The sequence below is a fragment of the Tuber melanosporum genome (genome assembly GCF_000151645.1).
Source record: "Tuber melanosporum whole genome shotgun sequence assembly, scaffold_14, strain Mel28".
NCBI classification, from domain to species: Eukaryota; Fungi; Ascomycota; class Pezizomycetes; order Pezizales; family Tuberaceae; genus Tuber; species Tuber melanosporum.
In genome coordinates, this window is record NW_003298797.1 from 1106074 (window position 1) to 1162576 (window position 56503).

At 43.2% G+C, this 56503-nt stretch overlaps 7 protein-coding genes; 4 read left to right on the top strand and 3 right to left on the bottom strand.

Annotated features, from left to right (window-relative positions):
- Positions 1 to 20642: 20642 nt before the first annotated feature.
- On the top strand, positions 20643 to 21869 carry GSTUM_00004717001 (uncharacterized protein; the record flags this gene model as incomplete). XM_002836341.2 has 5 exons in its annotated part: positions 20643 to 21170; positions 21230 to 21250; positions 21309 to 21335; positions 21387 to 21527; positions 21606 to 21869. 5 exons carry the CDS (start codon positions 20643 to 20645, stop codon positions 21732 to 21734), a joined length of 846 nt encoding a protein of 281 aa, XP_002836387.1. The 3' UTR covers positions 21735 to 21869.
- Positions 21870 to 22535: 666 nt separating this feature from the next.
- Positions 22536 to 24716, top strand: GSTUM_00004718001 (uncharacterized protein). XM_002836342.2 has 5 exons: positions 22536 to 22846; positions 22916 to 23457; positions 23509 to 24031; positions 24084 to 24143; positions 24167 to 24716. The coding sequence occupies exons 1-5, from the start codon at positions 22829 to 22831 to the stop codon at positions 24371 to 24373; spliced, it is 1350 nt and encodes a 449-aa protein (XP_002836388.1). The 5' UTR covers positions 22536 to 22828; the 3' UTR covers positions 24374 to 24716.
- A 732-nt stretch (positions 24717 to 25448) lies between these two features.
- On the bottom strand, positions 25449 to 26525 carry GSTUM_00004719001 (uncharacterized protein). XM_002836343.2 has 2 exons: positions 26109 to 26525; positions 25449 to 26079 (listed from the first exon to the last, which is right to left on the bottom strand). Exons 1-2 carry the CDS (start codon positions 26475 to 26477, stop codon positions 25498 to 25500), a joined length of 951 nt encoding a protein of 316 aa, XP_002836389.1. The 5' UTR covers positions 26478 to 26525; the 3' UTR covers positions 25449 to 25497.
- Positions 26526 to 32515: 5990 nt separating this feature from the next.
- Positions 32516 to 33621, top strand: GSTUM_00004720001 (60S ribosomal protein L24). XM_002836344.2 has 3 exons: positions 32516 to 32603; positions 32807 to 32995; positions 33076 to 33621. The coding sequence occupies exons 1-3, from the start codon at positions 32598 to 32600 to the stop codon at positions 33358 to 33360; spliced, it is 480 nt and encodes a 159-aa protein (XP_002836390.1). The 5' UTR covers positions 32516 to 32597; the 3' UTR covers positions 33361 to 33621.
- A 186-nt stretch (positions 33622 to 33807) lies between these two features.
- On the bottom strand, positions 33808 to 34553 carry GSTUM_00004721001 (uncharacterized protein; the record flags this gene model as incomplete). XM_002836345.2 has 3 exons in its annotated part: positions 34186 to 34553; positions 33903 to 34107; positions 33808 to 33831 (listed from the first exon to the last, which is right to left on the bottom strand). Exons 1-3 carry the CDS (start codon positions 34458 to 34460, stop codon positions 33808 to 33810), a joined length of 504 nt encoding a protein of 167 aa, XP_002836391.1. The 5' UTR covers positions 34461 to 34553.
- Positions 34554 to 37044: 2491 nt separating this feature from the next.
- Positions 37045 to 39291, top strand: GSTUM_00004722001 (uncharacterized protein; the record flags this gene model as incomplete). XM_002836346.2 has 5 exons in its annotated part: positions 37045 to 37207; positions 37267 to 37365; positions 37462 to 37624; positions 37707 to 37957; positions 38012 to 39291. 5 exons carry the CDS (start codon positions 37045 to 37047, stop codon positions 38938 to 38940), a joined length of 1605 nt encoding a protein of 534 aa, XP_002836392.1. The 3' UTR covers positions 38941 to 39291.
- Positions 39292 to 45964: 6673 nt separating this feature from the next.
- On the bottom strand, positions 45965 to 48411 carry GSTUM_00004723001 (uncharacterized protein). XM_002836347.2 has 4 exons: positions 47687 to 48411; positions 47200 to 47502; positions 46211 to 47146; positions 45965 to 46145 (listed from the first exon to the last, which is right to left on the bottom strand). The coding sequence occupies exons 3-4, from the start codon at positions 46275 to 46277 to the stop codon at positions 46003 to 46005; spliced, it is 210 nt and encodes a 69-aa protein (XP_002836393.1). The 5' UTR covers positions 46278 to 47146; positions 47200 to 47502; positions 47687 to 48411; the 3' UTR covers positions 45965 to 46002.
- Between the last annotated feature and the right edge of the window lie 8092 nt (positions 48412 to 56503).

The following is a 56503-nucleotide window of genomic DNA, read 5'->3' on the forward strand; positions in this document are numbered from 1 at the left end:
GCGCTCTGACTGAGGAAGTCAACCGACTAGCCTTCTCAGAGATCTTGGACCCGTCCATGTAAACAGCCACATCTGAAGATATACAGAGATCTGTGTACAGTGAACAGTAGCGTACAGCCATCACCTCCTTGCCTTTCCTAATTAAAACTGTAGGGCAACATGTGAGTTTCTGATCCAAGGTTTGTCGATATACGACTATGCCTACCTCCTGCCAGTCTTGCTATATGTTACTGAATCAAGGCTGTTCGTCACAGTATTGGTAATTGATAAACTAGCTATAGCATCTCCTTTGTAGGTACATGCCTGGTATGGTAACAGATGGTGTCCCGAACTAAGCCAGCAGTATATTGTTAGCCACCTTTATTGGGGTCTAAAATACTGAACGGAGGGAATTCTTGATGTGGATTTGAATCTGCTTTACATACGATGCATGGTCGGTTACAAATTCAAGTCCGTAGTAGACGGTCAAAAGGTAGGCCGCCTGCACTAAGCAGTAAGTGTCCCGCACTCCCAAACCCCCAACACTCCTAAACCTCCTTCCTAATACTACAATCCTCCTCCTAACATCTCATCCCCTTTCGACCTAATACTTTACAGAAGAAAAGTTAAGAAATACTTTAAACCGATATTCAAGAACCTGTGAGTCCTTGGAAGATGAAACCAGCTCTCCTAATAACTCCATTCCTTCTCACACCCAATCCCCAAACCCAATCCACTGGGTCTCGAGGGCACTGAACTCCATTTCCCAGGCCTTAGCTATGTGGTCACAGTCGGCAAATATTTCTTCTTCATGATATAGGGCAGTGTTGCCAGACTCTGCTGCCACCATGATGACTCCATCATTGAGGTAAGAGTTCACCAGATAACGAACACCAGGTGAGTATCACATTCATGGTATGAATATATCTGCCACATAGGCGCCAAAGAGGAAGGAAGAAAGAGGCAAACCCTGAGGTACCACTTTGCTGACATGATAAATCCAGGAGATGTATTCATTGAATCAAAAGTAAACTGTGACAAGATGTCCATCTCTGAACCCATTGACACAAGTTTGTAAGAGATCCTCTGGCTACCAAAAAATATGACAGGAGGTCGACATTGATATTATCAAACCCCTCTTCAACATCTATTGATAAGAGTAACCTTGTAACCTTGGCTGTGTCGTAGGAATTAAAAAACTACTGCCATAGTGTCATAAATACCTCATTTCTGGTGAGAACTGAACTGTGTTTTCTCTAAATTAAGGCATGTAGCCAACCTCAACAAGACCATGCATTCCGTAACTTTTGGCAATGTCAGGAGGAGATGTATCATCCTCCAGGACCTGACAATGGCATACCTGAGTTCATCAATTTTGCATATAAGGTATACCTCAGCCTGATGCCACTCTAGAAGATTATGACATAGTCTGTAGTTAATAAGATGTCTTAGTATCATCATATCCCTCCATTTCCAAAATCATAGGAAGGGGTAGCCAATGTTATCCTCTCCTGGACCTGTATTCATAGGAGACCTAGTAAGGACAATTTCCATCTCCTGAGCACTGTCTATGTCAACTGTGGGATTTACCCAAGGGGTGGATTTGCCAGAGGATAACTGTTGTGCAATCAGGTCACTAATGTTGGAGAGTATAGTAGTATAGGACCCATCAGGGCAGGACATGAAAGAAAGTGTTTACTTATTTTCCAACTTCTATGCCAGCTAAAAAATAACCAGATCCTGACTCTTGGCTATCTTGGACCTGATATGTTATAACCTGGCCCTCAGCAGGCAAGCCTAGTAAATACACCTGAGTAACTTGTAGTCCACAGTCTACTATGCCTTACTCTTGAAGCACCTTCTCAACTGAGCAATATCCAACCTCATTTTTTCCAACTCTGGTATCTACCACTCATACTGACTTCTGCCAACAAAGGTCCATAGGAGTACGTTCACTACACTTCTCACCCCTTCCTACAATTTCACATCTTCTACCTCTTACAGTGCATCTAACTGTTTCTCAACCTTTCCTCAAACTGCCTTTTTCCATGATAGTCTCCAACGCATCATATTCTCAGGGAGGTCAACCACCACTTTGAGGGCTTGAATACTATGTTCGCAGCCAGCAGTATCCAGGTACCGATGTCTAGCATATGGCGTCCAATACAGGCAAAGGTCGATTCTGGAAACGTATCAAAAAGTTGATACCATTGGAGAGACCATGTTCATATTGCAGGCCGAGGCCATGAACTACTGTTTTAGCTACCATCTACCCACGTTGTTGTAGTCCGTGTTTGGGTCCCAGTCTTCATGTCTGGTGTTAAAGCCACCAAACGCGATATCTGGTTCTGTGAGTTCATCCAACAATCCAACAAACTGGTCCTTGGTATAACCAGGTCAAAAGTAAACTCCAGTGAGTATCCTCTTCACCACTTTTTCTCATTAACTAACATGGATACTTTCTTCTCCATGTTCAACTATCTCAAAAATCTCACAAATATGGGACCGAATAAATACTTCAATACCTGATCCTTTAATAAAGGAAAGGAAATTTCACCTATAAACATCTATTGGCACATGTTGTCCCTCAGGATCAACCAGAGGTTCTATAATAAAAAACAAATCAATAAAAGAAAACAAATTAAAAGCCAGCACCCGATTCGGACTACTCATTTCCACATTTAATGCCAATATTGTAATAAGTATGGAAAAGGGGCTTCAACTGATCCACTCAGGGTGCAGGAGCCAGAGGTATTGAGGGAGCCATTAACTTGGCCCCAGGTAGTCCAAAAAGTATCCTTTAGGCTGGACTTCATAGTAGCGGTAGTTTTTGAAATTCCACATGCTAGAGGGAGAGAGGGAGAGAGACTCTGCAGTTCCTTATTCTTAGCCTTGTCTGACTTACGGTGGGGGGACTCATCTTCCTCTTCACTGTTGATCTCAACTAGCCTGAGCATTAGAGACTTTCCACAGTTGTATCGCTTCTTCCGACACTTTTTCGCCTGTCTTTCTTGTTGCTTCGTTTCCTTAGAAGACTCAGCCGGCAGGACTGCCACCTGCCTGAGTGATAAGGAAGGTGGAGTGGGGATGATAACTTGACACCTGGGTACTATTCAAATCCCGCAAAGTAATCCATTCTGTCACAGAGCTAACACTCCCTCCGGATATGCCCACAGGCTTGTCCTACTTCTCACAGACAAGCCAGTTTACTGTACATGTATTGCTGGGAGAAATGCATTCCAAAACAAAAGAGGTAGTGAGAGGAGCAACTACAGGTGGCTTTGAAATGGCTAGTCTCTAGATACTTACCACACACCTTAATGGGGTGGTATTTATCGAAGACCCTGACTTTGCGAGCTCCTCCCAATAGCCAGATTCTTCCTTTAGTCAGCCATTTCTCAATTGCCTTGTTTTTTTCAACCACAAAGTGGATACCACATGAGACTGTATTGACTTACCTCATGGCATAGATGGAGCCCATAATGTCGAGCTGGGAAATGGTAACTACACCAGTGTTGGATTGCTCCAAGTCAGTGTGGAGGCCATCAAAAGCTACGCTTCTAGTCTATCCCTCAACCCCGGAGATGGATTCTTGTCCCATATCAGCAAGTGGGACACCAGAAACCAAAATTCTCACCTTTTCTAGACTATTCTGGAACTCAAACTCTAGTAGCAACAGTTCTCTCAGCAGGTCAAGTCTGGCTTTGTCAAGTTGATTTTCTAGATCTGTAACAGAGTGTGCTGCTAAGGTTAAAAAGATGTAACCGATCTGAGGTTGGACATGTCCAGCACAGACATAGAGCATACTCTTTCTAATCTTCCTGTGATTGGACAGAGTCAAATTGATCCGGTTCCAGATTGTCTCAATAGTGATGCTTTCCAGTAGTGCAATCTCCTTACATGTAGCGAACTGTATCGTGATGTGCTTCCACTTAGCATCCAAGATTGACAATGATGGTAGTAGTGTGGGTACTGAGTTGAGTAGGTCTAGAGGCTCTATTACGACCTGATAGAGCTCTTCTCGTGTAGGGACCGGGGCCACCTTAATACCAGCAGTGGCAGCAGGGCCAGACAGGACTGATGTAGTAACAGGAGCAGCAGTTGTAGGGACCAGTTCCTGCCTGTTAGCAGCCCTCCTCTGAGTCTTGACCAGCATTGCTGATTCCTTCTCACCACCAGATTTCCTGGGAGTCTTTCTCCTTCTTCTTGCAGTACCACTCAAGCATCTACTACATCTCCTTCCTTCCTTTATTTTCTCTTGTTCTTTATCCTCCTCTTCCCAGTAGACAGACTTGCCTTCCCCACTACGAGCTATACACATGATTACCCCCCCATGACTAGAGAGGTTGCCACTGCTACACTGGTAGGAGAAGGCGGCTGATATGGATTGGGTAGGGGGTGCTGGCTTCTGCAGGGCAGTAGGAGGTTTTGGCATGTATTCCAGTCAATTCACTACCTCTGTAAAGAAGCCTTTAACAGTAGGAGCTGCCATAGTGGTCTCCTTTCCCTTAGAGAGGTTGGGGGTGGTACTTCCAAAGACATGATAGGGATACCGTAGGGCACAGCAGGAAGGGCACGACAGCGAGCAGAAAACTTACCCTGGAGGGTTTCTATCTCTTCTCCTTACTTGCAGACAATATTAGTCAACGCTTTAACTGTATATTCCAATTGGTAAACTTGTACCCACAAATTCACACCACCTTCTGGATCTTTATTACCAAATGCCAGGCCCTCATTTATCCAATCCCGGATAACATAGACTATGTTATTCTTGATCAACCTACATTCTGAGGAAAGAAGGAGCTTAGTATTGCCAGAGCTGATATCTTGCAGGCCTTCCAACATGGATCCAATTATACAATCTGAGCCCAGGAAGGGGGTCCTACCTGCATTCAACATCATGCAAATGCCTGCCATGATCAAGTCTGCTCATGCTAAAGTAGCGTCAACAACCTCAGGCTGAGTATCTGGAAGTTCAACCTCCAGTGGGGTCTAGGTGTAGTGCGGGATCGCAATAGAACCTTTCCAATATCCACCAGGAATGTATGTCCAGTGTTCGTCAAGGGCCAGGGGTAATGAGGCCATTATCAGGTAGAGGATATGGATACTATCGCCCCGACCAGTTGCCTCAGAGTTTAACCTGTCATCTATGCCCATGGGGGTATCTCTGACTAACATCTCAGAGGTGGGTAGAATATCCTGTGTCACTAGCAGGGATGGAGAAGGGGGTGTAGTCTCGATAGTCGACCGAAGCACCACAGATGGGAAATGGCCAGGTGCCTATAATGAACGTCAAGGGGCAGGCCCGAGATAGGCAGAATGATCTGCTTCTTTTATCTCTTATTGACATTAATGGACCTTAAAAAAGTAAGAACCAAGAAGGGGGGCAGCGAAATATTTGATGGGAGATGAATACTGTGTACAGCGGTATATCTCAGTAGTTGGAAGGTTGTAATCCTCGTCCTCAGAATCATCTAACCTAAAATTGAAGGTCTCATAATGAACCCTTTGGCCAGATGACATCCCAGCTAGGAAAGAGGAGGTAGAAGAGCCGGCCCCATAGATAGGGCCCTGGTGGAGGAAAGCGTGTATCCTGTCTTTGGCAGCCACAGCTTTGGAGGGGACAACAGAGCAGGAACTGGCCTCAACTGTGGCAGCATTCAAGTTGTCTTTAGCTGGAGGGAGGACTCAGGAACAACCACTTGCGAGTCCTTTGATGGGGAGGGTTCTAGAGTCGGAGAGTATGCAGAGCCATGGTCAGAGTTGAACTAAACAAATTGTCCTGTAGTAGAGTCTTTGTTCAAGCCACATATGGCTAAACAGCCTCTCCGTATTAGGAAACCTTTCACATGAAACTCTACCTCTTTTATTGTGGTAATGGTCACACCAGCGACCGTTAGCTGAACTTTATGATCAATCTGTAGGTTCACCATATTTTGACATGCATGATAGTGATGAAACTGTGGAAAGCTAAAGTTCCCTCGGAGTGCAGCAGAGGACCATATAGTTGTAGGGATGAGGCTACTATTAGCCACAGAAACAGGTACGAGAGACAATAGTACACAGGCAGTCTCAAGCTAAGAGGAGGAATTGGAGTTGAACCGCTTAGAGGACAACTTCCTTGAAGGAGGGGGAGAATCTGTAGAGGAGTAGGTTGTTGAAGACTCCATCCTTGCCCAAATTACACTGAGTGATTACTGGGACCAGGCTACAAATATCTCACACAGAAGAGCCTTCTAAACAAGAATAACTACTTCTAGCTGACTGCCCAAAATGAAAAACACAAACAAGTAACATTAGATGAAGTATTTATCGTGAATGTAATAAGATAAAGTATTGGTATGCTCACTTCCGGGATGGGGTGAGAGCAAGGACGAGGAAAGTACTTAGAACAAAGCATAAAGAGCCTATCCTTCTTAGCAGTACCAGCCTCCTTATATAGTACTCTTCCCGCCCCAAGTCATGTGACCTAATGTAGTCACATGTGCAAAACCCATAACCTTGTAATAAGGTCATGTGGGAATCATAGATCATATGTAGGAGGCATACCTGTAAGGCATACTTGCAAGGCATACTTGCAAGGCGTACTTCCCATGACTCATAATCGTGTTATGTGCGAAATATAACAAATCATAACATACATTTCATATGACTCAAATAAGTCAAATGTACAAAACAATAATATACCTATGACTCATAATCATGAGTCATGTAAAAGGTTTTTCCTTGCTAAGCCACATTTGTGACAGAGAGGTTTTGTTTGGGTGAGAAATTTTCTTAAGCAGATGATTGGCTTCTAAGTGAGACTCCTTTGTATTCAAGTTGTAAGGCCTGTAGGCTGGGCACCTGAGTTGATCGCTCTTGTAGTATGTACAGTTAAGCCCATACCAGAGGGTCGTAGGAGCACATGTTTTCTCTTAGTCCGAGGTGGAGGGGTTTTCTTAAAGTTATAGCTCATATTACATGTGATGTTTTTGTACATTAAGCAAGGAATTAAATGATTATATATAAAAAAACATAAAAAAATACATAAAAGAACCTCTGGTACAAACTCCTCACGCAACCACTTAAGTTCTTTCCTATACTACAAGTTCAACTACTACTTTATACATACTTTGTGCAATACTATGTGAGAAAGAGGTCTCCCTTACAAGAGGTAACACGAGTACAATATTATCCTTACTATCAGAAGTGATGGTGATGATAGGAACTCTCTAAGCTATCGAGGTATCAGAAAAACTAAAAAGATAATGTCTTTACCTGTTGAAGAACTAAGTACAGAGGAGTAGGATAGTTACAATATCTGTGAAGTAGAACAGAGAAAATCTGTAGGAGGAACATTGAATTACAATGCTTTAAAGTTGGGTATCCTAATTATGGACTGTAAGTAACAAGATGTTTTTATCATGATAATCCACAGCTGTTCCTACAGTACTCCAGAGGCCACAGGAGTGTAGGGAATACAGGGATCTGATACCTAGAAACTACACTAAGTAGGGTAACCCCTCTTGGAATCAGAATACCTGGTCTCTAATACCCTTCTCCTGCCCTCTTATGGGTCCTGCACGTCATCGTACATATCAATCTAAGTTGCATCCTATGACAATAATACTATAGAGTTGAAGGTGTACAAATAATACCAAATACATTGCTGCTATTAATCCGACTAGATTCTGTTCACAGGATATATGAGAGGAGACCTTCAGCTAGGTCTGGGAAGTGGAATAGAGTAAATCAATCAACTACCCAGAGAGTTACCAGGCTTCAAAGATGTGATATCATTGGCTTAAATCTTAAGTAATAGGATGTTTTCACATGAAGAGATGGTATCAAATAGTAAAGGATCTCCACAAGAAACCAACACATTTGCACCCACTCTATAATAACTAGAAGAGCCTAGAACTCTGAAGGATGCTAATACAAAAGCCAATAGACTTCACAGAGTATTACAACTGGGTCTCAGAATACGTTGTGGTTGTAGAAATAATTCTCAATACTAGAACAGCGATCGAAACCCTGCTACCCAGAGTAACCAAGAGTTGCTAACCGTGAGATTATCTATCAATCCAGTAGAATAGCTTACAGCAAATTAGTAGAAAGTCCTGCAGAGGATATCTGTTGGCTGGGTATGGAGTTATGAAGGTTTGAAGTCAGGCAACTTAGGAAGGTTGTAATTATGACTACTTCCACAAATACAACCCGCAGATGAAACTGATCATTTCATCAATGATAAAGACAATTGGGACCAACTCAGTTCGACTTGAGAACTAGTCCATAAGTCTAAAGACTCTGACGATCGAATAATTACTATTGGAAACACCATGGTTTCTAATTAGTTATATTATAATTACCGAGGTAGGTATGGTGATTTTCAGGGTCTCCAAGTGTTCAGACCTTGGAAGAATACCCAACGTTATGAGTTATAATCAGAGAGGTACATAGTTGTATAATAGATAGATGTAGTCCACAAATACTCAAATAAGAAATATAAATATTGAAGTACCTTATAAGCTTTCAGATATTATTAAGCAACAGAGAAGAGACCTTAACAATATAATATTGTCTTCACGATTCTATTCTACCTTGCCTACTTTACTTTACTCTTAGTAGTCATAAATGAAATAAATGCAATCTGAGCCTTCCTAAACAGTCTCCGTCTACAGAAATGAATCTTGCTTGGCCTAGACAACTCTGAAGTCTATCAGGTTGTCTCCACCTAACAAGGAGATAGTGATGATCTCAATACCTATCTGAAGGCCACGGTATGTTGATTGGTCTTGGAGACAGAATCCCACTAGAGGTGATCTTCTTGGAGGCGAGGCAGACTAAGGGAAAGCTGCTCAGACTCTGAAGACCAAATAGGTAGTAGATATAATGTACTAGCACACTGTCTCTTGAGCCTGCATCATGCTTAGGTGTCCAATACATAACCTAACCACGTTAGGTATTCAGAAGAGACTACTGGAATGATAGTTAACAGAATAAAGTTTCAGAAAGAGGTCTATTCGACTCTATATATCAAAGACTGTCAGTTGAAAAATAAAAGCATACCTTCAAGTTCTGACAAAGAAGATTTTATTATTAAAGAGTATGAAGATAGTGTAAATGAATTCAGGATCAAACTGTGTTTGCACTTATTAAGACCAAAGACCATTGCATACAGACTGGTGAAAAGTACTTAGTTGTATAGTAGTTAGAAGTAGTCTGAAAACACTCAGATGTGTAATATAAATATTGAAATACCTTCCATGCTTTACGGATATCATCAAGTAATGGACAAGAGAGCTTAACGATATAATAATTGTTATACCTATAAATCTTTATTATGATATCTTTACAGGCCTCTTAAGCGAGTTCTTAGTAGTCATAAATAAAAAGAACACTCTGAGCCTTCCTAAACAATCTACATTTTCATCAAAAGTTCTAGCCTAAGTCTTCTCAACATATACTAGAGTTGACTTCTGCCTAACAACCTTCCTCTGGCCCCGTTATGAGACCTGCATGTTCTTAGCAAGATTTTGAAAAGTTGTCTCTCACAACTATAATGTTACTTCAACAAAGTCAACATTGCAACACTCTATACATCACTGCCATTCATTCAACTGAAAGCTGTTTGCAGGATATATAAGAGGCAACTTCTGGGTGCTTCTAAGAAATGAAATGGAAAAGATTTATCAGAGGCATATTGAGTTCAAATTACTAGACTTAAAAGTTAGACATTTTAACTATGGGCCATGAGTAATGGGATACTTTCACTGCAATAATCTACAACTACTCCTACAGTACTCCAGAGGCTATAAGAGAGAAATAAGATACCAATACCTATTTGAAGTTCACTTTATATTGGTTGGTCCAGGAGATAGATCCTTCTGGAGGTAATTCTCTGGGAAGTAAGATGGACCGAGAAGAAGCTGCTCAGACTTAGAAGGCCTAATGGGTAGTGGACATAAAGTGTTAGTATACTGTCTATTAAGACTGCATTATGCATAGGTACCAGATGCATAAGTGGGCTACTTTGTGAATTTGGAAGAGACTACTAGAATGATAGTCAATTAGGCTGAAGTTACAGGAAGATGTCTATTCAACTCTATGAATGGGAAACTATTAGTTGGTAAATAAAAGCAGATTCTATAATGAAGGAGATTTTATTAACAAGAGTATGAAGTGGTATGAAAGAGTTCAGGGTCAAACAGTATTCACACTTATTAAGACTGAAGACTGTTATATACAAGATAGGAAAAAGTACTTAGTTGTAAAGTAGTTAGAAGTAGTTTGAGAGTACTCAGATGCAGGTATTAGGAGTGCCGGGATCTGATACCTAGGAATGATCCTAAGTAGGATAACCCCACTCGGAATTGGAATCTCTGGTCTCTAACACCCCCCTTCGGCCCCCCTATAGGTCCTGCATGTCAGTACACATATCAATCTTAGTTGCGTCCTGTGACTATAATGTAACAGAATTAAATGTGCTAGAATAATGCCGTATATGTCACTACTGTCTTTCTGACTGGGTCCATTTCCCAAGATATATATGAGGGAACCTTCCACTAGGTCTGAGAAGTGGAATGGAGTATATCCATCAACTAGTCAGAGAGTTACTAGACTTCAAAGATGGAACATCTTTGGCAGAAGCTGTAAGTAATAGGACATTTTTGCCCAAAGATATGGTATTAAATGTTAGAGGATCTCTACAAAGAGCCAACATATTCTCATCCACTCTATAATAACTAGAAGAGTCTAGAACTCTGAGGGTTACTATCAAAGAAGTCAATAGACTTTGTAGAGTGTTACAACTAGGTTCAGGGATGCGTTTTTTTTTTTTTTTTATAATCATGTATTCATTGTTTAGGTACAAGAACTCGCATGCAGCGCTAGCTATGGCGTAAACAAAACCTTAATCCCAAACAAACAAACAAAAGAAACCAAACCAGAGCCTCCAACAAGCGCGAACAACCTATATCGCAAAACGCATAACAGCTTACTATAAAGGGAAACATTCAAACTAAACTTAAATCGAAATCCTACAAACAAGGAAACTAAACAAGTGTGCCAACTTCTCCGAGCCTAGGCCGAAGAGGAGGAGCTAAGTGAGGAAGTGGAGCGCCCGACAGGGCTGACCCCAGAGGGGGGATCTCTGAATGCAGGCATGTCCGGGGGAATCCGGTTGAGGTGGCGGAGATGTACGTGGAAAGGCTGTGAAGCAGTACCGGTGAAGACCAGATGGGCTCCCCCTCGTCCAGGCACTCGACCCCCAGGAGGTGGGCGTCTCTAGCTCTGGCGCGGGAGGGGCAGCTGAGAATGGCATGGTGGAAAGACTCGGGCTCCTCCTCGCAGTAGGGGCAGGTGTCTGGGGCGTCCGGGTCTCTCCATGAGCGGTGGGCGGCTAGGTAGCTCTTTCCTGACCTCATCTGTTGGATTCGTCCCGCCACAAAATTTTCCAGCCCCATGAAGGGGTGGGGCAACAGTGTGGGCGAGTACACGTATTGGGGTGGAGGTGGGTACTGTCTGGACCAGACATTTAGGAGGAACTGCCGGCAACCCATTTTAAGGGCCGGAAAGGGGGGGCCGTCAGATGCTATTAGAGGCAAGGGTGAAGGAAGGAGGGCAGGCGATGCTGGTGGGACGCGAGAAAGACCACCAACGAGCTTGACCACTCTGTGGGCTATTGCATCAAGTGGAAGATGCCTCCTTACGGGAGGAGATGGTTCAGGGGTTCTCAAGTTCAGAGGTCTGTAACCCGGAGTAAGCCCTATCGTTAAGGCTCGGTGGTCCTCCGGGGAACAGTAAGAGGATGTCGTAGGGAAAAAGGAGTGCAGCTGTCACGAACGTGGCTTAGCGAGGAAAGGGTTTTCATGTGACACATGGTTATGAGTCACAGGTATGTTATTGTTTCACGCATATAACCTATTCGGGTTATATGATTTGTTATATGTGGGATTTGTGATGCTTTCGCACATGGCTCAAGTATGAGTCATGGGACATGCGCCTGACGAGTATGCCTTACGAGTGTGCCTTATAGGTAAGCATTGCACATATGATTTATGTTTCACACATGACTTCATTATGATGTCATGGGTTTCGTGCATATAACTCAGTCAAGTCATATGACTTGGTTATTGCGTTATGATTGGTTTATGAGTTTTGCAAATGACCTCGCTATGAGGTCATGGGTTTTGAGCATGTAATCACTTTGGTCATATGACTAGTTTGTTATGATTTAGTTTGGCACATGTGACCACTTTAGGTCACATGATTAAAGGCGGGAAGAACACTATATAAGGAGGCCGATGCGGCCGAGGAAGATAGGTTCTTCACGCTTTATTCTAAGTACTTTTCCTATTTATTACTTTAACGAAGATAAAACACCTTTATGATCTTTATCTTTATTGCAACGTTATCGTTATATCAAGAAAGGCTCTTTACGAAGAAGAGTTAGAGAAAGCTTACGATAGGCATTCCCGGTAGAAGACAAGAGTCTTGTACTATCGGTAACGTAGGCAGAGGCCTAGAGCTATCGTAAGATAAAGGAAGAAGAAGACAGGAAGAGAAGTATCGTTCCCCGTCGCCAAGCACTAACTACCCAGAGAGGGATCGTTACAGCAGCCGTGCGGTAGCCGGGTTCCTTTCTGGGGAGAAGCATACCATCCTCAGGGCCGCCAGGCGTTGGCGGTATTCGATGAGGTATTGGACCGGGGGAAGGGCCGATTCGCATGGGAGGATCCCTGTGGGGGTCTCAGAGAAACAGTTGGTGACCCACCTTTGTACTTGTCTCCAGAAGACAGCAAGGCGATCGGTCATGGTAGTTGAGGGTGAGAAAAGGTTCGCACCGAAGAGTAGTATGGGTGCGATGAGGGAGGACGCTAGCCTATGGCAGAGGAAGGGGGCAAGTCCCTTACCAGGACCCAAGAGCCTCTTAAGCATTGAGAATGCACCTTGGGCAAGTGTGAGGCGCTTCGAAAAATGAGTGTTAGTAGCCCACCGGAGAGAGCAAGAGGCAGGTTCGAACCAGTGGCCTAGCCATCTGACCACCCCAGAGGGGCAAAAAAGGAGTCCATCGATGACGATGGGGAGAGTGGATGTGAGGTCCCTTTGTCTGGGTGTCCTCCAGTGCATGAGTTCAGTTTTGGGTACAGAGAAGGAGACCCCAAGACGCCTGCCCCTTTGAGTCAACATCTTAACTAGATACTGGAGGCATTGGACATTCCTCCTGTAGGAGTTGGAGGCAACAGTAACCGCAAAATTGTCCACATATGACAAGATTAGACCACGTGGTACCAGAAAGTGGAGGGACAAGACGTAGATGACAAACAAGAGAGGAGAGATTGGCGAGTCCTGCGGGGTGCCCACCTGAACTGATTTGAAAATTCTGGGCGAACTCTGGAAGACAAGATGGCATTGCCTGTCTGTCAAGAAGGACCTAACCCAAGAGCCGAGGTATGGTGGTACGCCTTTCGAGCGTAGCATATGGAAGAGGTCATTAGGGGAGACATTATCGAAACCCCCCTTGATATCAAGGAACAGGGTGGACTTGACTAACTGGGGACATTGCAGTGTCTGGACTTCATGTGCCAGAGACGCACAGGCATCGAAGGTGCTGAGCCCCAGAAGGGATCTGCACTGATGGGGGTGGAGCAGGCCAAGCGATCTAGTCAGAGGTGAAAGGCGGTTTGCTATTACCCTTTCCAGGATCTTGGAGACTGTTTCCAGGAGGACGATAATCCGGAAGGATGCAGGGGTGTCATACGAGGGTTTGCCAGGCTTGTCTAGGACCACTCCATTCGCCATCTTGAGTGATGCCGAGTGGAAACCAAAGGAGACCAGAGGAGAGAGGAGCTCAACCAACAGAGAGGGACGGGATATATTAATCTTTTTCCAAACAGAGTACGGGAAAAGGTCAGGACCAGGTGCCGAGGAGGACGAGGACTTGCAAAGCACCACGGCAATTTCTCCCTCCATCAGGGGGGACGCGTCCTTGAAAGACCTCAGAATACGCAGGCAGAAAGCGGGGGGCTTAGGAGGGAAGAAGTGGGATAGCAGGGCTTCGTTCAGCTCTATGGGTGAGGTTGTCTGTGGGAGGGACGGGAAACGCTCCAAGGGTTTGCCGAAAGCGAACCTCTTGGCCGTCCACCCATTTTGGGGGGTGGCACTCTCAAAGAAACGCGACCAGTGTTCCTTCTTAGCCTTCTTGATAGCCTTGAAATAGGCATTCCTGGCCAAGTGAGCAGATGCTTGGGTGTCATTCGATGGAGATATACAGGCCACGCGAGCACGAGAATGGTGAACTTTCCTTAAGTCAGACAAAGCGTCGGACTACCAAGGTTTTGATCTTGTGGAGGGTCTTTTCATAGGCGTATGTCTGGCCAGGACTAGACATATCCTGCCAAGGTTGATATCAAGCCATGTGTTAAGTACTTGTTGCGTCGGGAGGGGTGGAGGTGGCGGAATCGTGAGGGAGCCAAGGTCCTCCAGGACCTTGGTCCAGTCTGTAGCTTTCCAGTGTGGCGTAAGTTGGAGGGGGGAGTGAAGTGGAGACATTAACATTATAGATATCGGGATGTGGTCCGACCCGGTAGACTGGAGAGACGCATCCTATGTTTCCACATAGGGTGCAAGGTGTTGGTTGGCGAAGGGTAAGTCAATCACAGAGGGTGCATGGTCTTGGCTCAGCGAGAATCGGGTAAACACTCCGGGTGTATTCAGGAGGGAGAAGCAGCGTTCCTGGGACATTTCTGCGTAGGGAGTGGATGTGCGGATTTCCCCTTTCCTCAAGGGACAGTCGGGATCCCACTGGGGATGGTGGATGTTGAAGTCACCCACCACGAGGGTGGGGAAGTCGAGAGCAGGGAAGGCTTCCTCTGGGGAAACAGAACAGTAGAGCGATGATGTCGTCCAAAGGGAATAAAGGTTGACCAGGCAAAACCTCTCATGGGAGGAGTCAAACAAACCAAACGAGGTGTAGACATCCACTGCCATCAGGGCAGGGTTGCCGAAAAACACGGGAACAAAAGAAACAACATCAAGGAAGGAGGGTAGTGCAAAAACAGCCACCTTTGGCTTCTCCCCGAACACGATCGGGAGGTAAAAGGACTTAAAGCCAGCGAACTGTTGTAGCTTTCCACGAAAGAAAGGAGGGTCTTGAAGGGTAACAAGCACTGGGGAGGAGGGCAAAGCGACCAAGGCATTAAAGAGAGAAAGAAACACATTCCAGCTACCCATGCAGTTGTGTTGAACGAGGGAGAAAGAGCTAATGCTCCATTCAGGGATGCGTCATGGTTCCTTAAATTATCCCAATACCAAAGAGCAACTAAAGCCCTGTTAACTAAAATAATCAGAAGTTGCCAACTGAGCAATTATTTACCAATCTAGTAAAATAGCTTCCTGTGAATTAATAGGAAGTCATCCTGAGGATATTTGTTGGTTGGATTAGGAGTTAAAAATGTTTAAAATTAACAGCCTAAGAAGGTTGCATCAATGACTACTCCTGCAAACACTACCCACAGATAAAACTAATCATTTTGTTAATAAGAGAGATAATTAGGGCCACAGTCCAACTTGAGAACTAAGCCATAAGTCTAATAACTCTGAAGATTGGAAAATTACTATTAGAAACAGTACAGTTCCATATTGGTAAAATAGTGATTACCGCAGAGAGCGTGATAGTTTTCAGGCTCTCCTAGTATTTGCACTTCAGGAGAATATCTGACATTGTGAGTCATAGTTAAAGAGGTACATGATTTGTATGAGAGATAGATGTAGTCCACAAACACTCAGATGCGGAATATAAATATTGAAGTACCTCACATACTTTTAAACATCATCAAGCAATAGAGAAGAGACCTTAACAATAAAATATTGTTCACACAATTCTATTCAATCTTACTTCTCTCTTAGTAGTTGTAAACCAAATAAGCAACCCTTTGAGCCTTCCTTGTCAAATCTCCATCTACAAAAAGAATCTCAATTGGCCCAAATGAGTCTGAGTCTATCCAGATTATCTCTGCTTTAGAGCTTGATATAAATATTGAAATGCCTCCTAGCTTTACAAACGTTATCAAGTAACGTCACCCACTGGGAAGTAATATAAGACCGGAATATGACACAGTCTCACATTGTGCAATAAAGAGAAATGTCAAAGCATAGCAACACTCTTCAGAAGATAATTTTTCAAGCTATCATAACAAAAGATATATGAAAAGAACCACGTGAACTAAATAATAATAATTATATATCATAGCGAAAGGAAAGGACTAAAAAAAAGTATGATGTTAGATCAAGCATGTGGGAGTGGTGTAGGGAGGAGGGGGGTATACCACTCCGAAAAATGTTGCTCAGTTGACAGTAGGCTTGCGACTATATAGGGTCATATAGGGGGTAGAGATTGGTTGGCCTTGGCTGGGGAGAGAGTGTGTTCAGGGAGGTAGCCGGGTTAGTAGAGGGCTGAGAGTAATGACTGAAGACTATTCAGAATCACTGATATCTTCCGGTAAACTTTCCTCAGTAGAAATCTCTTCTGAATCAATTACCAGCAGATGAGGTGTCTTGGAAATGGTGATAATGTTTGTCCGCATGCAAGTAGGCCAGGGAGTTGTTGGTATATGATGTGAGGAGGAGGTGGTGGAAGGTTGGCACTTCGCTTTCGTAGGTCCTTTTTGAACACGGACTGGGGTACTTCCAGCTCTTTTCCCACAGGCCTTGGAAACAATTTTTTATACATCTTTGGTAATACATGCATCAAGTAGCTTGATCAGTACTGTTCTATCAAGTACTCTCGCTTCACTAAGCTTTTACTGGTCTATGGCATTGTAGAGCTTGCCACTTCTTTGAAGCCTTAGGCTTTGCTCACGCCAAAGTTCCTTACCAGCAATTTCTTCCTCCACCTGATGGCCGAGGGAGCACATTATTCCCTTGACCTAATCAATTGTGGAATCCGTATTGTTGATAGTAAGGTTAGCAAGGAGGTTCCCTGCAGCCACAACTTGGTGGCGTATCTCACCACTACCGATAGGCTTTTTGATAATACCCAGTGTATTGTGCCGCTTCTCGACTCTGGAGTTGAGTTTCACTAGTACCCGGCATGGATTGAGAGGATGGATCCCAGTAGCGGAAAAAGATTGGCGTATATTGTGTTCCGTAAAGTTTGCATGACGAGCTTCGGTCAGGAAAGGAATAAATATCCACTTCTTCATTCCTTGGAGGTTTTGACTAGAGCGAATATAGTTGTCAACTGCCAGGCCATAAAAATGCTAGTAGGAACTGAATAGGCCTACATTAAGGGGATGTAGTAAGTGAGTCGAGTGGGGAGGTAGGCAGGGAGTAATATATTATTTGAAAAGCATAATGATACGAATTCAAAAGTAATATGAAATCCATGGCTATCGAATATGAGGAGCCACGGGAGATCACCACATCTTGCCTCACTCTCAGGAATGAAAATCCTTCATAACCACTCAAGCGCCAACTGATCATCTGTCCAGCCCTTAGGTGAGTAGCTAAACTGATATTCTGTTTCCTTTTCCGTCAAATTTTTATACCATCCCATATAATGTCCAGCACCCTTGTTGATTATAAATGGTGACATAACAGTTCCGCCACTCCCAACTGTCTCAATAACTGTGACAAGTTCCCGTTTCCCATCGTGAGTGACTCTGAGGTTCCTCCTACCACGCTGGCAGAGGACCTTAACTTGCGAGGCCAACCCCATTAGAAATCCCTTTTCATCCATGTTGTATATCTGGAACTCTTATAGCCCATGCTCTTGTATGAGTCTTCCAAGTTTGGAAAAATAATCTCGTATAACCTCCGAATTGTTGTCATATGCACACTGTTGCTCCAGCCAGCTACTGAGCTTCAATACTAGGTCAGGATGCTGTCAAAGACACCTGGTAATCTAGTTCTTGCCAAGTAGGAGGAGGGTATCTCCTGTTCGCTTAAATTCTAAGTGAATAGCTACATCTTTTACTATGTCAAGACGCAGTGGAAAGCCAATATCATCCTAGGTAAAGCACCATTTAACAATAGCCCTCTCCTCCAACACTGTGAGGCACTACTATTCCTCGTAGGCAGCAGCTTGGGCAGTGGTCATTCCAGCAAGTCGACGGTATAGTGTTTGCAAGTTGACCTCAAAAGCCTTACTTGCAGTGGCCACATTTGGTTTTTTACCTGATTTAATTACACTTGTTGCTTGCTGTAAGCATTCCTCATATTCAGAATGGAACTTCTTTGATTGTGCCATTGTGTTTATAGTTGTATGGATCACTTAGCCGATATGAGAGCGGGTTTATCCACCCACAGAATGCCTCATTTCAGCGGATTCTGCCTTGTATCACATCCGAGTATTGTGTTACTTCCAGGTGATCGACATTAATAGAGCAGAGATCTTAATAATATAATGTTTTACTAATGAATCTTTATTATGATACAAGTGCTACCAAAAATGTGAGTACACAGGTTCTATTTCACCACAATAACAACAACCCTACTGCTGCCCCTCATATACTGGCAAAATACTATAAAATGATAATAGAAAGCAGAGAGAGAGCTCAAAATTAAAGCATATTGAGGTCATTCAGCCACAGGCTAAGGGTTATTCATATCGCACAATTGCTGACCATATAATGATATCAGCATCATCAGTTGGCAAAATCGTTCAAAAGTGGAACATGACATGAAAGGTGAAAAATAGTACACATTCGGGATGACCCTACAAAATTGGCCCCCGTGAACTTAAAAAGCTGAATAGAACAGCTGAGAATAACCTCTGAGTATCTTTAACTGAACTCACAAATGAGTCTAGGCTGAATTGTCATTTCCAAACTATTCGAAAAGGTTTTCTTTTTTTCTGTTTCACAAATTGGACTTTGCTCTGCAAATTCCCTATAGTAAACTCTTTCTGAATACTAGGAGCAAGTGGAAGAGGGTGATGTGATATTGACAAAGATGGCATTGGACAGTAGAGGACTGATACAGGAAGTTCTACTCTGATAAGGCAAAGATTGAGATTGAAGTAGGAAAGGGCTATAAGAGAGTTTGGAGGAAGCCTGGAACTGAGCTCCAAGATTGCTACCTTCAGGTAACTTTCAAAGGGCAAAGGATATCTACGATGTTCTGTGCTGCTATAAGCCATAGCCAGCAGAGCTATTTTATTGATATTTAGCAAAGACCCCCAGAAGAGTATCGGCATCCTAATAACCAGGGTGGGATGGATTCAGAGCAATACTACCTGGAGGTATTGCAGTCAGGGTTTCTTCCTTTGTAGGAGGAGGTGGGAGACTCTGCTCAAGGGTTTTCACAAGTAGAGAATTGTTCTAAGATTCACATTTCCGCATAAAGTCATCAGTTTAAGTTGAACAATAGTATCGCATGCTCAGACTGGCCTGGCTATAGCCCAGATCTAAATCCTATCGAAAATGTCTGGTGGACTCTAAAACGCTAGCTAAAAATCTGCTTCTGAACACCACAGTGATGACCCAGAGGTATCGCCGGGTTGATGTAAGTAGCACAAGAAGAATGGGATGGAATTGAACCAGAGACGATAGATAGGTTTATTGAGTCCATACCAATCCAAGTGCTACAGGTAATTCATTGTCATAGAGGTCATTTTGGGTGGTAATTTCTTGTTTATTTTTCTTTATTTCATATCTCTCTTACTTTGAACAGCAGTAGTCGATTGGTTGTTGCATGGAGTTTCATTTTCATAATAGTAGCAGTCTTCTTTAGAGAGAGCCAAGGCTTGTATGCACTCACTTTTTCAATGACACTTGTACTAGTAAACTTACTATTCTCATAAGTGAGTCCTTAGTAGTCATAAATGAAAAGAACATTACTGAGCCTTCCTAGACCCTCTCTATCTATACTAAAGATTCTAGCCTTAGTCTTCTTAATGCCTATTAGAGTTGGCTTCTACCTAACAGGAAGAGTTTAAGAAAAAGACTGTTTACAACCAATATATTATAACAATTCACTGTATTAGCAATACTTTCTACAAGTTTTACTCTGGGAATACTTGTTTAATTTGTACTTCCTTTTGGAAATTGGGCTTATCACTTTCAGTTGATGGTAGTATAGATCATGAGTTTAATATAAAAGGTTTTATGGACTTAGAGATTGGGGACTGATAACAGGAAGTAGAATTACCAGATAATGGTCCAGATGTGCAGAGTGAAGAGGATCATGAAATTGAAATTGAAGCTGAATTTGAATAACCACTATCAGTACTTTATTGACCTTCTCCTGCTCAGTCTCTAATATCTAAAAATCCAAATTTTGGCAGTTGGGCTAATCATCCTGTGTCTTTTTAATTACGCTTACCCCCTGGCGCAAGAGCTATCATAAGACACCGATCCCAGAAAGTGGATCCACTGGATTTTTGCGGTATTATAATAATATTATTATCATTCGTGCATAACTTATCCCACACAGGCCCCCCCAGGAGTTCGTAACCCTAACCAAAACATTGCTACTACAAGCCACAAGCGAGCCAGAGAAGAAAAAAGGTACAGGATTGGATCACCATATCTTACCCGTATTCAGACATCAACTCGCCCTAAAAACAAGCTTTTGAACCCACGCGTTCGCATACCAACGTCAGCGGGCCTCGGCACAAAACTAGTGCGGACATTTGTGTGGAGGTGGGTAAGAAACGCTTTCGTCCCCTATCAACCACCATGAACCGCATTTTCCGCTCCACCACTACACGCCCCCGCCATATACAGCCACTGTCGTCATTTCTTACTCCTCATGCTCATCGCTCACTCGCAACGACCACTTCATCGCCCCCACTGCCACTGTCGCCGTCGCAACGTGGTGCGCTATGGTACGCCCGCCTCGGTATAGTGTTCGTCGCTCATGGCTTGTTCTGGAGTTTCCTGGGGACGTACATCGTCGACCAGACGGTCCCGTTCGCGAAAGGTTTCAAATCCAGCTCGGTTACGGATTCCGATGACACAACGGTGTTCGAGCGTGCTGCCGATAATAACAGGATTGTCAAGAGTCTGCGAGGCAATCCGGACTACGAGGAGGTGAGGCCATGGGGCTCGTTGACTGACGAACAGAGGAAGACGAATTTGACCACGGGTCTTCTTGCTGGGAATGGAAAGATCCAGTATAATCGTGTGTGGATGAACAAGAATGATGGGAGCACTGTACTTGTGCTTGGTCTGGGACGGAAGCTTACGGGCTATCCGGAGACTATTGTGGGTTGATTCTGAACGAAAATAACGGGGGTGTCGGCTGATCGAAGGGGTTTTGATAGCACGGTGGTCTCATAGCTACGGTATGCATTTCATCTCGCTATGATTTAGCGTGTAGAGCTGATGGCTTCTGGGATAAAGATAACAGATGAAGCACTTGGAAGAACAGTAGGCCCGTTCCACCCCCACAATCCTAGACCACCCAGTTGACAACCCCAGGCACTAAACGTCCTCCCAACCCGCAATGTTGTAACCGCAAAACTAACATTAACCTACAAACGCCCGGCCATAGCCCAGCGCCCATCCGAACTCCGACCAGGTCCTAGGGAATTCATGGTCCTCAGGACCCGGGTTGTTGAGGTAAATAACCATGCTCGATCAATGCAAAAGCACCTACCGCTGATTATTAACCCTTTGCTAATAACGCCGCCGCCATAGTACACAGACCGCAAAGCGATTGTTCAGGGAAGAATGGAAGATGGAGAGGGTCGGACGCTTGTGGAGAGCGATGCTGTTTTTGTGGTACCAAAGGTGTGGAAATTGGCAGAGTTACCGAGAGAGGTCTAGGTCCCACCGATGTATCTTCAGCCGGTAGAAGCATAGAGGCCGATAAGATGTTGAGTGATTGGTCTAGCTCCACGAGTGCAGATGATATTGGTGTTATGTATGGTACTGTGAGGTTCATTGACAACTGCAGTTTAATATTTCGTAATCTGCACACCGTGAAGTAATCAACCCGATTCCGCCAATCCAATACAGTTGCCGTAGATGCCGCGAACCGGTACGAGTACACACGTTCTACAACTCCGTGAAGCCGGAAGCGGTCATAAAATCTCAGCCAATAAAACTCCACCTACTTGAGTCTCGTTGGACGTAATCGGGCCAGTATGCACTACTCGAGTAGGGCATGTTGGCGTTGGGGGTCTTTCTCTATTCAAAAGGATCCTTTGACATTCCAGCTGGTTTCTTCCTTTTCTCATAAACCTTATCACATTCGCCCCCACCCTCTGTACTGTATCTCGCACTTGATACATCCAACTAGACTACCGGTACTTCCTACCTCTCAATTCACCGGTTTGTGAAACCTTAATTCCAATCAATGCCCCTGTGTTCGCGGGTTAGGAGCCCAGGTTCACCTCAAGGATAACTAGCACCACCGAATATCGAGCGGGGTCTAATAAGTTAAGAATAAAAGGTCCAGGGCTGCAATCAAAACTGCATTACTCGAGTATTTCCGGACTTCCCAGCGATGGCACTGCCAAGGATGGGGTGCCGCCTCCCGAAAAAATGCACTTTTAAATCACGTCACCATCAGGTCACGGATATTGATATTGTGCTTCGCGGCCGCCCAAAACCATGGGCTATGGTGCAACACCCACAATGCTCAGGATGGTGTGACGTTCACTAATTCCAATGCCTAAAACCCATTCGGGCAAAAAAGCTGACATTTGGCGGTATGCAATTACTCGAGCACGGTCCTATTCACAAACGTCATCCCATTATTACAAGTGAAGCGGAGTGAGACTTGTGGAGAGGAATTCATACTGCTAGCAGACTATATAATGCCCTCACCAATCCTGGGCTCCAGAGGCCATATCGAGCTCACTCCGTCCCATCTGCTGATACGTTTCTGAAGATTCCCCCCACAATAAAATTGCAACATGTCTCTCTCCAAGCATGTATACCTCCCCTTCCTTTTCGGTGTGATCCCCTGGGGTGGTGAGAGACTCCTGTTGACCTTTGTTTAGGTCGACCCTGATGAGCTTATAGCTTCCCTTCCCGAACATCCTAGCGCACGCCAACCTCATCTTCACAGGCGAGCCATCCATCACTACACTTATGGATCTCGCTACAGTGCGGGAACCCCAATCCCAAAGTTTGAGATACCTGGCCAAGGCACCGAAGCCGGAAGTGTCCATCAGCTCATCAAAGATGAGCTTGATCTCGATGGTCGCCCCAACCTCAACTTAGCTTCGTTCGTGAATACCTACATGGAGACTCACGCCGATCAATTGATCATGGAGAACATTGCGAAGAATCTTGCAGATGCTGATGAGTACCCTGCTCTCATGGCTATACATTCCAGATGCGTTTCCATGGTCTCGAATTTGTGGAATATTCCCAAAGGGCAAACTGCGATCGGCACGGCAACTACTGGAAGCAGTGAAGCTATTCATCTTGGTGGATTGGCTATGAAGAGGAGATGGCAAGAGCGGAGAAGGGCGAACGGAAAGTCCACCGAGAAGCCTAACATCTTGATGGGCGCCAATGCTCAGGTAGCTCTTGAGAAGTATGCTCTTCTTACCCTTATTTCAAATACAGGCTAAAAATCGAACGCTAGATTCGCCCGCTACTTCGATGTCGAACCCCGCATCATCCCCGTTAGCGAGGAGTCCCACTGGTGCCTAGACCCCTCCAAGATCCGCGATAATCTTGACGAGAACACTATTGGTATCTTCGTAATTCTCGGTTCAACATACACTGGCCATTTTGAACCGGTTGAGGAGGTTTCGAATATCCTGGATAAATACGAGGAGGAGACGGGGATATCAATTCCTATCCACGTCGACGGTGCCTCCGGTGCAATGGTAGCTCCATTTACCGGTTCTGGGGGGAAATGGGGCTTCGAACTTCCCCGAGTTCATTCAATTAACACCTCCGGTCATAAATACGGCCTTGTTTATGCTGGATTAGGTTGGATCATCTGGAGAGGGGAGGAATACCTTCCCAAAGAGCTGATATTTGAGCTTCACTATCTCGGTGGGACAGAGCAATCATACACCTTAAACTTCTCTCGTCCCGGTGCTCAAGTCCTCGCACAGTACTTTAACTTCCTTCACCTCGGGAAAGAAGGTTATAAAACGGTGATGCGAAACGCCCTTAGCAACGCCCGCTTCTTGTCGAAGGCTATTGAAGCAAGCGGTTGGTACACCTGTCTTAGCGATATCCATCGTAAACGAGGCGTCTACGGTGGAGGTATCGGAAAAGGTATCAAGGAGGGCGTTAAGGAAGCCGTTCTTAGTGACGATAACCCCCATGTCTACAATGCCGGTCTGCCAGTTGTAGCCTTCAGGCTCAGCGATGAGTTTAAAAAGGAGTTTCCGCATGTTAAGCAGGCGAGCGTTTCCACCTTATTGAGAGCTAAAGGATATATCATTCCTAGTATGTTTGGACTCCGCGTTATCTCCTCAGTTCTACTGTTCTAACCACCTCATATATTACAACCTGCCACCCAACGTCGCGGAAATCGAAATCTTGAGAGTTGTCGTTAGAGAGAGCATGTCTGTGGACATGGTAGATAGATTGATTGGCGACATCTTTCAGGTCACCGAGACTGTGATGAAAGCAGATGCAGTAGACCTAGAAAGCCTAGCAGCCCCGAGCAATCCGAGAATTGAGAAGAGAATTCAGAGCATGGGGCTTGAGAAGAAGCCGCTCCTTGACACGGACTTCTACGGGATCTTGAAAACCACCTGTTAGGAGCAATTATGTGTTTGACTGTTAAACGGATAACTGCTTTATTTCTCGCAAATTCAAATTTTGCCAAAACTCTAAGGGTGCATCTAGTTGCCGTTCATTTTCGAAAGTGCCATAATAGCAAAACATTAAAGTCACAGGAAGGCGTTTGGTTAACGCACAGATACCGTAAGGCCAAGGTACTTTATCTGCAATTGTCACATACATCGGGGAAACCAATTTTTTAAAAATATTATTATTTGAAAACATTAGCACCTGAGCACGGATATTTATTTATTATGGTTTATGGGGGGGGTTTTTTTTGGTACCAATTATTGAAAGTAGCAGGAATGTGGCTGTAGTGTCCCCCCAATGCTTTTTGGGAGATGTTTCATTATGTGGATGCCTTCATTTTGACATTTTGGACTTGTTATCGCAATTCGATTGTTGCCGATCCCAGTCAATCAGATATGCCACTTTATTATATGTCAAAATGACGTTTTGGCTCATAACTCCAGAACCGGGGTCATTATTGGGGTTTTCGTTTGGGACAACTAGACGTACCCTAATTCTTTTATGATAAGCTAACCGGTGAGCGCGAAAGAAGCCATAATCATGTTAATTCTCCAACGTTTGCGAAAACACGCTATGATATTGCATGATATAGGGGAAATAAAAAATTGTCCGGGGCCTCAAGATCTTGGTGGTATGCAATAAGCTACCGTAGTAGTCGTGTTCATAGACGTCAGAGAATTGAATCACGAGTCCTGTACTGTACTCACCTAGCATCACCCCTACAGACTGCGGTTGAGCTACTATAACAGACGAGCAGCCCATTATTACATGTTCTTGAATACATTCCCGATATCCCGGGTCACCTGCGAGAGCTGGTTAAAATAGTGCAAAGTAGCCAAATTCTGATCATGGACCGCGCAGATGGCCCCCAAACTCGCCCTGTGCGTCTGCGCAATCTCCGCCTCCCGCTGTGCCAGGACCCGCTCCCCAACCCGGCAACGAGCGCCCCTACGCGCGCTGATAACTCACTCGTAGTCGCGAAGGCCGGGTCAAGCTCCGCCGGGAACATTCCCCAGGATACTTCCCCGAACGCCCGTCTACCGTCAACTATCGCCGGGCGCACCAACCGCCCGAAGAAGGAGTGCGCGTGCCCCGGGTCCTCCAGTGTCTCGCGGACCGGGAGCTGCCTGAAACCGCGGTGGCCGAGCACAGGCATGTGGTTTATCGCCACCTGTGAGACGACGCCTTCAGTGACGCGTGTGATGAGTGAGTACTCGATTCCCAGGCGATTGTAGAGATGCGCGACCCCGGCATCTGTATTGTTGTCGGGACTACTACTAGTACTATCTGCTTCGTTGACCCGCACGCCGAACGGGTTCTCCTTGAGCGGTTTCCCCGCGAGTTCGCAGAAATTCGAGATCTGGCCGGGGTTTAGTAGGCGCTGGTTCGCGCTAGGTAGGTTCTGCTCACGTATGCGAAGACCCCATCCGAACGGTCCTTTAGGCGCCTTGTTGGGGCGTTGTTGCTCGATAGGAGCTTGCTCGCAGCGGTGGGGGGATGTGGGGGGATGCGGGTCGCTGGGGGGGTGGGGCGCAGATACGGACTAGTCTCCTCAATGTTGTGGGAGCGGGGAGGGAGCGGGGGTGGAAGAGCTGGAGGCACATGGTACGATAGTCCCGGGAGATGCTGGTGGGTGGGTAGAGAACTAGGGTTTCGTGCTGCACCTCGTCGGAGTCCGAGAAGCAGCCGAGAGTTGGCAGCTACTGCAGATGTCGTAGTTTGCGCAGACGCGGCAGATAACACGGGTCCCAGTAGGGGATATCGGGGTTGAGCAAGCATTGCAGGTTAAGGCCGTTATCATCTTCTCCTCCTCGTTCTCATCGTTTGGTTAATGCGCAGGATGTTGCGGTTGGGGAGAGAGGAGACGGGTACAGTCGTGTCCGTAAAGTCTTCATACCCCGGCGGCGCAACCACACAACCACAACACCTCTCCATGGAAAATTGAAAAAAAATTCAAACAACTCAATTAAGAAAAGTATATGAATAGAACTAATAAGCCTTAAGAAAATATTATTACCACTTTGTATGACCACCATCTGCATCTAGTACAGCCTGTATTCTCTCAGGCATCCTATCTATCCACCCATCCAACTTCTCTTGGGAAATTAAATCTCATTCCTACTTTGCTGCCTGAAATAATTCAGCAGCACTGTGAGGCCTCCTATCCAACCTGGAGAATCAATTTCTGAGGGCTCTTTTGAGCAGAGCCCAAGTGTTCTCAATAGGATTGAGATCTGGTGAGTTGGGTGGCCAAGGCAATTTTTGATAACCACAGTCTGACTGCAATTTTCTGTTTTCCTCACCACCATGCCAGGAGGCATTGTCTGCTGCTAGGTAGATATTGTCAGAAGGTCTATCCAGACCTTCTATAAAAGGGATGAGGTATGGCTGGTGGATTTCAGTTGCATATTGGTGGAAATTGAGGCCAAGTCTGTCTCTTTTGCTGGTCCTTTCTTCCTCCCCCCTCTTCCTCACAAGAATTAACTCAGTCCTGCCACCCTTCATGATTGCAGCATAGACCCCAATACTAGTCCTCCCAGACTTAAAGCTAGGCTTCAAGTTTTTTTCTTCCTGCTCTTCACCAGGTCTAACTCTGACCCTCCTGCCAGTAGGATTTGGATCATAGATAATAGTGGCTTCATCCACAAAAACAACCCAATTCCATGCACTCCTCCAATTCCTCCTTCTCCTAGCAAACTCCCTTCTCTTCTCCTTCTGTCCTTTCCTGCAAAAAGGTTTTTTTCTAGGTATTAGAAGCTTAAAACCAGCTTATGAGATGATCTTATCCACAGATGTCTTTCCCAGACCAATATTTGCTTTTTTGGTAATGTCGCATAATGCTAAATAAGGCTCGGCATCGATAATGGACTCCACTATCTTTCTTTTTTGAGGAGTAATTGTTGTTGGTCTTCCAGATCTGGAGGCATCATGGGTATTTCCATCTCTTGATTCAGCTCTTTTGACTACTGATTGTAACCGGTACGGGTACTCGGTTATTGGTTTTGTTTTATGTTTTGTTTTAAGTATCACTTTGATACTTGGTTTGTTTTAAGTATCGTTTGATACTTGGTTTTGTTTTATGTTTTGTTTTAAGTATCACTTTGATACTTGGTTTGTTTTAAGTATCGTTTGATACTTGGTTTTGTTTTATGTTTTGTTTTAAGTATCACTTTGATACTTGGTTTGTTTTAAGTATCGTTTGATACTTGGTTTTGTTTTATGTTTTGTTTTAAGTATCGTTTTGATACTTAAGGAGTTTTACCAAAGAGTATCAATTGATACCTTTGATTAGTTTCGTTCATGCTAAACATGAACAGATTTGTGTATTTAAAGACCGCCTGTTTCTACGATAGAAAAGGCAGACTTCGACAGACAGTATTTCAATATACTTGGTTGAACGGTTACTTCTTTGTTCCTCAGTACACCCTCGAAGCCTCCTTTAGTTCTCAGCTCTCGCCTCCTCTATGGAAGAGCAGGCCACCTGCCAACTATCGTATCTATTACCGATAACGTGAATAGTACCTTGCGAACACGTTACACTGATTGAACAGTTACCTTAGAGATACCCATAACCTTAGAAATTTTATTATACCCCATATCAGTATGTTTATACAGGGTATAAATTTCCTTATTTTGGTCTTCTCTAGCTCTTCGGATATGTGGGGAGGTCATGGTAGAGGTGGTTGTTGTGGGAATAGAGGACAACACTGTTGCCGTGCCGGGGTATGAAGACTTTACTGATACGACTGTACTCGAGTACAGATAGCACAGTTGATTTATACTTGTACTTGTACCGTAAAAACTCGAATAGAAGAAAAATGTACTAAAGGGTTGAATTAAGCTCAGCTGCTAAAAAAAGGGGCCTTGATCCAGGGGTTCAACCTCATCTCATCTCTGAGAGTCATAATAATGTAAGTAGAATACGAGTATATAAATAATAGTAAACATAGAATTTAGAGTCATTAGAAATAGAAATAAATAATAATATAAGCAAAGAGAATACTATGCTACTCATACACTCTAAGGAGAGAGAAATACAATACATGATATTCGCAATACTTATATACCAAATGGCACTATGAGGAAACCGAAGTGAAGGCACCACTCGTACTAGGATTACAGTTAGTCTTCCAGAACTACCAGCAGGCAAGTTCTATGTCGGAGGGTAAAAAAAGCGGGAACCAAAGCGAAACCTACTCAAAATTAGCCTACAAGCAACCCCAAATGTCATTGGGAATCCTCAGAAGTCTTATACAATCAACTATAAGCTTCAGGTACTCTCTTGGCTTCATAGAGTCTCAATACCTTCAGGACTGAGTAAGTTTTGTGAGCTGACATTGCAAGAGGCGGCTACAAGATTCAGGATTCCACTAGGAAATCTGGGGAGATGACATAAGGAGGAGAGAGAGGGGAAATACCCAGAAGCAGCAGCCATGTCATGTAGACTAGTAGGAGGTGGAAGGGGGCTGAAGTGGGTAGATATAGAGAGAAAGCTCTACGAGTGTTTTTGCCAATGCTGAGCAGAAGGAAAAGTTGTTCGCCAAAGTTGGTTTTGACAAAACACGAAATAGCTTTATGCTGAAATCTAGGGAAGTACAAGTATTAGCCAATTTCGATTTTCAAATAGTTTGTTTTGGGGTTTCTTATCGTGGTACAAAATCTCTCTTTATGCAATCACCAACCTAACCAGTCAGCTTCCTAGAGACTATATTGAAGTATTAGTAAATTAGATGAGATTTAATCGAAGAAACTCACAATTAAGATGTGAAAATTCATCAGCAACTGATGTGACAGCAGAGGTTGGTCGTTACAGATTAAGTAACAACTGTAACATAGATCAAACTCTACTGCCATTTGAGTACCTAAGTGGGCGTACTTGTAATCAGCAAGGTGAGAAGATAATTTGGGTTCAAGCCAGTCAGCAGTCAGGATGGGATAAAAGGTAGGCAACAATTCAACTCACCATCTTTTTCCAATGCAATACCTTGAGTCAAGCCCCTCATCTATTTCTGGGGGCAAGGAGTAGGAGCAACCATTATTGCTGAAAAGCAACAGTATAACACCCCGGTTGTTGTAAAATTCAACCTGAAGGCCTATACCAATTCATCCAATTTGGTTGAATGGCAAGACAAGCAGGTTATACCTTTGTTCAGCAACCGGCTAACACTAATTGCCTTGAATATATTCAGTACTCACAAAACCGATAAGGTTTGGGATACTATACATGTGCATGATATCACAGTTAGTATGATACCAGGGGGCTGCACTGGCCTTGTGTAGCCCCTCGATATATCTATTAACCGACCCTTTAAAGATATTCTTAAGGTTAGTACAACTAAAACTCAACTACCAAAGAGGAAGGGAGAACTTATCGAACTTGCAGCTAGCTTTACTTATTTGATAGGAAGTACTCGAGGAAATAGTTGATTCAGCAGAAATGGAGGAGGAGAGAATATAGTCAGGTAGGGAATGGCTTATGGGAAGCATAGTAGGAAGGAGGTAGGTGCTCTGCACATGGGCAGTTGGAGAGGTCTGAGAAAGGTTTTCCCTCAACTATGCTCATGTGGTTGAGAGAGCCTTTACCGCTGTTGGCCTCTCTCTTCTGATTGATGGAAGTCGAGATTTCAAAATCTCAATCAAGGGTCTTGAGACATCCTTGTTTGTTGATGGGGTCAAGGGATGGGAACAGGGGCAGCTGTTGGCAGTGAGGTTGTTGTAGAGGATCATAATAGGTTAGGAGATCAGGATGAAGAGTTGGAGTTGAATATTGCTCAAGATGAGCTTGATGGGGAATATATTATCAGTAAAATTGATTAAAAAGGAAATATATTTTTAGATTTTATATGTCTTATGTTTCGTAATTTGTATTGACATGACCATCCAGGCCTCTTGGTATAACTCACTTTAAACAGACTTCAAAGCACATTTTTCTTCTATTCAAGTTTTTACGGGACTTGTACAGTCGTGTCCGGAAAGTTTTTGTACCCCTGAGGTGCAACCCCATAATACCTCATCACCACAACAACCCTCCTCACCATGGCCTCTCCACATAACCTAAGAGCAAGAGAAGACCTGAATAAGGAAATTTATACTCTGTATAAACATACAGATATGGGATATGACAAAATTTCTAAGTCTTTAGGTGTATCCAAGTTAACTGTTCAGTCTGTGGTTAAAAGAGCTAAATCTATGGGTGGAAACACTCACAATGCAAAAAGAGGTGAAGGACCAACCAAGATTACTGATATAAAAAGAAAGATAGTGGAGTCAGTTATCGATGCCGAGCCTCATTTAGTGTTACGTGATATTACCAAAAAAGCGAATATTGGTCTTGGTAAAACCACTATTAATAAGGTCATATCAGAAGCTGGTTTTAAGCTTCTGATACCTAGGAAAAAGCCTTTTTGGAGAAAAGGACAAAAGGAGAAAAGAAGGGAGTTTGCTAGGAGAAGGAGGAACTGGAAAGGAGCATGGAATTGGGTTGTTTTTGTGGATGAAGCTACCATTGTTTATGATCCAAATCTAACAGGCAGAAAGGTAGGAGTTAGACCTGGTGAAGAGCTGGAAGAAAAAAACTTAAAGCCTAGCTTTAAGTCTGAAAGGACTAGCATTGGAGTATATGCTGCAATGATGAAGGGAGGAAAGACTGAGTTAATTCTTGTGAGAAAGAGAAGGGAGGAGGAAAGGACCAGTAAAAGAGACAGACTTAGTCTAAACTCTCACCAATATGCAACTGAGATCCACCAGCCTTACCTTATCCCTTTTATAGAGGGTCTGGATAGACCTTCTGACAATATCTACCTTGCTGCAGACAATGCTTCCTGGCATGGTGGTGAGGAAAATTGAAAATTTGAAGCAGACTGTGGTTACAAAAAACTCCCTTGGCTACCTAACTCACCAGATCTCAATCCTATTGAGAACACATAGGCACTACTCAAAAGAGCCCTTACCAAGCGATTCTCCAGACTGGAAAGAAGGCCTCATAGTGCAGCTGAATTGTTTGAGGCAGCAAAGGAAGAGTAGGATTTAATTCCCCAAGAGAAGTTGGATGGATGGATAGATAGGATGCCTGAGAGAATGTAAGCTGTACTGGATGCAAATGGAGGCCATACAAAATGGTAATAATGTTTTTTTATTGTCTACTAGCAATACTATCATGTTTTCTTTAATTGAATTCTTTGAAATTTTATGGTTGGGGGTTGTGGTTGTGCGGTTGCCATGCGAGGGTACGAAAACTTTCCGGACAAGACTGTATCATGTCCCAAATGTTCCTTCCCTCTGAACCGCCCTTGTGTAACGTATGTACGAGTACACGTACTCTACAGGCGCTTGTGGCACTGTCGGTATCGGTATGAAGGATAAAATGTTAGGAGTGCCAGGCAAAAATGTAGCCCCACGCGGGGGTCGAACCCGCAACCTTGAGATTAAGAGTCTCACGCTCTACCGATTGAGCTAGCGAGGCAGCTGTATGAACATGGCTCACAGGTTTGACACTTCTGTCGTTTGTTCGCATTTTCGGAGTTGAGCCAGGACCGCCGGACCTCACTCAATTCACGGAAAAGCCTACCGAGGAAGATACTATATAAACCACCCCGGGCAGCACCTCACTCCCCAAGGGAACCCCACCTACCCTTCTCTCCATTTCTTTCCCGCCGGGTTCCACTCACTCTCCCCTCCATAATTCTTCCCGTCGTTGAACACCTTCCCCATACCCTATTACCTAATTACTAGGTCACGTGATGTGACTTCTTTTTTTTTCTCCATTGCGCGGAGCGCACACAAAGTCACACCGTCCGCAATACTAGCGCAAACAACAAACCGAAAGCTACACAACGCCACTGACACCGACAACAACCCCGTCCCCATTACCAACCGACCAGCAGCAATAATCGGTAAAAAATGAAGGTGTGTTATAAGTCATTCCTGAGCATGGATTTCCGCGAGCCGTCCTTTGTTCCTTTGTCTGTTTTTTGAATGAAAAGGTGGGAGGAGGTCGATCGTGAAGGAAGGAAGGAAGGCAGGAAGGAAGATGGAATTTTTTTCGGCGGGGAGTGAGTGGAAGGGGAAACGCTGACCTATTTTTTTTTTTTCCTTTTCCTCGCGGCTAGGTCGAACTTGATTCATTCAGTGGAGCCAAAATTTTCCCCAGCAAGGGGAAGCTATATGTTCGCGGCGATAGCAAAGTTTTCCGCTTCGTCAATGGCAAATCCGAGTCGTTGTTCCTTCAACGCAAGAACCCGCGCAGAATCGCCTGGACCGTTCTCTTCAGACGTATGCACAAGAAGGGTATCTCTGAGGTACGCTTTTTCAAATTCCATATGTACTCTACGGGTTCTATATAGGGGCTAAGTTTGATATTTTGGGGGGGGATTTGTAGGAAGTCGCCAAGAAGAGGTCTCGTAAGACCGTGAAGCACCAACGTGCTATTGTCGGCGCTTCTCTCGATGTCATTAAGGAACGCCGTTCTATGCGCCCCGAGGCCCGCCAGGCTGCCCGCGCTCAGGCTATCAAGGAAGGGAAGGAAAAGAAGGCAGCGGCCGAGTCTAAGAAGAAGGCGGAGAAGGCAAAGTCTGCTGCGGGAGCTGCTCGTGGAGGCGCACAGAAGGTATCCAAACAAGGTGCTAAAGGGGCTGCTCCCAAGGTCCAGGCTAGGACCCGTTAAATCCAAATAAATCTATTGCGCTTTTTCGGTTTAGGGTTTTCTTTGCACTTCCTTTGTTGGTATGATAGTTGGTGTGGCACTTCTTTCTTCTTGCCAAAAACGGTATTTGTTCTTTGACGTTGGGAGCACAAATGGACGGTGGAACTCTGATATATTAGAGGTCATTCGGGCGCCCGCATTTTTCATGACTTAGCCCTCTAGCTGTTACGGCCGGTGTGACCACTTTATAAATATGGGACGCCTGCTTGCGTCGACGGGAAACAGCTCTCGATGTGTGCAGACTAGTGTTCATAAAAACTCTTCGCAACTGCCCTAGGAGATCCTGCGCTTTTCAAGCCTTCTATTACAAAAACGAGCAATTACAAAACCGCTTCCTACACGTGTAATGCCGAACAAACCAGGGAACAACGTCAATAACAGACAGCATAACCCCACTGCCTAAACAACTTATTTGCCTTCATAGTAGTGCGCCTATTAAAATTAGTCTTAAAAGATACAAAGACAAAATCAGGGCAAGAGCGACCTCTCCGGTAACGACATACCATCTGGACCCCCGCGAGCTTGAAACCACATTTCTCATAGAAACCCTGATTTTTTTCTGAGCAATCAAGGATAGATTTGTAACAGCCAACCTGTTGAGCAATAGCATCTAATGCTTGAATAATTCTCAACCCGAGCTTCTTCCCTTGCTGGTCAGCCGCAACGGCAATGTCTTCAATATGGCCTACAGCAGCACAATTCCTAATACTATTCATCCCACGTCCGTTAGCAAAAGTCTGCATATGCGAACGAAATAGAACTGGTAGAATGAGAGGGGACAATAACAATTTCTTCTCGATAATTAAGCTTCCTACGGCAACGACCTTTCCCAGTTCATTCTCTATAACGACGATGAAATACTCATCGTTTCTAGCTGCCATCCAGTCGTAGCGAGCTGACCATGTCTCGAGGGATATATCGCCGACCTTTGTGAGAACCGTCAGGACAGAGAGGAATTCTGCATGATCGGACTTTTGAAGTGGACGGAGATTGTAGCCTTTTGGTAGTTCTGACGTTACGGATGGAGAGATGAGATCCTTGGAGAAAAGAGGTGTTGCCATTGCTTTTTTAAGAGAGGTATATAGAATGGGAAATTTGTTTGGTCTTGTCTTTTTTTTCCCTTTTGTACAGCAAGTGTGATGGAGATGAGTAGGAGAAGCGGAAGATGGAGATCGGAGGTACTCGAGTACGGTACTTGAGCATTCGAGCTGAGAAAGCTGACAGGGGTTAATGTGGGGTTGACGCGGGATGTTGTGAGCCAAGAGCCTAGCATATTGAGGATCTCGCTTTAATGCCCGAGACGTTACGGGTGGAAGGTCCCAGGGCCACCACGGATAGATATCTCGTATTATGGTTGGGAAGGAGAAGATCGTATGGAGAGCGCAATTTACTATTTAAAAATTATAATTCACGTTCACACTATCCAAGCACTCGTACTATCCTCCTGTACAGATGCTTACTTGAGGGGTTCATACAGTCAACCTGTAGTACTCTAGAAATTTCAGGAGAATATGTCAAATCGCTGTATAAGTAAACTTATAATTATGCAAAAACATACGGTATTATCCCAGTATCCATGGCTTTGAGAATCCCAGAAATAAGATATCAAGTTTATTTCTTACTTAACCTACGAAATAGCTTATTACCGCCATATTATTCCATATCAGAGGAACAATTCCTCATACCATTATCATACTATCAGTATATATCAATCAATGGGAAAAAAAAAACCATCTCCATGGCTGGAATATCCCACCAGCCACTTTGCGAACTACAGACTAAAAAGTCAAAAGCTGCTCAAGATATCTGGACATCCGGTCTGTCCCCACTTCTCTTCCTCACATCCCCCCGGCCACTTAGCTGCTCCCGCGTCAATGGATGTCAGGAATCCTGAAACTGTCTCTCGCATACATATTATTCTCCTATGAAGTAATTACGGTTAATCGTCCAGCCGTGCGAGTGAAATCGCTAAGATCCTAATCAAGAAATAGTAGCACGGTAGCGGCCGCAAACTCAGAAAAGAGTTGTTCACTTTCGTACATGATCACAATCCAATACCATTCCTCCCAACTCATTCTGCGTCTGACGGTATAAGAAAGGTCTGACGGGGAAGAGTGTGATTTGCATACCGGTAGGTGGTTGTAGCACAAGTTTCATAACAAAGTTTCCAGTAGTGGAGACGCTGTAGGCTAGACGGGACGTTCGCCTAAGGTTGGAAGATGCGAAAGGTTGGTTTCCATTATCCTTAACGCACCCGGTTCTGTACAGGTTCACGTCCTATGACCGCAGACCAAGCCAACAATCACTGCGCCCGGAGTAAGCACATGTTCGGTAGCGACTTCAAGAACTCGGAAAAGGAGAGATGAGAAGGTAGATCAAAGATGGTCTTGTTGTTACCCGGGAGGACGCTGGTAGATAAGGCTCCGCGCGTACCTGGTGAGGGAGGGATTCGTTCTTTTCTTGTTCCGCGTACCCGGAAACTGAATCAACATAGACACATTCTTCTCAACCGCTCTGTTTGTAATATGCTCGCGAGTAAGTAATAGGCTGTTTTTTTTAAAAAAAAATTCACATGCTGTCAAAGGTTCAGAAGGGAGGGTGGCTGCCTCGGAAAGATTCATCTGTTCTTTGTTTCCATGGCTGAACGGATCCTTTGTTTTGGTATAAACTTCCAAATAAAAGGCGCATCGACGAAATAACAGTTGCGACGAGAGTCGGAAAGATAAGAGCTGATCGCGGCTTTTAAAAGTTTATAACCTACCTGAATATCAGGAGATAGTCACGCTCCTGTTTGCAATCTACGGTATTGAGTTCCAGCAGCAGAGGATGTTTACGGGTTATCAGTACTCGGTAGACGAAAGTTAGACCCTACGAGAGGAGTCATTGATCCCCAAAGCACACTTGGGAAATCAATATCTTTTTCTTTTTCTTCCCCGCCCAGCCGTGTGTTTAATTTAAGAATTTGAGTAATTTGTTATGTGGTATCATAGATTTTAAATTTACTACCAGTTTCATAATATTATATTAGCTACTTACCTTGAGCAAACCCTTTAGAATTGTTTTGTTTGAGTGTCTTTTTTTTTCTTTTTCTTTTTTTCTTTTAACTTTTGACAATACAGTAATACTGAGAATAAGAATAAATCTTACATTTGTTATACAAATTACATGTATTGGAGAGTAGAATGAGGTGCAGAATGACAACTTTTCTTCAAAAACAACTACTTTATCTAATCTGTTACACTATCTGACATTCCTCTTTTGGGAAAAATTAAAACTAAAAATATAGTACATTGTCCTCCTGACCACCCACCCATTTAAGTCAGCCTTTTTCCCTTCCCTTTCCAACAACACACACTTCTAGAACCTACCACACACATTTAGGAAGACCAATCTTCCACACCCACCTTGCTTGCACTTTTTTCTTCCACTTCTCAACTTCACTAACTTCCAATTCATCACCCCCACTTCACAACCTATTCCTCCATCCATCTTCCTACCTCCAGTTTCCACTGGTACCACTCTTACCCCTTTCCACCTCCTGAATTTTAATTTTTTTTTTTCCAGCCTTTTACATTTCACCTTCCAACCAAGACCCAAGCTGTGTAACCGACAACTGTTACGACTACCGTAGCTTACTTATCAATCATGTCGACTACTTTTGAAACCCTTACGGAAAGGGAACACGAACGTGATTTTTTCTCCGACGACTCTTATCCCGAGGACACTCCGGATACAACTCCTAATTATAACCCTGGCGAAATTCTTAACGAAGCAGATTGGCAGAGGAGAAGTATCAGTGATCTTTGTCGTAAGTTATCATACCCTTCTTGTTTTAGTTCACTTTCGTACTAATATTACTTCTTTTAGGTTTGATTGGAACCAATTACCTTGACATCAATCCAAGTTACCAACGTGATGTTGTCTGGACTAACGAACGTATGAGTAAGCTCATCCAATCGGTATTGGGTATGCGATTACCTCCCAAAATAAATGCGTGGATATCCAATATTCCACCGAATAAATACATTTATTTAAGATATTTACTGAACTCGTCTGTCGCAGCAAACTTTTACATTCCACCAGTAATTTTCAACGTTATCAAGTTTACAGAAAATGGAGAAGAGAGATACCGCCGTGTTTGTATCGATGGTAAACAACGACTTACATCCATTAAGCGTTTCGTTGACGGTGGAATCCCAGTTTTCGATCACAAGGGCCAAAAGTGGTAAGTCTTCGTACTTACAACTGAATTCTCCTCTTACATATATGCCGATCCAACCAGTACTAATCATTATCTCGGCTGATAGGTTTTATGTTGATAATGGTTCTGCAAAAACTCAAAAGAAAGTCTTGCCTTCTGGAATTAAAACTCGCTTTCTTCAAACCGATATACTCTGTGTAGAGTACGATTCGCTCGGTCCGGAGCAAGAGGAGGACCTCTTTTCTAGGGTTCAATTAGGCGTTCCTCTAACACCGGCAGAAAAGCTTAAGGCTAGTACCGGTGAATGGCAAGCATTTGCTTCGGAAATTGAGCTCACTTATGAGAACCTTATGCAATGTACGAGTCTTTACCAATCTATTGAAGATACCAGTACTAATACCGCTAATATAGGTGCCGACAACAAGCGTGCTCGGAGTTTCCAACTCATTCTTCAGATATTTAAGCAGATGACTTACTACGAGGAAGGAAAAGCAACCACGTTTAATTCTGGTCCCAGCGCATTGAGGAAGTTCTGCGAGAACACATCCCTTTTAACATCTGAATTCAGATCAGATGTTAAGCGCGTATTTGACACATATGCCGAGATTTATGAACAGTATCCGGATACTTTTAAGAATCATAGCTACAAGGTCGCTGCCAAATATTCTCCTATTGAGTTTGTTGCAATGGCTCTTTTAATCTACATCCATCCTGAGAGACAGAGCATACGTCTCTTGCAAGGTGATATTCTCGAATTGAGATCGTTCGTTAGAGAATCACGTCAAGACTTGCGTAGTAATAGCGCTACTTGGGTTGTGTTCATGGATTGGATCAGCAATATTGGCCGTTATCGTGGAGGACTCGATACAGTACGAGTTGGGCGTCCAGTTACGAGTTCGGTTGCTGGTCCGGTTACCACCTCAACTGGCAATCGGGCTGCAGGTCAAGTTTCACGTCGGCTTATAGAGCTTGTTGCAGAGCCTATCTCTGCTCCTGTGGCTGATATGAGTAATACCATTGTGGTTCAACCGAGGAACGCCACAAATCCGACTACTTCGATGAGATCTCTCCCCGTAGTTCCTCATATTGGTAACCTTGGGCCCGGTGAGGCATCCTCCTCCTCTTCCGGAGCAAAGGGCCTCCCCCCCCGTCCGTTGAGGTCACAGATGCCATTTCCTCCCGCTACCACCTCCGCGGATCGAAGACAGGGTCGCGCTGAGGCGGGCGTTTCTGGGCCGAGAAAACGTATTCGTGGCGAGGATGATGGCAGCGGTGCGCGCCGCATCAAGGTGGAAAAGTTTAAGGAGCCTGAGCGTGTCGGACCCTTCACTAACAGTTAGTTTCCTTTACTCAATTTCTTTCTTTCATAGTTCCGCATGATTCCTGTCCCTGTGTCATAAAAATGAAATCGTTGATTTCATCGCTGCTTCTTCATTGCCGCAGATTGCTTTCATGTTTCCCAGACTGTACTTGTATTATAAAGATGAAATCGTTGATTTTATCTTTGCTTTTTTGTTGCTGCAGATTGCTTTCATGTTTTCTGGATTTGCTTGGTAGTTGCTGGCGCAGTGGTTTCTTGGGCGGCTGTTGTGTACGTTATCCGGTGCAAAATGGTGATAACGATACAAATGAGATAGTTAGTAACAATTTTACAGACAATAGAAAATGATACATTGAGAATAATTAAATTTAAACTAATTAGAAGTTCCCTAATTTTTGTGCTTATTTGTGTCCACAATCGCCTTAGTGAGATTTAAAATAGCTGGAGGAGTTGTTTTTCTTCTTCTATTGACCAGTTAAGATTCTTAAGATGTTGAAAATCGAAACCATGCCTATATGCTTCCTGTAGTATAGAAAATACACACCGATTAGGGCCTTTTTGGACTCTCAATACCTCTTATACTAACAAAAGGTATACACAGCGTATCTATCTGGCGTGTCGGCCGGTTCGATAGTATGTTGAATTCGGGTGGGTGTGAGAACCTAGCTCACAGAGAGTCGTGTATAAATAATGCTCCCATGTCCACACAGAGTCTGAGGTCTCCTATTAGGAACCGAGCTCGAACAAGCTTCTACTCTATAAACAACTACAACTATTCAGATAGCTCCGTGCATTAAGGGAGCATGCCTATTTATATGTGTTGGGTAGATCTTCCTTGCACCGCTATCCACGCAGGTTCCGACTTTCCCTCCCAGCCACTATCAGACAAAGGTATAGAGGTAGGAAATAAGAGAAATTAGGAGAGCAAAGAGGACAATAAGGATTCAGGGTGGGTGAGCGAGAGTTGTCAGAACGTCAACCAGTCCTAGCTAGATTGGGACTTTAGGAGTAAAATGACCCAGAGACTCGGACAAAGCATTTGAGCGCATAAAGATAGTTCTATTAGAATACTACCACTTCCTTGTTCCGCGGTTCGGGGGAGAGAGGTTTTACCCCGGTCCTGATCCGGACTCTGATGACAATATACTGCACTGTTTCTTTCTCTCCTGTTGGAAATTCTTCTCACGCTTTTTGCTAGACAGGTTGACACTATCTTAACTTGTTCCTTTCCCCCATACCCATTTCCCACTTCCTTTTGCTCTTCTCTTTCATACTATCCACCACCTCACCCGGCGTGTACAAATACTGTCATATTCACCTCTGCTACGTGAACAAAAAAGCACCAGCCCATTTATCCTGCAGCCTTTTCTGCTCCCCCTGGTGGGCGCGAATATTTCTTGACCCTCTCAAAAAAAACCCTATTAACAGTCTCTCCCACCTATTCTCTCCTCCCGGCCAGAGACCCGCGTAGACCGATAGATGTTATCGTTCCCTCGTTCCCCTTGTCTAAGCCACACCCTCCTTGTTGTTTCTTTATTGATCTTCCTTTGATGTGTCCGAACCACCCGCTCAAATTTGAGTGATAGTAAGCTTAGGGGAGTCCGGAAACACGTTTGTAGATAGTGACCTGTTCCCCTTCCGATTGTTTACGCTCGCGAAGCCCTGTCGCTACCAAATTGATCTGTCTCAGTGCATCTAGGGCCGGGTATTGAATTGAAACAAGGGGTATTAGAGACAAAGAACCGAGTGATTTGGTGTGATTTTTGTATAAAAAAAAATTTAGTATCTACCACGTACACTTGAGACAAGTTTATTTTTCTGTAGTATGCTTTGCTTAGGTAGTGCAAGTGGAACAGCGGAGGTCTAGAATGCGCTGGGAGAACAGGCAGGTTACTTACTTTCCCCTACGTGCTCCTGATGGCGGATTGGTTGCCGGTTTAATTGACTATCTGATACTTCTGAAAACTCTGTACGGTAGGGTTTTCAAAGTCAGAAAGCAACGAGCAAATCTAGGAAGTTGAATTAGGTTATTTTATGGAATTTGTCAATGTTATCAGATACTGATATTTTTTTTCATCTTTTCAATTACATCATTGAATACATACGATAATTGAAAAGAAACAAAAATATAGCATAAATCCTATTTTTTTTTTTTTTTAATAGAGGGTCAAAGATGAGAAATTTTTACTGGAAAAGGTTGATAATTATTTCTAAGGTTGGTATGATAATAATATTTTAAGACATTCAACTTTATATCATCAATAGTGAGATATTATAGGTGAATCATACTTAAGTGCAAATTATGTTATTACTGATGTTAACAAAAAAGAAAACACTGTAAAATCTACTTTATAGGAATTCACTCATTATAAGTGAGATTTATATGAGACTCATAGGGGACTTTTTTACATAATAATAATATCATGCTGATATGACTTGAAATTCTTACCTGAATCTTATTATAGGATAAGGCCTATCTAAATACAAGTATTATTCAATTAAATTTGTAAATAATAAAGTATAATTCAGCCTTATTTCAAAATTGACTATATGGATATCTGTTAGTATAATATTTTCTGTAAATTTAATTAGCTTATAAGCTGTAATTAAGTAGTTTTTCTTTCTATATATACTCTTACTTAACTATAATTATTATAAGAGAATCTTTTGACTTTCTGTTAATACTTTGATGTTCTATAATAATTAAATCCAATATCAAAGATGCTTACAGAAAAGTTTTTTTTTCTACTATTTCTAAAAGGCTTAGGTATATTTAAAATCACCACTTACTTTAGTGTTAGGCAGAGACAACCTGATAGACTTCAGAGTTGTCTAGGCCAATCAAGATTCATTTCTGTAGATGGAGATTGTCTAGAAAGGCTCAGATTGTACTCGTTTTGTTTATGACTACAAAGAGTGAAGTAAAGTAGATAAAGTAGGATAGAATCTTGAAGACAATATTATATTGTTAAGGTCTCTTCTCTATTGCTTGATGATATCTAAAAGATTCAGGAGGGACTTCGATATTTATATTCCACGTCTGAGTATTCATGGACTACATCTATCCATTATACAACTATTTATTTCTCTGATTATAACTCATAATTTCGGGTATTCTTCAAAGGTGCAAATACCTAAAGACTCTGAAAATCACCACACCCTCTTCTGTAATTACAATAATGCTAACTAGGAATTGTACTGTTCTAAATAGTAATTATCCAATCAGCAGTCTTTTTAGACTTATGGCCTAGTTCTCAAGTTGAACTGAGTTGGCCCCAATTGTCTCCATCTATGATCAAATAATCAGTTTTATCTGCAGGTTGTATCTGCGGAAGTAGTTGTAATTGCAACATTCTTTGGTCACCTGACTTCAAATCTCCATAACTCTACATCCAACCTATGGATATCTTTCTAAGCACTTCTTACTAATTTGCAGGAAGCTATTCTACTAGATTGACAAATAATCCCTTGGTCGGTAATCCTGAGTTGCTTTAGATAACAGGGTTTCAATCGCCATGCAGGTATTGGGAATGATTCTATAATCTCAGCACATTTCTGGATCCAGTTTGAATACTTCATGAAGTTCATTGGCTTCTGTAGTAGTGTTCCTTAGAGTTTTAGACTCTTCTGGTTATTGTAGGATGGGTACAAATGTATTGATTTCTCATTGAGATTTTTTACTATTTGATACCATATTTTAGTATAAAACCGTTCTACCACTTATGGCCTATGCCAAAGATATCACCTCTTTGAACCCTAGTAACCTTCTAAGCAGTTGATAGATTTACTCCGTCCTACTTCCTAAACCTAGTAGAGGGTCCCCTCCCATATATCCTGCAAACAGGATATGGTCGGATGGACGGCAGCGACATATCTGATGTTATTATTACACCTTCATTTTCTGTGTTATTATAGTCACAGGACACAACTGAAATTAATAAGTATGATAATGTGCGGGATGCATAAGGGGGCTGGAGGGGTGTGTTAGAGACTAGAGATTCCGATTCTGATTAGTGTTACTCAACTTAGGGTGGTTCCTAGGTATTGGATTCTGGTATTCCTAACATTTAGAGCCCAGTTGGCATACCAAGATTTGGACTTAAAATCCGGATTATCTCCTAAGTCTGGACTTTTAGTCTAATCCTGGTTGGTAGGTGTGAAGTTGGATTAGATTATCATACAGGGCAAACCCAAAGAGTCATTCAAGTTAGCCCTAAATAGTTTCTAAAAATGTTATTATTAGTAATGTCACATGTTTCTACAAAGTAATATACTAGAGTTCTATTGGGAGAGGTAGAAGACAGCTAGCTTTCCTCTCAGTCTCCAACCCTGTACACCTCTGAGTTCTTGTATTTCTTTCCTTTCAACAGGAAATGATAGCTGTGGTTGGCCATTACCATATGGTACATTGAGATCGACATCTTTTGTCTCTGGAAGCAGCTTCATTACACCTCTCTGAGTTTGTCCTCTCTTAGCAGCAATCTTGTAATTCTAATAATATAAAAATATAGTATACTGAAAGTTTTATATTAGGACACACATAGTGCCAGCCTGGATCCTATCTTTATTGCCTTACATTAGATATTTAAATATTCTATAGTCCTAATCTAAATCCTGGCATGGTTGACATAGCTGATTAATAAAGTCTAGATTTTTAAGGATTGAGACTTTGGTTTTTAAGTTCGGACTTTAAGTCCAAATCCTAGTCTAATCCTGGCATGCTAGCTGGACCCTTAGATATTAGGATAAACTAGAATTTTAGGAAATAATAAAATAGAACTTGTATAAATATAACCAAATTTACAAAAGAATTATAGTAAAGAAATTTTGTATGATATTAGAGCCAGTTTATCTAACCATCATAGTGTGAAATTTGGGTGATAAATCAAGACAGTTACAATAATTGTAAGATTCAATTTCAGGAGATTCATATATTACTTACAAGTTATATTAAAAATGTTCATAAAAAATAGGCTAATTACCAATGATAATAGGCTCATATGAGATGAACTCTAAGAAAATAATTATTTGTAATATAAGAAATATATAAATTTAAAAGCTTTTAGAAAATCATAGACTTACAAGTAAACAGATATAACCTCAGTCTTATTATAGAAATAATCTACCAAACTATTCTAGATTTATATAAGACTCATCAAAGGCTTATATGGAATTAATGAATTTCTATAAAGTAACTCTTGTTATACTATAACTTTATTTTTGTACAAGTATGGGATTTTAATAAAAAAGGATAGAATACCTTAAACTGATATACTTACAGGAAAGATACCAAATGAAAAAATATAAAGAATAAAAATATGGAGTATTAAAATTCCATGGATATTTTTGTGCCCGCCAAGAACCACACAAAAACTCTAGCCTAATACAGACAAAAAAAGCCTAGAATAAGTGAGGGGTACTCAGTTCTTCTGTCATGCCAAGCTGGCCGTCAATATTTGGATCACCCCTGGTCACTCGATGTCATGGCTGAATCATATTTACCCCTGCAACCGAGATAAGACTCCGATCTCCGATTGTGGATTGACTTCGGTACCTCACTGCACGGTACTTACTAGTCTTGGCACATCCATGTGACTTGTGCTTGTGATACATCCCCCGAACTTCTCAGACTTGATCGCACATATGGTACGACTTGAACACGACAAATACGGTACCGGTACCACACGAGGACGGTATTCCGCCGGGAAAGGGAGCCTTGGAGCGGGAGGGCGCAGGAACAAGTTATAAAATGAAAAGGAAAAAGGCTACGATATGAGCAAAAGCCAACAAGTGGGTAACTTACGGTAAAAGCCAGGAATAATGGAGAGGACGTCCGGAAGTTCCCCCCTCTGGATTGAGGGAGGGAAAAATGACAGCGTGAGAAAGATCATCTTTCAGCCCTCAAATGAGACAAATAAAAAAGAAACATACAACACGCCTTTTACTAGGAGAGGCAACTCCAACGTCCCAGAGAGATTCTCAAATTATCACTGTTTTTTTTACGGGGAGGGCTAAACGGAAGGTTGGAAAGTTGGGAGAAGGCAACCACCGGTGCCCTGCGGCTGGCTGGCTGGCTGGCTGGCTGGCTGGCTGGCTTCCTACTGACGGTACGGTACATTTTTCCACCCGCGAATGGTGCCGCTGCAGTCATACGTACAGCGCACGATACGAGATGAAATATCCTCATCGTGCCTGGACGAGCGCTGTGCTTGAGTAACATATGATTAATACCAAGGCTCGAGGGCAGTTGAATTAGAACCATAACACAGCCACTGCTGCTCTGAACCACCAGTTCAATCTAATATCTTATCATTACTGTATTGCTTTTTCCTTCCTTTCCTTCCTTTGGTTCCCCACTGCCCCCACTCTTACCCACACATTCACTTCTTACTCACTCGAAAAATCTTTTCTTTTTTGCACAAGGTTTCACACCTGGCCAATCCATTCCTTGGCGCCTCTCTCGGGTACCGTACTCGAGTACCGGGATGCAAAAAATCTGCAATCCTCATGCACCTGAGGTGGCGAGGTTAGGCAGCCCCCACGCATACTCCCCCCCCTCACCTCCACCACGCCTTGAACGCAATACTCGAATACACCACTGAAATAGTTGTTAATCCAAAGTGTCGAGACGACAACCTAATCTACATTCTATCTTACAGGACCAAGACCGCTAAAGGCCCAGAGATAGGTTAACGGCGAGAGGAAATACCGGTACTGGTATTGGGAGGTAGGAGGAAAATAAGCTTTTTCACTCTTCAGATACGTTTCAACTACCGGTACCATGCGATATTGACGAGGTAGTGTAATATCGCACACAACAAAACACCCCGGTCCGAGTCATGCCCGTGATGGGAAACAGATACCGGTCTGTTGTAGTACAGCACATCTGATTGGTGGAAATAGTAGGACAGAAGAGAAGTACACTCCCTGTTTAGGTTACCGCATATATTCATACATTCATGGTAAATCACTCGTTAGAGTTTCTCGGGCATTAGGTTATTCACTCCCTGGCCCCATGATCCGTAAAACCCACCTCCACGATACGAGATAGCATCAGGTGTGCGTCCTTTGTTATATATATCTACTTACAAGAAAGCGAAACAACACGGTGATGCAAAAAGCAACGCACCCGCATGCTAAAGAGCCTATCATAACGCACGCATACCCACTTTCCTCCCCCAAAGATCGTGAGATCGCATTGGATATGGTACTCTTCCTTTGAACCTGTGTATCATACATTCTTAGGTTAGTACTTGTCCCGTACCCCTCCTCCCCTCAGAATTACATACCCTCGAGTTCATCCAACTCAGCATCTAGCGCCGGCCCACTACCACGTGAAACCCCCGAACCACTCATGCACTCTTTGTGCGAAACTGAATAAAAATCCAACGCTTTCTCGTTTCTCGACGGAGATTCCCCTGGGTTTGTGTATGAATAATCAAATATTGGCAGAGGGAATGCTTACCGCCACCACCGCAGATTTCCAAGCGGCAGAGTAGAGTGTCATAGCCGTTTGTGTGTTTCTTTCTGTCGAACATTGAGGAAAACGGTTACCCAAGAATAATAGGCAGACTGCAAACACTTTACTAGATGCAGCGAAAAGAAATGCTCGCACAGAACAGCAAAATGACGTGGTTGGATCGGCAGATTCCGGAAGTGGGGGACTGGAGCCCGATGCCTGTCGAGCGAATGAACTCTCGATTCGATTGGATCCAAGGAATGAAGAAGCAGGAGGAGGAGTAAGCGAAATGGTGGGTTTTTTGTGGAGTGAAACACCCTAACCCTACCACTCGCCTAAGGGGGGCTGAAGGCTGAAAGCTGGTTACCCCAGTAATGGAGCTTTCAATATACAGTAGACACACCCCTCTCCCTTCCTCCTCCTCTCATTCCTCATCGCTCCGCGAGCCAGAAACCACTATTTACTTTTTCCCCCCTCTTTCCTCAGACACGTACTATATATATCGCCATCTTGTCGGCACTGAGTGGCATGAACCTCCAGACGAAACACTGCAGATGCCTAAAAAGTTCAAGTTTAGCAAACCACAAATGCATGCAAACTCAAATCCCTCAGCAAGGCCCTAAGTTGATAAAGAGTAACCTCGCCCAGGCAACTAAGTATCACAGTACTCGAGTAGTACCAAATCACAGCTGAACAACGTGAACAACGACGCTCCAAAAAGGACCCCCAACCAACCCCCCCTTTCGATAAGCAATAACCAAGCCCCCTTTACCAGTCAGTCTATCATCTAAGGGAGAAAAGATCTCCTGCATTGCTCACGTCTCTTTGGCTCTTCTGTCGACAGCTGTCTTGAATTGCGGTCTGGAACTAGGTGGATCATGAATGGATTGGTGGATGGATCGATGAGGTTCTTTCCACGAACTACCGGATCACCGCCCTACTCGCAGTAATATATTTCATCTTCCACAGTGCGGCGGGCCGATTGCCAAGCCTCCACACGCGCCCTCGTTTGAGGGGCTCTAAAGTTAGTACCGGTATTGTGTGAAGTACGGCGCTGTTAGATTCCATGGCTGGTGCGTCTTCCCGAGTAGATGCGTCATTCGATACCAAAACTTAAGTTTGCTGGTAGAAGTCAGAGATCGATGGCTCTGTCCAGCCCCAGCACACCTAAGCAAAGCTACAGTGCCCCAACAGCACTTTATAACTGCATTTGCACGTTGTAGATAATCTCGACCCCATTTCATGCGAAAAGAAAGGCTGGAATGACTGTGCTTGGTGGTAGGTGAGAGGGAACGAGATTTCTTACCAGTCGATTTCACATCCCAGTTGTGGGCGGGCTAAACTTGGATAACGTATAATCACCGTCTGGTAGACTAGGTCATGGAGGGGGTAAAGGGTGGTGGTAGTGAGAGGCCCAAGCAATCGAGCCGATCGTGACCTGATGCAAGGGAAACCACATGGTGCGGTCACGGAGCCTTCAGCGATGATAAACCAAACTCTACCATCGGAAAGGCCTTGATAGCGATCGCGGAACCGCAAGAATACCAAGAGTTCCACATTGTCAGTAGCCCTGTTGACATGGGTCGATAGTAACATACTTGTATTCCGACTGAGCCCTCTTCCTAAAATTTAATCATGCAAAAGATCATCATCTTTTAGAAGGTAAGTGAGCCTCAACAGGTAAAATCCTGCGGAGACACGATTTATGGGCTGCGCTTGCAATCCCGGAGTGTATGTCTGCCAGGCTACTAGGATCGAGTGCCAAGTTACCGCACGACATTAGAGTGGTATCCTCAGTGATAAGTGGCCTTTGATTTATTCTCCAACAGCATCATCATGGCTAAACGCCGAGGCACACTTCCCCGCAATTCAGGATGCGGTATGACCACAGGGTCCCTTCACCGCACATCAGTCCGCCTAGTCTGATCCCGGAAATGGGCTTTTGCGGTGGGGTCGAGCTTGGCAAAACCAATGTCTTATCTCGGTCAGAAAGCTACATGCGAGAGAAGCAGCTAGGCACGGCTAAGCAGGTGCCACAAAAATTAAGAAAGAAGGGAAGCGAGAAAGAGTCCAGTGTTGTTGCATCGAAGGGTGAGTGTTTACTTTGCGTTGGGCGGTACCGTGACCATCGGTACTTGAATTACGGTGCTTGCAGGAGCTCTTGTGAACTGATGTTCGCCTGTCAACTTATGCTGTTGAGAAGCGATGTACCAGCTGTAGCATCATTATTATCCTTGGGATTGCGCACTTTGCTGGTTACCGTCCTTGTGCGGCCGGTCACTTATCTCCTGACTGACTAACGCTTGGGGATTGGATACGTACCGCCGATATCCAATTGGCGAACAGTCGATTGGGGAGCAAACAGTCATCGCACATTGGGCTTGTAACATCACCCAACATACCATTTATCAGTCCTATGCGCACACTGAAGCGAGCTTCTCATGATAGCAGGTGGGAGGTGGGGGGCGAAGGCAGAACTGTGACTGACCGTCCTTCAATTCCTCCAGCACTGCTCGAGTAGCACTGGTGGAAGAATGGAGCCTCCTTCCAGGCGGTGTAACAAACACCCGCGTTGCACATTCGGTGACTAAGGCTCTCCGAAAGGTTAAAGTATGCTCTCTAAGAAGCGTATTGATTACAGGGCACGGATATGGTACTCGTACAGGCAGCATGAGAGCCCCTACCGGTATCTGTGATTACAATGCGTCGATCGCAAACCGCATTACTAAAGAGAGTAAAACTATTCATACCACACCTCGGTCCAGAGGAGTGTTAGTTCGACGGAGGAAGCCAATTCTTGGACGGGATATGTTTAGAAGGAGCAGGAGACTGGTCCAACCTTTGGGGAGAAAAAAGGGATAGTTTATGGGTCCCAATTAGACAATCGGTACTCGGATAGATCCATCGAGGAAGATATGCCTACTGACTATCTCTGGAGGATAGGTAATACTGTAACAGAACGCATGCGCACTCCCAATCCAACATTGCTCAACTGTTAACCAATCCTTAACCCTAGCAAAGATAATACACGCGCGGCCGAGAGGGAGTTGGACACCAATGATAAGATGGCAATTTCCAAAGAAAGTGTCCAACTCCAATTGGCCCCGGGCTAGTAATCCTCCGTCTCCACTACTACTAGCCACTTTTTAAAGTCTCCGAAATGGCTTGGTGTAAGCAGTGCTTGCCGTGGGCCGGGCCTACCGGAGCCTGCTGAAAAGTATGCGTAAGACTAAGCATGTATTGTTTTCTCTAACCTCTGATTTGGCGAAACACTGCTAGCATGGATTCTCAATGCAGACAATTCCTGTCTAGATTACGTGACTGATTATCTCATCCATTTGTTAAATATACTAGTTAGTACAGATATTGGAACGGAGCATAAAAAGTATTGAGAACTTGGTTTGAATCAGAGCTCAATTTTGATAAAAAGACTAATAAAAATCAGCGACAGAAGTGTATTTCACATCAGAAGTAGCTATGTTGATAACATAAGATGGCGATTTTATTGCATCTAAAAAAAGCTAAAACTTACTTGCCGCATATGTACAGTACTAGTACAGTACAAGTGCCCGGGAATATGTTTTCGTACACTTGGGCGCTAACATGGGTGCTTGAGACAAGGAATCAATTTCTTAGAAAAACGGTGATACATAAGTACGGAAACAAGCAGAAAAAACCCAAATGATAATAACAATACAGTAAATACACAGGAAGGTCAGTATAAATAAGAAAACTTTTACTACTGATCCCAGACAAATACTAATCAAGATGAGGGCTATGTTTTCGGACTTTGAATAACTGTATCAAGTATACAAGTTCCATAAGAATTCTAGAATAAGATACAAAATTTTTTTTTTCCGAAAAAAGGGAAAAGGGAAAGTGAAAAGGGATAACAGGAGAGGAGCAGCGAAGGATAAAGAATGGGAAAAGAAAGAGAAAAAGATCAAATGCAGTTGCACCATGCTATACTGTATGGCTAAAAATCTAAAGAATCTGTACAGGACAGCGGATACTTAGAGCAATGGATTAGGTTTTAGTATAAGAAATTTTAGAATTCAGAGAATTTTGTCCAGGACAGTGAGGTCCAAGACAACAAGGTGTGACTGCATGTCAAAGTACGAGTAGTCAGAGTAACTCCCTTGTGCAAGCCGAATCTAGAAATTAACAGAAGTGTCAATTAGTAGAATATAGAAAAAGCAATCAATTGTAAGTGTTGAGACTAAGTAGAATAAGAATTGCATAGTGGTAGAGGAAGCAGATTACCTAGTAAGCTCAAGCAGGTATGGAGTTAACGAGTACCTCAGGCTTGTTACCAGTAATGGCATCCTACTCCTCCTGGATTGCATACTGGAGGGCCTCATTTGTAGTAGGAAATGGGGAATAGCCTCATATATGCTGTTTTATTATTTGCCACACATTCTCAATAGCGCTTCAGTCAGGAGATAAAGGAAGCCAGTCAATAAAGTATCTCCAAATTCCAAGTTCTTTTATCTTATTTTGCGTATTTTTAGTACTGTGTGGTCCTGCTCCATCTTGATGAAGATAGATGCAATCTAATTACTCTTGAGACTGTTGCTACTAATAGCGGTGGAAAAGGGGAACAATATTAGTGGAGAAAGAAACTGCTTTAATTATTTCCCCTCATTCATCCTTATTCCAAAAGATTAGTAGACCAGTTGCTTTCTTGTGAAGCATCCCTAGACTATGATTGTCTCTAATTTTCCAAACTTTGGAGCAAGACAATCTTCAATTTCTTCCTCTCCTGCTTGCTGAGTAACTAATACCTGCCCACTTGCTGATAGCCCTCCCATGGTAAAAGCTGACTCATGATTTCTTATAACATTCCAGTCGCCACGGGTTCAGTCTGCATAGTAATAAGCCCAATTGAGTCTCTTGTCCTTTACCTATCTTGAGAGGCATGGGCATGCCCATGCAATTTGTCTTTGATAGCCTTCCTGGGGAAACAACTTTTCAGTAATATTGTTAGCTTAGTTATTGCAATTATAAACCTAACAAGATTGCACTCCTCGCAGGATTCCTTACTAATATAATGCTGATGAATAGAAAGTTTTCTTTAAGGAAAATAATCCTGCCAGGAGTGCAATCTCATAAGAGGTATAACAATTTTACTATTAGTGAACAACTAGAGAATAAAAAGAAAAAAACTTTGTGAAGAGGTACTTCATTTGCTTGAACTCTGGTAAGTCTAGTAATCTCAATCAAAGGTAGATAGTGAGTCTTTTGACTTGTGGTTACAAAATCAATTAAACTTTTTTTAGACTATATTTGTAAAAATCTTAGGTCATCCTATTTTGGTCTTCTGAGGTATAGATAGCGTACAGCAAATTGAGAAACTAGTACTAGTTGCAATTCCAATCTCCTTAGCAATACTGCAGAATAACTATGCAACATATGTATGAAGTGCCAGAATCTTGGATCAGAGAGAAGTATTAATCAGTATTCTCTCCTTAATAACTACAGGTTCCACATGAAATACTACTGGAGAAGGAGCTGCTAAAGCAGGAGAGAAAGTGCTTGAACTAGGAAGTATTAGGAATACTGAGATCCGATACCTAGGAATCACTCTAAGTAGGGTAACTCCACCCGGAAACAGAATCCCTGGTCTCCAACACCTGCCTCAGGCCCCATGATAGGGCCCGCACGTTATCAAACATATTAGTGTGAGTTTTGTCCTGTGACTATAATGCCACAGAATTAAAGGTATCAGAATAACACCATATACATCACCGCTGTCTGACCGACTGGATCCTGTTAGCGGGATATTTGGGAGACACCCAACAGCTAGGTCTGGGATGTAGAATGGGGTAAATCTGTCAACTAAACACAGAGCCACTAGGTTTCAACAATGTAATATCTTGGATATAGGCTGTAGGTAACAGGACGTTTTCGCATGCAAAGATGGTATCAAATGATAAAGGATTGCAACACGAAACCAATACATTTGCATTCACCCTACAATAACCAGAACAGTCTAGAAATTTGAGGAACTCTACTATAGAAGCCAATGGACTTCATGGAGTATCACAACTAGGTTTCAGAATACATTGTAGCTGCAGGAATGACTTCCAATACTACAGCAGTGATTGAAACCCTGTTATTCAGAGCAATGAAGAGTTGCCAACCGAGGGATTAATTGTCAATCTGGTGGAATACCTTCCTGAGAATTAGTGGGAAGACTTCCGGAAAATATTTATGTGTTGGGTAAGGAGTTATAAAGGTTTGAAGTCAGGTGACCTAGAAAGATTGTGATTATGACTACCTTCACTGATGCAACCCACAGATGAAACTGATCATTTCATCAATGACAGAGAGAATTGGAGCCAACTCAGTTCGACTTGAGAACTAGGCTATAAGTCTAAAGACTCTAATAATCGGAGAGCTACTATTGGCAACAGTATGGTTTCTAGTTAGTTATATCATAATTGCTAAAGAGGGTGTGGTGATTTTAAGGATCTTCAGGAGTTTGCACCTTTTAGGAAAACCCGACTTTGCGAGTTATAATCAGAGAGGTACATAGTTGTATAATAAATAGATGTAGTCTGTGAATACTCAGATGTGGAATATAAATATCAAAGTACCTCCCAAGCTTTAGATATCATCAAGCAATGGAGAAGAGACCTTAATAATATAATATTGTCTTCATGATGTAATTCTACTTTACCTATTTTTTCTTCACTCTTAGTAGTCATAAACAAAACGAGTGAAATCAGGGCCTTTCTAAACAATTTCTGTCGATGGAAATGAATTTTGATTGGCCCAGACAACTCTGAAGTTTATCAGGTTGTCTCTGCCTAACAGTATATTGTTAGATCTCCTTGTTACCAAGGCTCTCTACTTATCTACCTACATTTTCCTATCTTATGATGTGGCCAGGATACCAAATCTCCCACTGCAGATCCTACTCAAACGGAAACTTCTAAAATACTGACTTTCTAGCTCCTGTATATGGAAAAGAAGCTCACAACTGTGTAAAGGAGATGTCATAACCTCCTAAGCAGATAACTTCAGGGAACCCAATAGATACCTCTGGAGATTACCACTTCACAACTCTCAGTCATTTGTCCTTTCTCATTCTGGTTCTCTGAAAACCCTTCGGAGTACCATTAGGCAAAGTTTTCATTGCTCCACCATCCCCAAGGCCCCCCCCTCCCATTTCAGGACTCTCCACACCACATTCAAACACGCATGCAGCAGACCTCACAAGACTTGCTGCTAGGATTGGGATAGTCTTAGGTCCAATACAGCAGGTAATTTCAATCAGTATTGATACGGCTAACATTACCTTTGAAACCATGTTAGCTGACTTACCGGCTAATGCACGAGGGCTGTTAGAAATTTAGCAAAGGTTGCTGGAAAGACAGGACATACATGACAATAACATATCCGTTATATTACATCAGTGTACAGTGGTAGAAGAAAATGTCTGAGAAATCCAAGAAAGAATAAATAGGAAAATAGTTACTAAATAGGTAGCACAACATGCATGACAAGAGCATCATGAGACAATAACCACTGAACTATAGCGAGAAGCTCTCGAGCAAGATTTCACTCTGGAACAAGCTTTCCAGGAGTTTAGAGTATGACATACTCAACAGAATCAAGTAATACGAAACTGATATCCAATCTGATGCCCGACAAGAATGGGAATCAGACCACTACACTCACTTTAGCTGTATTATTCAAAGAGATTATACCCATATATCTGATACCCTATCCCTAGTACTTGACAAACTTACAGAATTAGATTGTGGATAACCAATCAGTTGGTATGCTATGTTGGAGTCAGTCCTAGAAGAATGGGAAGATGCTGCAGAAAGAGAGGAATCTGAGGAAATTCCTACCCGAAATAAGGAGAAGCAGAGAGAAGGAGAACCTCCAACTCCTATAATACCTGGTGGCAACCTGGATAATGTGAGTAATAATGGGGATGACAATGGAAACGGAGGGAAGTGTAGAGGAGGACTATCCAGATTTAAATAGTGAGAAACCCCTGAACAATATGGAACAGCCAATATGCTTGCAGAAGCATTGGCCTAAACAGTTAAGTGACTGGCAGACCCAACCCCATTTTTTGAAGCAAAGACCAGGCAATGCGTCTACTATTGGTTAACTCAATGTGTGGATTATTTCGAACCCAATCCCAGGATCTGGGATGATGATCATAAAGGTATTGTCTATGTACTGGGGAGAACAAAAGGGGATCAAGTTAGTCCGATAGCAGTATGGTATTGGCATGCAATGGATGACCTCCATTGAGAGGAACAAGACCTGGAACTGTGTTCATAGACTCGCTTTGGTTATGAATTCACCAGTTGGTATGTCCACCTTGAAGAAGAATGTAAAGCCATATAAGACATGGAATTAGTTGAGTATAAACATAATATTCAGATGTTTGTGGGAAAAATACATAATCTGAATCCGTGCTCAACTAACAGGACCAGCCTAGTATATGGCGTGTGATAGAAAGTTGCCTTTTAAGATTAGATTGTGACTTTCTGTGAATAAATACGATACTGACAGAGAATGGGAAAAGGAAGTCCATGAAGCAGGAAGGGATAAGAAACAGCAGAAACGGGACCACCTAGACCGGGATAAGTCAAATACCGTAAAAACATTCTCAGATAAAAAACCTGCAGTCATGAAACAATGAAAGGTAAAAATGAAAAAACCATTTGTAAAGAGAGGTGGTTGCTCTAAAAAGAGGAAGTAAGAACCAGAACTGGAGAAACTGGCAAAGAGATCTACTGGGACTATGAAGTTGACACATATAAACTTCAGAATGGCCCATGAAGGAATCCCCTATTCGATAATTGACAAAAGAAAGCGGGAAGGCAGTTGCACTTGTTGTAGAAAGAAAAACCACTAGTACAAAACCTGCTGAGGACAAATTCAGGTATTTAGGACAAGGGCAGATGACTGCCCATTCAAGACACCAAGGTCCACAACACCGACTATAGTCTACCATCCCAGAAAAATCTCTACCGCCTAGGTTACAAGAGGCAACAAGCTCTGGGAACTAGGCAAAGATGAAGAAATAACTTAGGTCAATTCATTGGTACTGATAACAACTGTATTCGGGTAGTATAGAAGAGACATACTCTCTAGGAATTGAAATCAATGGCAAAAGGGATGTTGAAGTGAAGGAATCAAGCTTGCAATTATGATCTGAGTAGGAGTACATATGTCTTTCTTGCTGCAAGGTCAAGGATATCAATAAAGAGCAATATATGTATTGGCAGCGTCTCTATACTTCTCAAGGCAGTATTGTAAGCTTGTCCCTAATGACCTGGTGCATATCCGCTAGGGTAGTGAGGCAAGTGACCTGGAAACTAAAAGGTCTCTGATAAGGACCAAAACCTAGACAGGAAACAGACAGTACCAAGAGTACTGAAGGGAGTGATAGTAGGGCTAAGATGAAGGAACTAGAGGAAAAGCGAAGCACATCTTCGATCTATATGACAATTAGGTACCAGAGCTCTAGATCTTACCTTTAGTTACTGCTTCTTAGATGCCATGCTGGTACAGAACAGAATCCACTAAAGTGAGAACACTTTGTAAGGTTAAGTGAGAGAGGAGAATAAACCTGGCAACGTTATCAAAGCAAAAGCCGACTAGCCCTATGCACCTGGCTTTTGTTTCCATAATATTTGGACAATGGTAGAGGCCTCCTAGATTAGTTCCATGGATAGTAAAAGTAGAAGGTATGTGAATCCCTCGGTAGGAGATAAAGACCTCTAGTAGTGGGCTGCCCAATATACTAAAAGGAAACAAGTTTGTCTGAAGTGACCTAAGTAGTCGAAACTGCATAGGGACAGTAATAAACATTCCAGTTATTATCATACCTCAGATATGCCGAAACGACAGAACCATGATTTGATGCCTTACCCAAAGAAACACGCTTTTGGCGCACCAAAACCTACAAGATATAACTCTTCTGAGGAACAAGCTTACATCCACATTATAAATGGAAATCGTTAGTGCTATAAAATAGGAGTACAGTTAGATTCAGGATTCAATGTATTCCTAATCAACAAAGAACTCTTAAAAAAACCCATTCGAGGTCTTAAATCGGCGAAATGGGGAGGAGTTCATTAGGAGCCTT

What these genes read in the sequence shown, in the direction of transcription:
- GSTUM_00004723001 (XM_002836347.2), bottom strand. Translation starts at nt 46,277, where the DNA reads ATGAGTGGTTCGGGGGTTTCACGTGGTAGTGGGCCGGCGCTAGATGCT. An exon ending in TGAGTTGGATGAACTCGAGG is followed by an intron (nt 46,146 to 46,210) that starts GTATGTAATTCT and finishes TATGATACACAG; the next exon opens with GTTCAAAGGAAGAGTACCAT.
- GSTUM_00004720001 (XM_002836344.2), top strand. An exon ending in ACAAGAAGGGTATCTCTGAG is followed by an intron (nt 32,996 to 33,075) that starts GTACGCTTTTTC and finishes GGGGATTTGTAG; the next exon opens with GAAGTCGCCAAGAAGAGGTC.
- GSTUM_00004719001 (XM_002836343.2), bottom strand. Translation starts at nt 26,477, where the DNA reads ATGCTTGCTCAACCCCGATATCCCCTACTGGGACCCGTGTTATCTGCC. An exon ending in CGGATGGGGTCTTCGCATAC is followed by an intron (nt 26,080 to 26,108) that starts GTGAGCAGAACC and finishes AGCGCGAACCAG; the next exon opens with CGCCTACTAAACCCCGGCCA.
- GSTUM_00004718001 (XM_002836342.2), top strand. An exon ending in GCTCAGGTAGCTCTTGAGAA is followed by an intron (nt 23,458 to 23,508) that starts GTATGCTCTTCT and finishes ATCGAACGCTAG; the next exon opens with ATTCGCCCGCTACTTCGATG. An exon ending in GGAAAGAAGGTTATAAAACG is followed by an intron (nt 24,032 to 24,083) that starts GTGATGCGAAAC and finishes AGGCTATTGAAG; the next exon opens with CAAGCGGTTGGTACACCTGT.